Source organism: Antechinus flavipes, chromosome 5 (assembly GCF_016432865.1).
Source record: "Antechinus flavipes isolate AdamAnt ecotype Samford, QLD, Australia chromosome 5, AdamAnt_v2, whole genome shotgun sequence".
Taxonomy (NCBI): domain Eukaryota; kingdom Metazoa; phylum Chordata; class Mammalia; order Dasyuromorphia; family Dasyuridae; genus Antechinus; species Antechinus flavipes.
Window position 1 is genome coordinate 31,918,374 of NC_067402.1, and position 72,089 is coordinate 31,990,462.

Genomic DNA, 72,089 nt, shown 5'->3' on the forward strand with positions numbered 1-72,089 from the left:
TTGTATTTTCTATATGTCTTATGTGTACATAATCATTTATTAGTGTTTCCCCCATTAAATATCCATTTCTTGAGGGCAGGGACTGTTTTTGCTTTTTCTTTGTATCTTTTAGCACTGGTACATAAGAAACGTGTAATAGATGTTTGTGGATTGGTATGATAGGGAAGACTTTCTGGGCAAGTTAAAGTGAGGCAGAAGCAGAAGTGATAACCCTGTCACAGGAATATACTAACAGACCATTTAAAGAGAATGAGGGAAAGGATGAGGTCTTTGGAAAGCATTAGATGACCTACAGGGAGGTATGACATGATGATAGTGATGGAGGACTTCAGGTATCTAGACCTTGATTAGAACTTTGTGTTTAGAGTGGGACAGAGAAGCATTTTCTACCTTACCTTTTCATTAAAAACCAGGCCTTCAGAACCCAAATCTAGATCTTTTCCAAGGGTGAGAGACCTGTTCTTTCAGCTCTGGAATCCCTAATGCAAAGGAAATGTATTCTAGCTTTATAAAAAGGTTGAGGCAAATTTAGCATCTTATCCCATGCTTTCTCCCCTCCCTTCCTGAAAAGGTGAAGAGCAAACAATAAGGAAAACCAATTATTGGGGTGGTGATGATGGGAACATCTTTGAATTTGTAATCGAACGGGAGAAAAACTCTGGGTACGTCTGACATGCCCCTTAGATTAGGAGAAAGCAGATTTCAGCGAGTTCGAATGAATTTGGCTCAGAAGACATAGGAAGCTTTCAAAAATGAAATTCTGGAAAATTAAGAAAAAAGAGTGTTGCCTGAGAAGCTATGCTCCTGAGTGACCCCTTTACTCTTTCTCACCAGTAGAATGGAAGCATTGATTGCGTAACAGATAATGAGCTACAGTGGATAAAAGCACTTCTCCAGGAGTCAGAGCTAGGCTTAGACACTTACTAGCTGGATGATCCCGTTTGCACTTTGTGCCTTAGTTTCCTCGTCTGTAAAATAAGAGGCGTGGGCTTCCCCGCCTTTAATGTCCCTTCCAGTTCTAAACCTTTGATTCTAGGAACTTTCCAAAAACGACCCCCTACGTTAGATCGGCCAAGGGCTGGCCCTTTCCGAGGAGAGAAACAGCAGCTCAGAGACACCCTCCCCTGGCAGCCGGCGGGGAGCGGGTTCCCCCTCCTACTCCTGCAAGGGAACCTCACAAAGGCGCCGGAGCAAGGGGAGAAAGGAGAACGGGCTCGAGGGGGCGGGGCACACCTTGCCCCTCCCCCGTTCCCTAGGTAACCAGTTCAAATAGTGACTCCTTTTTTCTCTGGACCGTTCCATGTGCCCCGGGATTGGAGGGGATCGAGTCCAAATCCCTTCCCAGGAGGCTGCGGTCATGGAGCCCCCATCAGATCGGCGTCCTCCCGCGGACAGGGGAAGCCCCGCGGCGGTGGAAGTCCCCGAAGGCGTGAATGCTCCAGAAAAAGGCTGGCCCGGGGGGTCGGTCACTCTCCCCAGGCTGATGCCGCTGAAGCGGCCCCTTCCCATCTACCAGCAGATGCCGACTGTGATTTGCACCACGGAGAGGGCTACTCTGCGGCCTCTGGACAAAGACGAGGAGCCGTCCTCGGAGCCGGACTTGGTGCCGCTGACTCGCTGCCCCAAGCAGATGAGCCTCGAGCCGGACTTGGTGCCGCTGACTCGCAGCCCTAAGCAGACGAGCCTCCTGCGTTACTTGTATCCGTCGGAGGGTTCACCAACTGAGCCGGACAAAAAGACAGATTTGGAATCCCCCCGCCAGCCCCCCGCGCTCAGGAGGGCGGAAAAGCCCCCGAGGATGCGCAGAAAGCAGACGAGAAGCCCCCACCTTGTCCGAAGCCCGGCTTCTCCTCCAAGTTCTCTAGTCCGGATCTTTTGGGACCTAAAGAGCAGCAGGAGGTCCCACTGGACTCGGAGAGTGGGCTGTCCACTAGGGTGATATATAGCGCGGACCTCGAGAGCAAGGACACAGCAGGGCTGGGGAGAGAGCCCCGAGAAGAGGACGTGGAACCTCCAGATAATGTCAGACCTGTCTATCTTGGGAAATATTTTGACCGGAATCCTGGCTGGCCAACTGTGAGTTCTGAGTTCTCTCGCACACCCAACCCATTCTCCTTTTTTCCTCTTCCTTCCCCTCACCATTCTCTGGAACCCCGGTGGCCTTAGTGTTACTATTGAGTTAGAACACTGCTTTCGACTGTGATTTATGGAGAGCACGTATTATTTTGTAGAAACTTTCTATGTTATTTTTTGCCTCCCAGTATCCCATTGGACCCATATTGGGTCCCCATATTGTACCTCTGTTTCCTTGGAAACTTTCTATTCACTTTCTATTTGATTTTTGCTCATGTCCCCTCATAAGCCTTCCACGGAGGAATGATTGGGTATGTTACCGTCCTTTCTCTCTTTTTAAACCTTTTGAATGCACCAGTCCAATACTTAGGTTCTGTCTGTCATCCCTCCTTGCCTCTTCTTCCCATTTCTTTGGATGACACACTCTGTGCCCCACATTGCACCTTTTGCATGTCGCCCTGAGTACTTGTATTCCCCGATCTTTGAATATTAAATATTCAGGAAAGGCTTTTCCCACTCCAACTTTGACATTAGTTATTTACTCTCCCATTCATCATTTCCAAGCAGTTTTCCCATTTCCCAGTTATCCTTCCCACTTGTCTTGCTAATTCATGTTCTTCCTTTCTTTCAGTCCCACTGGTGTGTAACAGGACACATTTAAGTCTAACCAAGGGGGAAAATGGTGTTTACATTGTCAAGAGTACTGTCTCTAGAATCCTGCAGGAGCCTTGGGTCCAATTCTAATGCCCACTTCCTGTGTGACCTTCTCTAAGATGCAGAAGTTATCCATGGCTTCCCAGATAGAGCCTAAGTCCATTCTGGATCTCAGAAAGTAATTGAAGAAATTATTTTTCCATTTATTACTTATTTTAAAATTATTATTAGCAACATTACATTCTCCTTAAGGAAGATACGAGATAATTTGAGATTATAAAAGATATACTAGTATATATGCATATGGACACATACAAAATTGTTTCATTTTATTTTTTATTTCACTTGGGATTGTAACTTGAAAATACAAGCTCAGGTAAAGTTCCAAAGCAATGTTCTTTCCTGACAGTGTTGTGCCTTCTAGTTTTCATCTTTTTTTTTTTTTTTTTTTCCTCCTTTTTAGGCAGGGAAGCTTAATCCAGTTGGATATAGAGCTGAAAACTGTTTGACTGAAAAATGGCCTCCAGTGAGTGTTGTCAATAAATACATGTTTATTTCTTTGCCATAGATATGACCTTCACTATTCTCTCAATATTCTCTCAAGTTTATATAAGCTCCAGGAATATTTATTTATAGGCTTTCATCTTCTAGAGTTTGGTGAGAAGTGAAGATGATACTGGTTCCCAAACATACTTGAACTCAAGGTGTGATGGGAAAGAACACTAAATAGACGCCCCTGTTCTAGTTCTGATTCAAACCACTTAACTCTTAGCACCTAAATATATTTATTTGCAAAGTAAATTGTTGAATTCCTACCCAAATCAGAATTCCTGAAAGTCGATGACCTATAGTGGCAATCCTGGTGTAATGGAAAGAAGGGGAAAATGGAAGGGAAAAATCATTTATTAACCACCTAGGAACAAGGCTAAGTGTTTCATAAATGTTAGTCAAAAAAACCTCAAAGGGATCGACTTTGGCTCTAGAGGCCTCTTATTCTGTTACCTTAGGCTAGTCACAAAATTTATCTGATCTTCACATAGAAAATAGAAATAATCATGTTTTCAGTTTGATTTCAGAGGACTATATAAATCAGAAAGTTGTCTGTTAATGTCATTTCTTGATAGTAACTATTACTGAGTAAATTCATCCTAACTAGAAGGAATCTAATACTTTGTACTTTGTTCAAAGATGAGATGTTAGTGACTCTTGACTATTGATTTTCTAAATACTGCTATTGTAACTTATTTCTATGGGAGGTAAAACGGAGACAAATTGTTATTGATTTTTAGTAGGGTTTTTCAGATGAACTCTGATTGGTTTTGTTTATAGAAGATATCAAGGTACACCAGCAATCACACTGATTCTTTCATTAAAGGTCCTGGGTTTAGATACTGCTTCCAATGGTTACTGCATGAGTAACTAGAAAAAATTCCACTCCTTGGGCCTTAGTTTAATTCTCTGGAAAATGAGGGGATTGAGCTACCTTTGCTCTGAGGTTCCTTCCTAAGGACAATTTGTATTCCATGATCCCAAAATTTCATAGTTGGAATTTAAATTTTTTCTTTTGATAATGTGACATAGTGGATAAAGATCTGGTCTTGGCTTCAGGAAGATCTGGATTCAAATCTTACCTCTGACACATACTTATGGTAAGCTCGACTTGAAACCTTGACCTGCATATTTATATATTACTGAAGTTTCATTCTAGACATTCCCCAATCCCAAAATGATGGATTTTTTTATATAGCCTCTGAGCTGCTATGGTTGATACTTAGCAGAAAAAGGTAACACTAAAAATAATTAATTATGTAACTTTTTCTCATAAACATAGATATATATATACATACATACCTACATAATATAGAATGTTTAGGGTTGCATCATATTTGTTTTAGTAGACTCAAAAGGAGTGCAATTGTATATTAATGTTATGGTAAGAAAGCTTTGTTAATGCTTTATTCCCTTGTCACAAATTAAAACCTCTAACCAAAACCAACTGACAATGGAGGAACTCTTTGCGGGAAAGATAAGTAGTTCTCTATCTACTGATTTTATTGAACAGGAGAGATGTAGACCAGTGTAGTCAAGAGATCTGGGGCTGCATCTTGAGAAAGGTTCACCTATAGGAAGTGGCAGTGAAAAAAAGACCAAGGAGGAAGGAGTTAAAGAGGTGTGATCAGAGAGTTAGGGGAAGAACCTAGCTAATGTATGTCCAGGCAGCCAAGGAAAGTGAGAGTTTTCTGTTTGGTTCAGACGACATTAATTCAAACAACATACTATGAAGACTATATGAAAACTACAGTGAAGACATTTAACAAGACTGGGAAATAGGGAATGGGAAATAATAGGTTGGGTACTGAACCTTGCCAAGATTCAATTTCATTACCTGTAAAATGGAACTAAACATATTTGTGTTAGGTTAGAGGTGTAGAACAGTTCTGAGTAGCAATTTGTTAAAGGGATTTCCTCACCAAGTTTCCCTATACCAGTAAAATCAATGGGCCAATTAAAAAAATTGTACTCCCCATCTCACAACGTCACTGCAAGAGAAGCGTCTTGTAAATCTTTAAAGTGATCAATAGGACTGATTTTTGAAGCCAATGTTCTTGCCCTCATAGAGCTTACAGTTTCAAGTAGAAGGTATGATTAGTGGTTTTACACTGCAGTTCAAGGGAGATAATGAAGGGAAAGATGTATTTGCCCAGTAGGACTCCCTTTGACACCTTACATACTTAAATAGTGGCGTTGAAGACTAGATTCTAAGGGTCTAAGAAGAAAGCTGATTGATGAAAAGGTGAGACAACTCACAAACTCTATAATTCTTTCAATGAATTTTGTGGCAAAACAATAATGGGAGAAGGTCAAAGGGAAAAAGGATCCAATCGGGTCTTTTTAGTCTAGGGGACACTTGAGCATATTTGTGGATGAAGAGGAATGATTCACTGAAGAAAGAGATAGAAGAGATAGTCGAGACTTTCAGTTATGTTTTACAGACAGACACTACAGTCATAGAATTCTATTACTGGGAACTATGGGGCTTTTCTATTTTAAAGGTTTTTTTCCATCATAATAATTCTCCTCCCTCTCTCTTTCTCTTCTTATTCTCTCTCCTTTCCCTTCCTTTTTTCTTCTTTCTCTTCCTTCCTTCCTTCTCCTCCTCCTCCTCTGTTTTTCTTTTCTTTTTCTCTCTTCTTCCTTCTTCTTTTCTTCTTCTCTCTTCTTCTTCTTCTCCCTTTTTCTTTTCTTCTTTCTTCCTTTCTTCTTCTTCTTTTTCTTCTGTCTTTCTGCCTGTTTCTGTCTGTCTCTCCCTCTCCCTCCCCCACTCCTCTCCTTTTCCCTCCCCCCAACTTCTCTCTCTCTCTCTGTCTCTCTCTCTGTCTCTCTGTCTCTCTGTCTCTCTCTCTCAGCCTGTGACTCCACCCAATGAGAGAAAGTTTTACAAATCGAGATTTCCAGATCCTGGTACTGAACGTATATTTTATGGCAGAGCAAATGATCCTGATGCTTCAAATCTGATACATGGTAAAAAATACGATATGTCACTCAAGGTATTTTGCTTTCCTTTTAATTTTAAACTTTTGATGTGGAAAATAGAGAAATCATGAATTGATGAAATGCAGGCACTGGAATTAAACCTTTCCCCTGGTCCTACTTCTATAATTGTGTTTTCTATTCATCCACTTGAAAGGATGTTAATCTTGAGCAGTAAAAAAGAAAGTCCTAAAGCAAAATATATATATATATATATATATATATATATATATATATATACACACACATAAGCACACACATTTTCTTAATGAATTTCTATACTGTTCAATTCTGAACACTTGTCAAAATATTGTTATTTCCTCTATCTTCTGGTGCAGAGACAGACTAGGAATATTTGGAGTAGAAGAAAGCTCATATTTATAGAATGTTTAAATTTGAAGTGACTTCAAAAAATAACTGAAAACTAAAAAACTTCTCTCCTCTAGAAAAAGAGGAGTAAGAACATTTGCATTCTAGTTCTAATTCTGCTATTTAAAAAATACTTTTACATTTATGCAATAAAACAAACATTTCCATAACATAGTATAATAAAACTTAATGCTTTCTAAGTTATTTTCTTCCATCTTTAACACTCCATGGGCCAATGATTATATAAACTGCTCTGAGAGTTTTGAAGAGGGAAGGAGGGAGAATGGCAAGGTGGGGTTGATGTCTGCTACAGATCTCTTCAGAGAAGGAATTATAGATAGATGTAAGAATTCATCCACAGACTGGAAACCTTGCTCACAAATAAATGGGCTGCATACATTAGTTTCCTCTTAGTAAATACAAAAGATTCTTTCAGATTTTGCTGAAGGAGAAAGAGGAGACATAACTTTGGAAACATCTGTTTTTTTTTTTTTTTTTCCAAGGATATAAATGCGTTGGTGAGACATGGTAAAAATAAGCTTGCTTTTTGTTATAGAATTACTTACTATATATGCTATACTATACAATATTATGTATTTAATAAATTTAATAAATATATATTATGTTATAATATATAATTATATATTATATGCTATTATATTATTATTTATTATATAATTACAAATTGGGATTAGGGATCATGACAGAGTATTTGGAAAGAGTTTGTACAGTTCTGGGAATGTGGAGGCTGGTTTTGCTGCCACTCCCATAGTTCCTTGAGTTGATGAGATGGCAATTGGGAGAGCTGTCCTTGAGAACTTACCTTGAGTTCCTGGGATAACTGACAGCCACAAGTTCAGGCACATAATCATACTTCTAATCATATCTCAACCTGGTATGTCTCACTACCAATGAGAGATGAGCAGACTGTTCCTCTTGCCTTTTAATAACCTCTACTATCAAATATATTTTCCTCACAGAATGATATTTTAAAATAGTATGATATTTTAGACCCTCACCTTTACTTTTTTGTATTAAAATCATGTTATGTATGGTTCCTTTAAGATGAGTCATTTGATCAGTCCACTTCCTATAACTACATTTCAACAAAGATTTAAGGAAACAAAAGAATCCATCTATCTCAGTAATCGGAGAGCGCCATTAGGGAGGTCCCACGATCAAACGCAAAATTTACCTGAATATGTTGATACAGTTAATACAACATTTGGATCACAAAACTTCAGAGGTAACAAACATGATAGTGATAGCACAAACCCTCCTCAGAAGTATAAGGAAATGTCAAGTATTTGTAGTGTGTGGGAAATATAGAAACAATGTATGTGATTATTAAGAATGAAAAGATTGGGCTGATGGGACAGAGTAGCCTCCCAGCCTAGGGCATGGTTGTGGAAGACCTGGCCCTGCCTTCTACTCCCAAGAAGGAACAATCATCCAATTGGGATAAAGAGGAAGATTTGAGGATCCATAAATCTAGAGCTGGAAAGAAATTCAGAGCTTATTTAGGCCAATATACTCAGGTTACAAAAGAAGAAACTTGAGTCCCAGGGTGGTTAAATGACCATGTTCTTTGATCCCCAAACTAGTTCTCTTTTCACTGTTCCATGTTGATGCTTATGTTTCCATCATTTCCCTTTCCCTGAATGAAATCATCCTTGGCTAAGAAATGGAGGAGATGTAATATAACCCCCTGGCCAAGATGATCATATCAGCAGAAAGTACTACCGGCACACCTCCTTCCTCCATTTAAATATATCGAAATCAAAGTTTATAAAACTGATTCATTGACAGGGGGATTATTTAACCTAGTATACCTAAGTATTTGTTTAAAATTCAAACACTATGCAACGAGGTCAAAGCACAGAAAACCTAAATTATTAGGAACTCCTAAAAATTGGAGAATAATTGGAAATGAAAATGAAAATATAATTCCAAATTTTTGGAAACATAAAATTTGACAGGAAAACTCTTCCAGTTCATACATGTTATTTATACTGGAATAGGTATTGGGCTTTTCAAGAGGAGTGCAAATGATGGGGAAATGGGAGTTTACTGAAAATCTCAGGGCTGGGGGGCTAAAATGCTTCACTGGATCTGGAAGCCCTCAGACTCCAGCCAAATCTTTTTGATCTAAATGAGTTTCTTGGACTCCAAGATCATCTTAGTCATGAAGGGTACTAGCCAAAGAGTTCACAATCAGTCCAGATCTGCCTACTTTAAACAAAATTAGCTACGGAGAGCCAAAGTATCTTTGAACCTTACTTGAGGTTCCAAACTTAGCAGGGAAGCCTTGGGGATCTTGGACCACATTCTTTGATTTAATATATTCTGAACCAGGAATTAAAAAATAATTTATTAAGCACTGTCTGTGTATCTTGTATGTATAAATAGAAGAGTAAGATAGTTCTTTGCCCTCAAGAAGCTTACAGTCTAATGAGAGAGAAAAAAACAGAGAAGTTTTGCTTAATAAATCAGAGGGAAAGTTCCCATAGTTTTTAGTGTGTAGTGGCAGAGCAGGTAGCAGTACATCTTAAATCTTGTTTCCTCCAATAAAATCATATCAGTTTCTGGTGTTGAACCTTTCAGCAGTGTCAAGCACTTTGGGGTGGTCTTCTGGGTCTTCAGTAGCTGTGGCTGAATCCCCCACAGAAGCAGATTCCAGGGTATGTCTTCACAGGGAGTTGTTTCCCCAGGTGATTACTGTGGAGGCTGAACTGGAAACAGGACCTGTGGCCTGAATGGTGCTGCCCCTCCCAGGGGCTATTTATTTCCACTGGGGTCTGAAGTAGAGGGTCCAAGTGGGAGGGAGGTGTAGGGGAAGCTTGGTCCACCTAGCAATGATACCTCTTCTCTATCCCTCTGATTTTCTCACTGCTTCAGCTGGGCTGGGGATTGCCACTTTTGTATATATGACAGTTTTCTTGAGTATTTGTGAGCTTCAAACAGACTCTGGAGACATTCAAAGATGCCTCAACTAGTCTGGAAATTCCTTAATCTGCCAGAGTATGGATGAGGTTGTGGCCCCCTTTGGAATTCAAAGGTATCAATTCATTTTCATCTTGGGCTTCTTGGTCAGTCAGTGGTTATATTATTTGTACAAATTGAAACTCCTTTTAGATATGTCTTTTGAGTCTTCTCTTTTTTTCTTGTCATCTGTTTCCCAGTCTCCTGTTCCCTCTCTCCTTTTCCTCCCTCCCCTTTCCTCATTCTCCTCCCTTGGTCTCCCTCTTCCTCTTCCTTCTCCTCCTTCTCCTTCTTCTCTTCCTCCTTCCTTCTCTCTGTGTCTCTGTCTTTGTCTGTATCTTCCTCCCTCTCTCTCCTTCCCTCCCTACACACTTCTCTTTCTCTCTCTCTCTCTCTCACTCTCTGTTTTTCTCTGTCTATCTCTGTCTTTCTGTCTGTCTCTGTTTCTGTCTCTTCCTTCTCTCTCCTTTTTATTTGTCTCTCTGTGTCTCTGTCTCTTTGTGTCTTTGCTTCTGTCCATCTCTCTCTCCCCCTCATTCCCTCTTCCCTTTCTTCCTTCCCTCTCTTCTTCTTCCCTCCCCCTCTTCCCTTCTCTCTCATGAATTAATAGTATTTTTAAATGGGTTAATTTTATTTCTTCACATTGATTTGTCCTTCTTTCAGACTCAACTGCTGGAGAGGTAGTGAATCCACCCAAATCTTCTAAACAAGTATCTGAAGAAGCAGATCAAGGACATGATCTGTACGTTATATCCCACAATGATTATTATGCAGGTAAGAACATAGTGATTGGGAACATATACATATGTATTGTTTATAAACCGTATTCATTGATTCATTCATTAACCACTTATTAAATTCCCATTATGAGACATCTATGGATTCCTAAATCTATTCTCACAGACCTTACAATCTAGCACAGGGTAAATATGTGTGGAGAACCTGTTATCTCTCAGTGTGGGGAAGTCCTCATAGGATTTCAGTCCCTCTTCTACCAGATATTTGAGTGGATTTTAAGCTCAATAGGACAGTAGTGTAAGAACAATCAAAAAGAAGTTAATGTGAACTGGGGCTGCATTTAACAAGAGGAATAGTTTGCAAGAACAGAGGTTACAGATCTGTTTTCTGCTTTGCTCAGACAACATAAAAAGTTTTGCAGTTCTGGACCCCACATTTTGGGAAGATCATTTAAAAACTCATGGCGGGATTTCCAGAGGTTGGCAACTCAAATTGTGAAAAGGACCTGAGACCATGCCATTTGAGGATTGGATTCTGAAAGCAGACACTGTTTAGTACCCAAGCAATCCCTTCTCTGAGGAGGGAACTCAGGAGAATGTATGTACATGTGTATGTATAATACACATATCAGAGCATATATATATTTTTGTATTAACATATACATAAACACACATAAGCATGTGTATCTCTCAACCTACAAAAACATCAAAGGGATTTTTTTAAGCAACATAACTGTAGTTTAATTTAAGCTAAGGTTTAGTTTCAAGGATCATGCATTTAGACATGAAGAAATCTTAGAAATCATCTCCAAATTCCTCATTTTGTAGTTTGAGAAACTGAGGCCCAGAAAAATGAAGTGGCTTCTCAGGATTTTAGAGGTACAAAACTGTATTTGAATCTAATTTCTCTGGCTTCCAATTCAGGGTCCCTGCCACTGCATCAAGTGCAGACGATGATCTTATTTTATAATTAGTACATACTAGATGTATTCTTTGTCCAATCTAAGAAAAATGAACTATGAATAGAGTTTTATGATAGCATTTTCCTTGGTGATTTGTTGTTAAATATAGCCTGGAAATAATAAAATAGTGGGAGGCTGATTTCAATGTTTTGTTTGTTTTTTGAAACCTGTTGCCAAGCTGCCATATGACCTTGGAAAGTCCACGGTCATATACTATGTCCTTTAAAGCTCATAAATTGTTAGCTTGCCTTGGGGTGGTGTAGTGAGGCTAATGATGCGTGTTAAGGCCTTTTTGGCCACTTAGTTGAGCTTTGGCTATGAGTTGAGCTATGAGCACAGTTCATTTCATTCAACTAGAGGCATGTGATACCTCGTACTGGATGTAGGGTATCTCCCCACTCTCTTTTCTTCTTTTCCTTTTCCTACTTTATCCCTCATTATTCTTGCCTCCATACCTACTACTCGTAATTGGAGCTTCTGTCCCTCCTCCGGCACAAACAAATTGCTTCACCTTCTTGGATTACCACCAATGCCCGTTCTGCCCTACTAACTATGGTGTCTTCTGCTTACCGCTGCCATGCAAATGCTATATGTCTCCTCTGCTTCCTTTTTTGTTCAGTTATTTCAGTTGTGTCCCATTTGGGATTTCCTTGACAGAGGTACTAAAATGGTTTCCGTTTCCTTCCCCAGCTCATTTTACACATGAGGAAACTGAGGCAAACAGGATTAAATGATTTATCCAGAGTCACACAGTTAGTAAGTGTCTGAGGCTGGATTTGAAATACAGAAAGTCTTTCTGAGTCCAGACCTAACTACCCATTGCTCCACCTAGCCAATGTTTGCATCAAACGGAACTTCTGCTTCCTTAGCTACTTCCTAAACTTCACCTTTGCTCTCTGGCTAGGTGTTGAATATCATTTACCTTTTTTGGCCTTTTCCTTGCTGTCCACAACACTTTTGGATTCTTTCTTCCCCCCTGTTTTCTGGCTTTGATCCCATTTATGGTAGAAGCAATATCCCTAACCATAAAACTCCCAGGGGACTGGCTTGTCAAACCCAGCCCAGAACATCTCGAGGGAGGAAATGCCATAACATGTACTAAAAAAGGTGGTAGGGCATGGAATTTTTATTTTTATAAATGTTTTCCTTTGAGGTTTCTGTAGTTAAGGTATTACTTGCCTGTTAAAGATTGAGGGCCTATACTTAAGTTTAAGGGCCAAGGCAGGATTCTGATGATGTTATTGCCCAGCGAGGCTGGGCCAAAACTTTCGCCCCAGCAGCCTGCAAGCTGACTGAATTGCTGCTGCTGTTTAGTCATTTTCTGAATCTTCATTTGGGTTTCCTTGGCAAAGATACTGGAGTGATTTGCCATTTCCTCCTGCAGTTCATTTTACAGATGAGAAACTAAGGCTCACAAGATTAATTAACATTGCTCAGGGGCAAGTGTTTGAGGGGAGATTTGAATTCATGAAGATGAGTCTTCCTGATTCCAAACCTAGTGCTCTATCCACTGCACCACATAGCTACCCATTACAATCTAGAAATCTAAGGATTTCCTTAATAATCGTGGGTCTTTCCAGTTTGACATCTTCACTGCTTGCCTTTCGCCCAAGGGAAGAGAGGCAATAGTTTCTACCAAACCTAATAAGTTACATTATACTATCTAGCTAAATATTTGTCTAAACAGAAAGAACTGAAGTTGGGTTGCAGAGTGGATAGAGCACTAGGCCCAGGGTCAGGAAGATCTGAATTCAAAACCTGACTTAGATATTCCCTAGCTGGATCATCCCGGACAAATCACTTTATCTCTATCTTAGTTTCTTCATCTATAAATCTGGAGAGCAACAACTTATCACAGGATTGCTGTGGGAAATCAGGTTCATACATATGAAGGACTTTATAAATTGAAAGCACTTTCAAACATTTTAATGATTATTATTAAATTTAAATTTAAATAAAGATCTGTTTGTGTGTCTTGATTCCCATCCTTTTCCATTGCCCAGAGCCAATATTGTATCATATCTATGTCATTACCTTTCCTATTACAATTCCACGGAACATTCTTTTCAAGTAGTCATCTCAGATGTCAATACTAACATCATATACTATAGAATCATAACATTTTGGAGCTTCAAGAGATATCATAGGTCATCTAGTTTAACTCTTTTACTTTACAGATGAGGAAACTGAGACTCAGAGAAGCTAATGATAAAGCTGCTACTGATGGCAAAAATAATAATGATGATAATTCTAATTAGTATTTATATAACTACCAAAGTATTTTACTTATGTTAACTAATTTAATTCTCACAGTAATGCTGTGAGTTAGCTCCTTCACTACTTGTAACTAAGTAATATCTACTGACATCCATCTTTCTTGGGCTTATAACTTGCCCATGGTCACCAAGGCAGTCTTTGTTGTCGGTGTTCAGGGCTTTTCCCATATCTTTAGAAGCTTGATCCTGATAAAATCATTCCCCTGGTCTAAATGAGAAGCCTCCTTTCTTTTACAGGGGAAAAGAAGAATAGGAAATATAACCCAGAAAGCTTTAGTAGGTGTGATGTTTTTGGAGGAGTAACACCACATTTTAATGATGGCCGAGTTGCAGCAAAATCTTTACGGTGGCTCCATGACCTAGAAATGTAAGTTAAATTATGTTGTTCCTTAAAGTAATTAATAAACACATGATTTTGGATTTTAGAAGGGTGAAAATCTCTAATTAGTGATTTCAAATGGATTCAAGTTTCTTAAAGCCAATATGTTTTCTAATACTCTGCTAAGAAGGCCATAGAAAAGATAGAATGGAAAATTGATACCCTGGCATTTACCTTTTAGCTTTTTTTATGCTTAATTGGGCAAGTGATTGGCTAAATTTTGGTTACTTTGACACTGTGGCAAGCTTGCTGCCATGCTTCCATACTCTGAAGATTTCAGCTACCTGATTCATTGGTTTGGGTATTCATCTTACAAGCACATTATAACAAGAATTCTCTAGCACTTGGCTTGGATAGACCCAGGCCCACCCTCTCCCCCTGCAGTTTTCATATGGACACTCTTTTGGTCAACAAGGCAGAGTGAGACAACTTGTACAACCCTGTACAAACATTTACCAGGTGCATATAGATATGCCTTTTTATATCTTTAGGTATCCAGGAAACCATGAGGTTACAAAAACTTCATCCAGGAAGGAATAATTTAGGTCTTCATTCTCCAGGCCAATTAAATCCTGGAGAAGACAGCTTTGTTACATTTGAGGGGAAAAGTAGCTTAACTTGCATACAGAATGGGATTAGGATATTGCTTCTACCATAACAGGGATAACTTTTGCAGTGAAAAATTCACTGTCTTATGCTGAATTTGTATTAATTGATCTAGATTGATCCTTGGCTGGCAGACTGTCCTGGAGCCCAGAGGTAACTTAAGCTACATAAATAAGTTATGTGAGAGTGCTGAAGAAAGTACACAGTTTAGAGATAAGGTAGCTAAGGTCAGAAGGGCTTTAGGGACCAGTGGCAGTGCAGATGATAAGGCCTGGTAGTCCTGTATCTCATTGGAAGGAATGGAATTGTTGACTCCCATCTTACTCAAGACCTGTGAATCATCAGGTAACCTAGGAGGAGGGGAAAGGAAGGGAGACAGGTTTGTCATTGGTGAGTTTTTCTGTTTCTTAAGCCAGAAGATTTCTGAGACTAAGAGGGTGGGGCAGCTTTGGATGGTTTCTGGGAGGTCCCAGGACTAGGTAATTTGGGAAAGAAAGGAGAGAAGGAAGGTTATTTCTATACTACTCTGAGGCATTGCATGAGATTTTATTACAGAAATGATATAATGTTGTTCCTTGCAAACTGAAGTATGAGTTTATAAGTCTGTAACAGATTTTGAGAGCTTCTTGGAGCACAGAGAGAAGTTAAATCTTGATCAGAATTACACAATGGGGTTATCAGAATTAGAATCTGAAAACAAATCTTCCTGATTCTAAAACTGGACTTCCATCTATTATGGCCCACCATGTTCCGTTGGTAAAAATATGATATCTCTATTTGTCTTGTTAATTCCCTTCCTTATATCAAGGTCCAGCTACAAACATACCTTTGGCCACATTTGGAATGACATGAGAACATGAAGCTCAGTCTTTAGCATTAATGCCAAAGTGGGGAAAAAAAGGAAAACTAAAAGTTTATTAACATTGAATCAATAGCATCATTTTTTCTTTTCCTTCCTTCCTTCCTTCCTTCCTTCCTTCCTTCCTTCCTTCCTTCCTTCCTTCCTTCCTTCTTCCTTCCTTCCTTCCTTCCTTTCTTTCTTTCTTTCTTTCTTTCTTTCTTTCTTTCTTTCTTTCTTTCTTTCTTTCTTTCTTTCCTGAATGACAAAAATCAATAATGGTTTAGAATATTTTCTTCCATATTATAGATAGCTTTGGTTTTTTCTTCTAAAAACTGCCTGTTCATATCCTTTGACTATTTATCAATTAGCAAATGGCACTTATTTTTATAAATTTGACTCCATTCCCCATATATTTGAAAAATGAGACCTTTGCTGTGTGACCCTGGGCAAGTCACTTAACCCCAATTACCTCAGCCAAAAAAAAAAATAAATAAAAATGAGACCTTTATTAGAGAAATTCGATACAGACTTTTTGAAAATTACTTCACTGTATATGTTACCTTTTAACAAAATGTAAGTTTCCCTATCTCTTTTAATTAGATTTATTTTTTGCTTTTACTTTGTCTGAGATCATGATTACTTTACTGTCCCTACCATTTTTTTTTTTTTTTTTTTTTTTTTTACTTTAACTGAAGCATAATATATTCTGATCCAGGCCTGTTTCAAGTGTGTTTCTTGAAAACAACATATTGTTGGATTCTGGTTTCTAATCCATCCTGCTATCTGCTTCCATTTTATGGGTGAGCTCATCCCATTTATATTTACAGTTTTGATTGCTATCTGTATATTTCCCTCCAACTTTATTTTCTCTATTCTGTCTCTGTTTCTCTCTGTGTCTGTCTATCTGTCTCTCTGTTTCTCTCTGTCTCTGTCTCTGTCTCTATCTCTTTTATTTTCTCTCTTCATAACTCTGATTTACTTTTATTGCCTTTCTTAATCTGCTTTCCCATTTGTCATCATTCTCATATCTCTTATCTTCTTCTCTTTGATTTCTCTGTTTCTAATAAGTATCTAGGTACCCTCTTTAAATCAATATCATCATATTTTCCCTTTCATGAGAAAAGCTCTTACTTGCATGCCTCTTCTTTGTGAGAAAAATTCCCACATTCAATCTTTCTCTTTACCCTTTTCTCTGTGAATTCCTCTTTTTCACTATTTTAATTTTTTTTTTGGTAGATTATCCCAGTATAATCAGCTTATATTCATGTCCTCTGTCCATATAAACTTCTTCTAATTGCCCTAATAATGATAAAGTTCTTAGGAATTGCAAGTATCATCCTTACATCTAGGAATGTAAACACTTTAAAAGTATTAAGTTGCTTGTTATTTCTCTTCCATGTTTACCTTTTTAATGTTTCTCTTGAGTCTTTGTGTTTGAATGTCAAATTTTCTAATAAGTTCTTGAATTATTGAAAAAAGTTCTGTGTTTCATTGTGTTCATGTTTATCCCTGGTGAAAAAAATACTATATTATAAAATATATTCTAGTACATACTCAGTTTTGCTGTGTGGTTTATTCTTTGTTGAAATCCTGGCTCCTTTGCCTTCTGGGATATCCAAGCCCTTTTATCCTTGAAGCTGTTAAATATTGTATGATACTGACTGCGGCTCCATGATGTTTGAATTGTTTTTAACTTCTTAGAATATTTTTTTCTTGATTTGGGAGCTCTGGAATTTGGCTATAATATTTATGGGAGTTTTCATTTTGGGATATTTTTAAGGAGGTGATTAATGTATTCTTTAAGTTCTATTTTATCCTCTGGATTTAAGATATTGAGTAAATTTTCCTTGATAATTTTTTGAAATATGATGCCTAGACTCTTTTTCTGCTCATACCATTTAGGCAGTCCAATAATTCTTCTACTTCCCATAGCAGCTATATTTTTATTTTTTATATAATAGTATTTTATCTCCTTCTAAGACACATGAGAAGAAACTTTTTTATATTCGTTTTTACAAGATTTTGAGTTCCAAATTTTCTCCTTCCTTTCTTTCTTCCTTGCTTTTTCCCTCTCCAAAGAAGCTAGACAGTTTGATCTAGTTTATATACATGCTTTCATGTAAAACATATTTCCATATTAACCACAGTTGTGAAAGAAGAAACAGATCAAAAGGGGAAAAGATGAAAAAGAAACAGGTAAGTGAAAAAATGTGCTTCGATGTGCATTCTGAGTCCATTGATTTTTTATTTGGTTATAGATAAATTTTCCTTACTTGTATTGGATCCTTATGTTGTTGAGAAGAGCTGAGTCAATCATAGCTGATCATCATACAATGTTGCTGATGCTATGTATAATGTTTTCTTTTTCTGCTCATTTCACTTTGCATCAATTCATAGAAGTCTTTCCAGGTTTTTCTGAAATCTGCCAGGATTTTCTGAAATCATTTTTTATTACATTAACACTATTTCATTACATTCATATATCACAACATATCCAGCTATTCTCTAATCAATGGACATCCACTCAGTTTCCAATATTGTACCACCCTGAAAAAGACTGCTTTTTTGTGCATTTAAGTCCTTTTTTATGATCTTTATGGAATACAGACTTAGTAGTACTATTGCTGGGTCAAAGGATATGCACAGTTTAATTGTCTTTTTTAGTCCAATAATTCTTAAATTATCTCTCCTTGATTTATTTTCCAGGTCACTTGTTTTTCCAATGAAAAAATTCACATTTTCTTTTATTTAAAAATTCCTTTGATTTTGTTTTATTGTTTCTTGATATTTTATGGATGTGTCATTGGTCAATTCAATTTTTTTAAGAAATTAATTTTTTTAACCAAATTACCAGTATCGAAAATAAAAAGGGTAAACTTATCACCAATGAAAAGGAAAATAGGGGGAAAAGGATTCCTACCAAATTCCTTTTATGACACAAATATGGTGTTGATACCAAAACAAGGAGAGGCCAAAACAGAGAAAGAAAATTATAGATCAATTTCCCTAATGAGTATTGTTGCAAAAATCTTGATTAAAACATTAGCAAAGAGGTTACAGCATTTTGTCGTCAGTATAATAGACTATGACCAAGTAGGATTTATACCAGGAATGCAGGGCTGGTTCAATGTGAGGAGAACTATTAGCATAATTGACTATATCAATAACCAAACTAACAGAAATCATATGATCATATCTGCAGTGAGGTGATTGAAGGCAATCGTAATAGCACCATCTGCATCCAGAGAAACGATTAATATGGATCGTAACATAGTATTTTCTACCTTTGTTGTTCTTGTTGTTTGCTTGCTTGTTTTTTTTTTCTTTCTCAGTTTTTCCCCTTTTGATCTGATTTTTCTTGTGCAGCATGATAAATGGAAATACATTTAGCGAAATTGCAAATGTTTAACATATATTGGATTACTTGCTCTCTTGGGGAAGCAGGGAGAAAATTTGGAACACAAGGTTTAGCAAGTGTGAATGTTAAAAATTATCTTTGCATATATTTTGAAAAATAAAAAAGCTATTATGATAAAAAAGAAATTATTTTCTTTAGTGAGCTTTTATATTTCTTTGTCCATCTAACCAATTCTATTTTTTTAAGAAATTCTTTTCTCTAGTAAATTTTTGTTCCTCCTTTTCCATTTGGCCTAGTCTGCTTTTTAAGAAGTTCTTCAGTGAATTTTTGCACCTGTTATCTTTTGTCCAATTTTGCTTAGCGTGTTATTTTCCTCAGTATTTTTATGCCTCTTTTTGCCAAGTTGTTAATTCTCTTTTCATATATATATATTTTTTTTTTGCAGTACTCTTATTTGTTTCCCTAATTTTTCTCTACCACTCTTATATCTTTATTTAACTCTTCCAGGACAGTATTTTTATGCCTCTTTTACCAAGCTGTTAATTCTCTTCTCATAATTTTCTTGCACTACTCTCATTTCTTTCTCTAATTTTTCTCTACCATTCTTATAGCTTTCTTTAACTTTTCAGGAATTCTTGTTGGGCTTGGATCCAATTAACATTTTTTGAGACTGCTTGTCTCTGTTTTCATGTTGTCTTCTCTTGAATTTGTGTCTTGGTCTTCCTTGACACTGTATAAGTCAAGTTATTTTTTTTCCTGGTTGTTTACTCATTTTTCCAGATAATTTCTTGGCTTTAAACTTTATGTTCAGTTGGGCCCTGCTCAGTTTAGAGTGGGAAGTCACTGTTCTAAGATTCAGGCTTTTTTGGTGATAGTTTCAGGGGATTACAAGTTTTCTAAGGTGGTGTGATATGGGAAGAATTGTGGCCACTGTTCTCATCTGTGATTTGGTCTTTACCCAGGAACACTTGCTTCCTTGTAATCACAAGCTCTAGTGCTTCTTTCAGCCCTGGAACTGTGACCAGGTCCCCCATTCCCTTGTGATCAACCATCATCACTCCTCTCTCTCCTGGAACTGTGACCCAGAGCTCTGTATGGGAAATGGAATTGCCACTTAGTGCCGGCAACACCAGTGGCAGGAAAGAGTTCCCTGTAATCTCTGGTTGGTTGTCTGACTGTCTCTGGACTGAGAGCTCCCAAAGCTCCCGCCATCATCACCTTCAAACCTGCCCCTGCTGCATGTGCTCAACACTGGCCACTAGTCTGGTGAATCAGACTTTTCCTGTAAACTTCCCAAGTTGTTTCAGGGTGGGAAAATACCTCATTTCAACCTGTTGTTATCTCTGCTGTTCCAAAATTTGATTTGAGGCATTATTTTAAAGTACTTTGGAGGGGAATGTTAGGAGAGTTCATCTGAATTACTGCCTGTACTCTTCTTCCACCACTCTTAGAGGTTACTTTGGAAACATAAATGGCAAGATCTGTTTTTATTTTGCTATTGTTTGCAACAAGGAGTGGAGTGTCCGGGGATCTAGCCTTGGCCCCTGTGATCATCAATATTTTTTCAATGATTCAGATGAAGCTATAGAAGTCATGCTTGTTAAATTTGCAAATGAAACAGAGCTAGGAGGGATAAATGGTGTAGAGTCTGTGTCCCAAAGAGCTGATAAACTAGAACAATGAGGTAAAGTGAATAAAATGAGATTTAATAAGAATAAATATCAAGTGCTATGCTTCTGCTCAGAAAATCTGCTTTCTTAAATATATAGAGTGAGGGAATTATGGCTAGACAATAGTTTCTTGTAAACAAGATTGAAGGGTTTTAGGATTTAGCAAACTCAATACAAGTCTCAGTGTGACAGGGTCACCAAATCAGTTTTCTTTGTATTGAGAAGCCATAGCTCATGTATGATATTAAGTTCTAAAATAATAATTTTTATAATCATTGATTCAGTGATATGGAAAAATTCCATAGGAAAATCCTCTGGCTCGCATTTAAGATTGTGAATAAAATCTTTCCCAGCTCTCATTTGTAATTGGAACATCTTAAAAGAACCCTCCTTTTTCTCTCCTTTTCTTTTCCAATCTCTGGATACAGTGATAAGAACTGAATCAAAATGTTGCTATTTCTCCCATCTCCCCCACACATTGCAGTCACTAATATAGAAGATATTTCAAAATGAATTTTGATAGTGGTATATAAGCTAAGTGAGAAAAATGTTTAATTGAAAAAATTTTACTTAAACAGTAAGTGATGCTAGAAAATTCTGATTAGTCACACAAGTGAAAAATACAGGAAATTTTGAAAAATAGTTCTTAATGAAAAAAATGACAGACACTCCCATTGTGTACCATCCTAGATAGAACACATTTGGGCTAACTAGGATTCAATTCTGATTGCTAAATTTTAGAAAGAGTAACATATACAGGTTGCAATATATTCAAAAGATATAGATCAGATTGGCAAAAGAACTGGAGAACCCACAAATATTCATTGAAGAAACTAGGTATGGTTACCATACTAAAAAAGAACTCTTAAAAGGTGGGAATGTGTTGTCTGTCTTCAAATGTTTGCAAAGATCTGATGTGGAAGTGGGGTCACATTTGCTCTGCTGAACTTCAGAGAGTAGAATTGAAGTGCAAAGTTATAGAAGCAGGATGGTAAAGAAAAGTTGTACAGCAATTAGAACTTAAAGTGGAATGCTTTCCTTGGAAGAGACTGGGATCTCTTTTCCTTGGAGATCTTTTATTCAGAGAAGGGAGGACCATTTCCTAGAGATGTAGTAGGAGAATTCTTGATTAGAAATAGATTAGAAAAGGCCATCCCTTGAGGGCCCTTCTAAATCTAAGATTGTGTGATGTTGTTGTATGTGAGAACTCATACAAGGTTATTCTTAACCTTATAGAACCCAATAGTTAGGAAGTAGAACAAGAAATAGAGAAGTTAAATTAATTTATATTTTGGTCTATTCTTTTGTTTCTCCACAGAGTGTCACTCTTCCCTAGAAACTTGTTCAGCTTAGCAATATCTGTATATGACAAGAAATATACACATTTTATTTTTGAGCAAATTGTGGCTTCAAATATCTGTTGCATTTTAAAAAAATATCTAAATACTAATTATTCTATAGCCTGCCACAAAATCTCAGAAAATGTCCGATAGACCATTTTTTTAATTTAAATTTTTTATTACATTTTAAGTTTAGAACTATCTCGCTACTTTTCTTTTTGCCTCACACTAGAAAAGGCCACCATTTCTTGTGCACACACTCACACACATGCATGTATATATGCCATATACTAACCATATACTATACATACTTTTATTTATCAGTTCTTTAATTGGCATTGGATAGCATCTTCCTTCATAGATCCTTTGCAATTTCGTTGAATATTTAAAATACTAAGAATAGCTTAGCTGTTCACAGTTATTCTTCAAACATTATTTCTCTTCTTGTATACAACGTTCTTTTGGTTCTGCTCATTTCATTCCTTATTATTTCATGTAAATCTTTCCATGTTTTTCTAACATAAACCTGCTCATTATTTATTACAACACAGCAGTATTAATTACATCCCAATCATATACCACAACTTGTTTAGTCATCCCCAACTGAGGGGGTGTCCCCTTAATTTCTAGTTCTTTGCCACAACAAAGAGAGTTGCTACAAATATTTTAGAACATAGAATTTCTTTCCCTTTTTCCCTGATCATATTGGGAAACAGACCTAATAGTGGTATTGCTGGATCAGAAGGTATATACAATTTTATAACTTTTGGGGCATAATTCCAGATTGCTTCGTGAAATGGTTGGATTAGTTCACAGTTCCACCAATTGTGTTAGTGTCCTAATTTTTCCACATCCCTTCCAACATTTGCCATTTCTCCTATCATTTTAGCTAATCTGATAGATATGAAGTGATATCTTAAAATTGTTTTAATTTCCTTATTCAATAATGATTTAGAACATTTAAAATAATAATAGCCTTTTATTTTTCAAAATAAATTCAGTTTTCCACATTCCCTCTCGCAAAACCTTGTTTTTCAAATTTTTCTCCCTCCCTCCCCATTTCCCACAGAACAAGCAAACAAATAACACCGCCAAAAAAGGTAAAAATACTGTGTTGTGATCGACATTCGGTCTCCACAATCCTCTCTCTGGATGTGGATGGCTCTTTCTATCACATCTATTGGAATTGCCTTGAATCACCTCATTGTTGAAACAGTCAAGTCCATCACATCTATCTTATTTTCTAATTTTACAGGAAAAAAGGCAGTAAAATAGTTTCCAAAAGAGTTGATGATTTCAATGAAAAGTTTCAGTACAAACTTGGAAAAGTCCGGGATCCGTAAGTTATATAGACAAAGTTTCCAATTAATTGATTTTTTTCTCACTGTGTCCACATTGATATTTAAAAAAAAATATATCTTTCTTTTACAATGAAGAATTCTTTAAATTTTGATCACAAACAACATTTTAATGCTTTTATGACCTCAAAAGACTAAAGCCTGCTGGCTTACTTTTGTGTGGAATTGAGAACCTCAGTAGCTAAAGCTGATTGTGTCCTCATTAAGTTCTCACCTATAGTGAGTCTTGGAGGTTACAAGTTACTCAAGGAAAGCTGGATCAGTCCAGGTCAGAATCAAAGTAGATCAAACATTCCATGCCTACTATGGGTTGGACCTATGAATGGCCACTGATTATGTTTCCTGCCAGAATAAGATAGGGAAGCCTAGTCTTAAAATAAAACAAGACAATACTATCTCCATGACCTCAAATTTATATTTACATATGTGTGTATACACACACACACACACACACACAAGTACTCATATTATCTTCTATCTTAAATGGGATCTGTTTGGAATTTTTTTTTTTTTTTTGCTTTTAAAATCTGAGGTGTGGTAGTACTTAGCCACAATTATAATAAGGGGCATTTGAGAATAAGTTTCAGTTTAAATAGATTTATGTAGTCTATTTTTTTCATTAATATTCAAGTAAAAGAGATATGCTATTAAAAGAAAAAGCAACTTTGATGTTTGACATAATATCATTTATCAAATGAGATGATATATGTAAAAGTTCTTTATAAATTTTAAAGCACTATATACATAATTGTGAAGCAATTTTATTGTATTCTTCTCATCTACTTTGAGTTCAGATAGATATGGTCTTAGGACAGCATTAAGTATAAATGTTAAATTCAATTTCTTTATTGTAAACAACAAAAAGAAAATAATTCTATGTTCAACATAAAAGATATGCATTTTAAGAAATCTAATGATAAAGTAATGTTATTCTTTTTGGAATAAATTTAGGGATCTGCACCAGGAGATTATTTTATTTATTTTTTAAAATAACTTTTTATTGACAGAACCCATGCCAGGGTAATTTTTTACAACATTATCCCTTGCACTTGCTTCTGTTCCGATTTTTCCCTCTCTGCCTCTACCCTCTCCCCCAGATGGCAAGCAGTCCTGTACATGTTAAATAAGTTACAGTATATCCTAGATACAATATATGTATGCAGAACTGAACAGTTCTCTTGTTGCACAGAGAGAATTGGATTCAGAAGGTAAAAATAACCTGGGAAGAAAAACAAAAATGCAAACAGTTTACATTCATTTCCCAGTGATCTTTCTTTGGGTGTAGCTGCTTCTGTCCATCATTGATCAATTGGAACTGAATTGGATCTTCTCTTTGTCGAAGAAATCCAGTTCCATCAGAATACATCCTCATACAGTATTATTATTGAGGTATAAAATGATCTCCTGGTTCTGCTCATTTCACTTAGCATCAGTTCATGTAAGTCTCGCCAGTCCTCTCTGTATTCATCCTGCTGGTCATTTCTTAAGGAACAATAATATTCCATAACGTTCATATACCACAATTTACCCAGCCATTCTCCAATTGATGGGCATCCATTCAATTTCCAGTTTCTAGCTACTACAAACAGGGCTGCCACAAACATTTTGGCACATACAGGTCCCTTTCCCTTCTTTAGTATTTCTTTGGGATATAAGCCCAGTAAAAACTCTGCTGGATCAAAAGGTATGCAGTTTGATAACTTTTGGAGCATAGTCAGGAGATTTAAAAAAAAATCAAATTCTTTGGAATTAAATGGAAAAATATGAGAAGATGAAATAAAGCTTCTCAAAATCTTATTTTTTATCACCATTATCTTCCTCTTTCTTGTTCTCATTAATAACTTGGTGTGAAGATTTCCTTCTCCCAGTGGTTATAGAAAAATTCCTCAATGCCTTACCATTTGGGATTCTTGCCTACATTTTCCCATAAACCTCCAGCTATTTCAGATTTCAGGTTTGCCATGTGATGAGTATTTTAATGACAGAATTTTTATCATTCATAGCATTGCAGAAACAATGAACCTTCCACCAAACCACTCGTTTGGAGCATTGCTGCGGCCAGATAATTATGGTAAATATACAGCTTTTTTCCAAAGTGTAAAAAGTCATGTTGTTGAATTAAACATTGTTTTCCTCTACACATCCCCCATTAAACAAAAATCACAAGGGTAATGTTAATGAATTGTTAATTGTTAATGAAACAAAACAAAGTGAAGAAACTGATTTTGTGTCATTTTATTTGAAGAATGAAAAAATTTATTCCTCAGTACTCTCTGTCTTTAAATTAAAAAAATAGATGCATTGGGTTTTATTGAACAAATACAACCTCCTTATATAAAAATACTCCTAATCAACTAAAAGAAAAAGGATAATAACACTTTTTTTTTTTTTTTTTTGTATCCCCTGCTCCTAGCCTGGAGCCTGGTGAAGAGTAGATACTCAGTGCTTGTTGATTTGGATTTAAGTAGTGTAATGAACAACTAAATAGTTGAAGTTAATCCTTGAATTATGAGAGGTCCCATAGGATTATGGGCAGAGAGTTGGCCTTGGAGCCAGGATTAAATTCTGCCTCTCATTTAAACTGGCTCTTTGACTACACAAATCATTTAACACAATGCTCTGGTATTATTGATTGCTGTGAAGGTGTTAACATACATTATAGAAGGGAGAAGTCACATCTGAACTTCCTTAGACAAATCAAATTACAGGATCTAGTCTTCATTCTTAATAATCTAACACCATTATCTATTAGAGATCTATTATCTCATTGTTGTATATATTCCCATGAGGGATACAGGTTATCAGCAAGCATTTATGAAGCACCTAATAGGTGTGCCAGATCCTGTGTTGAGCTCCAGGGATATGAAGAAAGGTAAAAAACCATCCCCTGTTCTCAAGGGGCTCACAGGGTAATGCAACATGCATCATGCAAACCAAAAATACATGGGAAATTGGAGCTAGAAGTCATTAAAGGAATCTGCAAAAGTGGGACATGAAGGAAGCCAGGGAAACCAGGAAGTGGAGATGAAAGTATTCCCGGCATGGGCAACACCAGGGAAAATCTACAGTGAGCATCTTGTAATAGGATGCCTATGTCATGGGATCAAAGAGTATACGGAGATGGGATTAGGGAGTAAGGTAGAAAAGTAGGAAGGGACTAGGTTATGAAGATGTTTGAAGGACAGAGGATTTTATATTTGATCAGGCTGAGGTGATAAGGGACTATTGGGGTTTATTAAATGGGGTGAGGGTAACATGATCAAATTTGTGCTTTTATAAAAAATATTTTGACAGCTGAGCAAAGGATGAACTGGGAAGAGTCAATGTAGGGTTAGACCAGAACTTTTCTAAGCCTGCTCACCCTATGCTATTCTGGTACAGTTTTCCAACAAATCTACTATAAGGGATCCATTCAACATGCTGGGAAATTTCTTCACAGAAGACTAATATACCAGGAGGTCTTTCCACTCTTATCATTTGACCAACTTATTTTATCTGTTTTTTTTTTTTTTTTGAACACATATTTTTCAAATCCTTAGCTTGAGTTTGAAATGCCCTATATACTGAATGCCTTAAGAAAAAAAAAGTTTTAAAAGGAAAAAAAAAGTTGAGTTAAGGCTTGAAATTATATAACTTCAACAAACTTTTACTGAGTTTGGATTATATGTAAGCTTTTGTGACATACCGTCTCTCCAACTCATTGATAATCAATGCTTAAATTGACAATTCTGTTTTCACCCCAATGATTTGTATCTTTTAACTAAGGGATTCTGGCCTTTTTAGGTGCTCTTAATATATCAATATGATGCTGAATTACAAAATGGAAAAATTAGCTCTGACCAAAGACCTGTCAACGGATGATTAAAACCTATTAAATCTCCTGATTGTTGAAACATTAAAGACTTCCTTTGTTATTGATTAGCCATGTCTGACTCTTTTCAATCCCATTTGGGGTTTTCTTGGCAAAGCAGTTTGACATTTACATCTTCAGCTAATTTTATAGATGCGAAACTGAGGCAGACAGAGTTATTTACCCAAGGTTACACAGATAGTGTCTCATGAAGATGGAATCTTCTTGATTCCAAGCCCAATGTCTATCCACTGAGGCACCTAATTGCCCTAAAGACTTCCTTAATCATTCAAAATAGTGAGATTGGAACCTATTTAATAGTTTGTTAGAACAAGCCTTCATTTAAGAGAAAGTTAATGAGTTTGGTCACTAAAAATGAAGAATTTTTGGAGGAATTAATTTTACTTCACACATTAAATAGCCAATTTATTAGGGCAAAACTTCTTGGTGCAATGGAAACAATGCTCCAAATTGAAGCCATGGTCCCTGGATTCAGGTGCAGACTTTGCCAACACTGGCCAAATCACAGCCTCTTTGGGTCTTAGGCTCCTTATTTAGAAAATGAGAAGTTTACACCAAAGAATTCTACAGTTCCAAAAAGTCTCTAATCCATCCAACTGTTTAATTGAAAATGGATTTTATTGGTCATAGAGAACTCCCACTGAAAAAAAATGTCCTCTACCATTGCATATAGGCATTTGTCTTATAGTCTAAGTGTCTCAGAGAATTGCTTAGTAGCACCTGGAGGTAGTGAGTTATTCAGACTCTCACAGCCAATATGTATCAGAGATAAGACTTGAACTAAGATCCTCTTCTTTCATGATTGAAGGCCATCTTTCCATCCAGTATACCATCGCTCGCTCTTTTAATTGAAGATAGAATACCAAACTATGAATTTTTGTAATAAGATAGAAAATTGATTTTGAGAAAGTAATTTCTTCTTGAGTAGTGAAATAGTGCAAAACTACTGGCTTTCAGACACATGTTTATAATTGACTATTTTTAATGGTAACCGTTGTTTAAAGTGTTTAGGATTAAATTTTTTTTAACCTATTCAAAGAAGTTGATTTCTTGTTGTTATTACTACTATTGTCATCAATATTATTCAGATAAGGATTGCTATATTTCTGGAACAAAACCAATTTGCTGTGCTTGTGTCCCAATAGGAGCTTCTGATGTCATTTACAACCGGCACCCTGACCACTTCCAGCGTGGCAAGGATAGGCAGCGGGCTGTCCTGGCAGCCATTCGTCAGCACCTGAAGAAAGTGAATTATCACAACTTTGACTCTTTGTTGGCTGCGTTCCGGCATTATGACATGGTCAGTAGTGTGATGGCTTGTTATATGTCCCCGTAAATCAGTCTTGTGGAGATGTTGTAAAGAATCCTAGAACCTAATTGTGTTCAAAGTAGAAAAGGTAGACAGGTCTAAGTGGGGAGCTCAGGAATTATTTATGAATTTAAGTGATGTCAAGGAACATGACTCAGGTTAAAAAATTTCAGTCCGAACTCTGTAGATTCTTAGTTAATGTTCTATCAGTAATTCAACCTGAAAGTAGGAGGAAAAAGAGAGAGAAAAAGAGAAAAATTATTTTTGCATTTTTTATCTAGAGAAATAGGGAATATAATAATTCTTGATAGGTTGAGAATTTCAATTTCCCCTAAAAATAAGAATGACATTCTATTTGCCATCAAATGATGAACATAATGCTTAAGTTTCCTTTTTATCATTTAAAATTACTTAATACCTATTTTATTGCAGACCCCATGTTGTTCCTTTCAAGGTTTCAAGCTCTATAACTCCACTGGAATGAAAGACAGTGATAGTTTAATTTTAAAAATTATTTTATTCTCTTTTTGATTATCACATTTTTCTCTTCCATTTAATCCATTAGAAAAACAACAGCAACAAAACAAAGCAAAAAAAGATACAAAAACCAAATCTTTGTGCAAATGCAGATAGTCAAATATTTTGCTTTGTTCATATCCAAAAGTATTTGTTTTATTTTGCATCTTGAATCTATTGCCTCTTTGTGAGAAGGTGGGTAGCATACTTTGTCATCATCAAACTATAGAGCACTATATAAACGGTAGCTATAATTGTTGATATTTTTGGTCATTGAACTGGACTTCTTATCAACAAAGCTGTTGTTCTAATTTTTTGCAAAAAATTTTTCCCCCTCACTTCACTCTGTATCAGTTCACAGAAGTCCTCAGGTTTCTCTGAAACCATCTTTTTTGCTTATTTCTTCAGGTGCAATTAATAGCGCATTGCATTCATTTACTATAATTTGTTCAACTTTTTCCCAATTAATGGACAATCTCTTAGCTTCTAGTTCTTTGCCACTACAAAAAGAACAAAAGTATTTTTGTGTACATGGGACTTTTCTATATCTTTTTGGCCTCTTGGGTTGCTGGGCTGGTAGAAGTATTGCTGGATCAGAGTGTATAGATACTTTAGCAATTTTGGGGGTATAATTCCAAATTGCTTTCACAAATGGCTTCATCAACTATACATTAATGTGCCTGTTTTTCTAGTAATAGTTTAATACACATTATTTAAATGGAACTGATTTTTATAAGAACATCTATATACACAAAATCCTACATTTTCACAAATTAGTAGTTAGAGAATACCTAACTATCCAATTTGCTTGTATAGAATCGTTTGACATAAAACCTTTTATATGTGATTTTGAGCACATAAAATTATAGACTAGATGTTGGCTATTTTGAAAATTAGCAAGAACTAAAATTAGATATGTCAACTAAAATAAAGATTCCCCACCCCCTCAATCAAATCCAGCTCAATTTCAGAGATTACTTCAGGAAAAAAAGTATACATAGGAATGGATTGACTGTAAATTCTGTGACGGAAATGAGCATATCCATTTATTGCTATCTATATCCATCCATCAAACAATAAATATTTATTGGATGTCTACTTTGTCCCAAGCACAGTGTCAAAGACTGAGGAAATATAAAGAGGAAAAATGCAGTCTCTGCTATCAAGGAGCTTATAGTTTAATTGGGGAGATAGTGTTCAAGCAAATATGTAAATGAATGAGAGAAAACACAGGAATTAAGTGGGGTTAGAGAAGACTTCCTGTAGAAGGTAGCATTTTGGTTAGGGACTGAAAGGAAGCCAGAGAGATAAGTAGTCTGAGGGGAGGAGTGGGGAGGATTAGGGAACAGAAAAAATGCCTGGAGCTGAGAGATGGAATGTCTTATTTGTGGAACAGCTAGGAGGCTGGTGACAATGGGTTGAAGGGATGTTGGGCAATAAGATGTAAGAATACTGGAAAAAAAACAGGTCTAGGATTTTAAGGGCTTTGATTGCCAAATAGAGCATTTTTGTTACTGCTTTTGGAGGTGATAGGGAGCCAGTGGAGTTTAGTGAGTAGCTTTCCATTCATATATGAATGATTGAATGAACAAAGCATTTATTAAATACTTACTATATGCAAAGGATTCTGCTAAATGCTAAGCATACAAATAAAGTGGCAAGACAATGTCTGCCCTTCAGGAACTGCCATCCAAATGGTAGAGGCAATATAGATGGAAGGTTTTAGTTACAAGTCAGATGGAAAGTTTCCATCATTCTTGGGGGACAGAAGCTTCTTTTTGATGTAATTTCCACCAATAAAATCATAATATTTTCTGGTGTTGAATCATTTGATGATGGGATGGAAGCAGTGCTCTTCCAAAGGCTTTTGAGTTCAGGCTCCTGGTCTGTTTCCGTCAGGGGCTGATGGGAGATAGTGGTCAAGGCAATGGAGGGGGTGGTTTGACCTACCTAGTGCATGGAGCCTCCTGCCTCAACTTAGGGTTGCTTTGCAGCTTAAGTTGAGTTTACGTGGCCTGTAAATGTTTGGGATAGCTGGTCCTTTGTCCATAGGAACTACGAGGGATAGGCTGGAAGCAGGAGTGATGGTCTGGCTACTGACCAGCAGCCGTTGCTGGTAGTGATAAGGTGATGGTACTCTCCATCTTCAAACCCTGTACCTTTTTTCCTGACTTCCTCCATCTTCCCTCCTGTTTACTTTGCCTCCTGGCTTCCTTCAAGAATAAATCAAAGTTTACCTTCCAGGAATTATTTTCTGGCATCCTTGCCTTCTTCAATGCCTTCCCTCTGATATTACCTTCCATTTCCACTTTCCATATATCTTGTAGATATATAGTTGTTTGCATATGGTCTCTCCCATTAAATTGGGAGCTGCTTGAGGGCATTGTCTATTTCCCCATTTCTTTGTACCCTCACTGCTTTCTTAGCTCAGTGCCTAGCTCTAAATTAGGAAGATTTCCTAATTGCGAGCTTGATGATGGTTTTTGGGAGAAGTAAGTGCCCCTAGACCTCTGCAGAATAGTTTTGGGCTCCTTTATGGAATTAGAAACCCAGATCCCCAATATTAAAACCTCTGCTTTTATATGTGATTTCTTTTTTTTTTTTTTCATGTCACTTAAGACATTTCACTGAACACAAACACTGACAGCATAGAAAATAAATAAGATGTCTCTTCTTTCTCTTGTGCATCTGGTACTATTCCCTTGACTTTTTGTCCCTTTCTAGTAGTGGACACAATCCATAATCTCTGGGCTACTATAACAGGTTGAAACATCTGCTCCTTGTCCATCCTTTTCTATTTGACTTTCTGGACTTTGCTCTATTTTTATTAGTCATCTCTAACATTCACTATACAAATCCAATCAAATCACTATTTAGCTCTAGAAACAATCACTGCAGTAATTCATGATTGTGTTGACCATGGGAGGGATTGTAGAGGTCATTCAGTGTAATGATTTCATTTCACAAATGGAGAAACTGAGCATGAGAGATAAGATGATTGATTTCTCCAGTCACAGAGAATGGCAGAGCTGATTTCTGTATCTTAGCTTTTGTCTCTCTGTGTCTCCTCCATACCTTGAAAGCTCTCTTTTCTTACCTCTTAGACCAAAAGTTCTTAACCTACAATCAGTGAATTTGTTTTTCTCAAAAGTACATATTTTGATCATTTTTTGCACAATCATTTTCAGTCATGCCTGACTCTTTGTGACTCCTTTTGGGTTTTTCTTGGCAAAGATACTAGGATGATTTGCTAATTTTTTCTAACTTATTTTACAGATAAGGAAACTGAGGCAAACAGGGTTAAGTGACTTACCCAGAGCCACATAGTTAAGACATATCTAAGGCCTAAATTTGAGCTCAAGAAGATGAGTTTTCCTGACTTCAGGCCCAGTGCTCTAGATCCATTGTGCCACCTACCTGCCCCAATTTTCATAGCATTTATTTTTTAAAAAATAAGTTTTTATTTTTAAAAATATATGCAAAAATAGTTTTCAACATTCACCCTTGCAAAACATCGTGTTCCAAAATTTTCCCCCTCTTTCCCCTTTCCCCCTTCCCTTAGACAGCAAGCAATCCAATATTTATGTTAAATATGTTCAGTTCTTCTATAAATATTTCCACAATTATCATGCTGCACAAGAAAAATCAGATCAAAAGGGAAAAAAAAGAGAGAAAAAAAACAAGCAAGCAAATAACAAAAAAGATGAAAATGCTATGTTATGATCCACACTCAGTTCCCACAGTCCTTCCTCTGGATGCAGATGGCTCTCTTCATCCCAAGTCTATTGGAACTGGCCAGAATCACCTTGTTGTTGAAAAGAGCTATATCCATTACAGTTGAACATCACAGAATCTTGTTTTTGCCATGTACAGTACATAACTACATTTCAATATGATTGATTTCCTTTGTAATCTTTTATTTGAGGCATTTAAATAAATGCCTTTGAAAAGAGTCTCCAGGCTTCCCCAGATTGACAAGGTGATCTAGGACACATGCAAAAGATTCAGAATTTCTGCTTTTGAGTCTTTATCTTCTGCCAAGGTTCACCTCAGATGTCACTTCCTAGAGAAGTCTTTTTTTTTTTTTTAATCTTCTAGATGATTGTGTTCTTTTTGTCCTCCAGTTATCTTGTCTGTATATATCTCATTCCTTACCAGTTGAATGAAATTCCTAGAAATCAGGCTATTTCACTTTTGTCCTTGTATCACCAGCATCTACCTAGCACCTGCACCTGAAAACAATATATATTTCTTTTTTTTTTTTAAGTGAAATTTCTTATTTTCAAAACATAGGCAAGGATAATTTTTCAACAGTGGCTCTTGCAAAATCTTGTGTTCTAACTTAACCCTTTCTCCTCCACCCTTCCCCTAGATGGCAAGTAATCCAATATGTGTTAAACATGGTGAAAATCATATGTTTCTTAAATTGAATTGTGAGAAACATTCCTAAAGGAAAACAAGTACTATGTTTTTTACACAAATCCATTGCCTTGCCTTCATTCAATGTCTTGACATTATATTTTAAGTGTTTTCATGTCATTCCTTTAAGGGTATATAGCACAGAGGTAGCTGGGTAATACAGTGGATAGAGCAGTGGCTCTGGAGTCAGGAGGTCCTGAGTTGAAATGCTTCCTAACTGTGTGACTCCTGGGAGTCACTTAACCCCCATTTGCCTCACAAAAAGGCATGAAGATTATGTAACACATCCCCCTTCTATAGTGTCTTTCCCCTTCCTCCAGAAAAGTGATCCCAACTTTAAGGCACTTTGTGGATCAAGACCCATTTAAACTCATAACCAATTTTGTTATTTGTCTTTACCACCCAATCAAATTATTAGTTCAAAGCAAAAGGATCTTGATCAAGCAAGGTTACATTTGACGTCTTTGAATCTCCAAAAATCTAGTTTATGGTATAGTGGACCCTTAATATATGGTGATTTTGTGGAATAGACTATTTCCCTGGGGAACTCCCATTGCCCGGCTCCAAGAAGGTTCTTGACCAGATTGGGAACATGCCTTCTGGTGTATACCATGCTCCTGGTAGGAAAGCGCAGAAAACATGTCTGGCTCCAAGGCCACAGACATGGAGAGCCCACGGACAAGTCTGAAGGAGCACACGTCCTTTTGTTTTCTACCCTGTTTCTAACAGAATGGAGATGGGATGATAGACAAACAAGAGCTCCAGAGAGCCTGTTCTCAGATGAACCTAGAACTAAACGACGTGCTCTTGACCGAACTGTTTGATTACTGTGATTTGGATGGGGATGGCATGATTAATTACCAAGAGTTTGCTAATTTTCTGAACTGGAAAGACTTGATGCCCATCAAGGAATATGAAGAGAAGATCCTCCTCACAGGTATGTGATTTTTGAAATGAATGAATGGACAGAAAAGCATTAATAAACTTGTCCTGGCGGGACCTCCTCCCCATTTCTAAGGGGGCTGAGACTGGCCCATCTTTTGGGCATCAGAGCTTTGAAGTGCAAGAGGCTGGGACATATTGGGCTCTGCCCATTAAGTACTGCATTAGTGTGGTGAGCCCTACTGGGTGGGATGGAAACCCATAGTGTGGGCACCGAAGGCCATCGAGTTACCTAGAGAAGTCCTGTTCTGGCTGGAAAAAGAGCAGGTCTAGGCTTCTAATTCTGATCAGTGGTGGGATTGGACCTGTGAATAGCTCCTGATTCTAACTTGGACAAGATGGGAGGCTATCCCTTCTATGGAAGGTCCATCCTAGTCTTCCCAGCTGTTAATACCTTCCCTTGTATTCTGCATATGTTTTGTATGTACCAAGTTGTCATTAAAATGGAAGTTCCCTAGCCAGGAATGATGGCTCACATCTCTAGTCCTGCCAGGGAGGCTGAGGCTGATGGATCACTTGCGTTTGGGAGTTCCAAGCTGCAGTGGGCTATGCTAACTGGGTATCCACACTAAGTATGGCACATGTATGGTGAGCCAGGGGCTGGAGGACTACCAGGTTGCATAGGAAGGGCAGGAGCCAGCTAAAGCTGCTGTGGTGGTGAGTATTGGGACCAGACTGTCAGTGGCTATTGTACTTTTTTTTGGCTGAAGTAATTGGGGTTAAGTGACTTGCCCAGAGTCACACAGCTAGGAAGTGTTAGGCTATTGTACTTTTAGCCTTGGCAAGGTAAGGAGAATCAGCCTCAACCCTGACCTCCCCTGAGAAAAATAAATATGGAGGCCAGTTGAGGGCAAGGGGCAGATTTTTTTGCTAGAGCTTAGCATGGTACCTGGCACATGGCAAGTCTTAATAATTGACTGATTGACTAGGCAATGGCAACTGCAAATGCTTGGTGCTAATCACAGCTAGCATTTTCTGCTACTTTCTTCTTTTTTAAAATTTTAATTAACATTTATTTTTTAACCTTCTACCACTTCCCTCCCCAACTGGAAAAAAAAAAAAAAGAAAGCTCTTATAACAAATATGCTCTGCTACTTTCTTTCTTTTTTTTTTTTTTTTTTAGGAATTTCTCCATTTTATTGTATCTTCTACATAAAAGCTAAAAAACAAAACAAAACAACAAAAAACAAAAACCCTGCTATATTTAATTTGTCATGAGTACAATTACATTCTTTTTCTTCTTCATAAAAATCAGGGACTTTTAAGTATATTCCAATTTTAGACAGTATGCTTTCTATAACATGTTTCGCTCTACTAGCTGAATTAGATGATCTATTAAGACCATTCTTACTCTTAAAATCCAACATTTTAAAAAATGAATAATTATTTTTGATAGCATAATGGAGTAGTTCAGTAAATTTTTAGAGATCCTAGGCACTCTGGAGTTAAAATTATTTGAATGAGAAACTATTAATGGCACTTCACTTTGGGTACATTTGATTGGCTAGATTTAAAACACATTCTTTACTAGGAGATACTTTTAAAATTCAAAATATATTTATATGCATTTTACATACACAACAATCTGCATCTGCTACTTTCTTAAAGGGAAAAAACTGTCAGAAGATCCTGAGCGTCAACTCGCTCCTGGTACAGAATTAGCGGATAAATGCATTCCTCTGATCAAACCTGAAGATATTGTGCAAGAACAACCTGGGAAAGACATGAAAACTCCCCGGACTCTCACAAGACCAACAGATAAAGTATCTGCTGATTATAAAACAACATCTTCTCAAATTAATGCAGTGGTAGGAGGCATCTCTCCAAAGAGTGAGTATGTTAGACTTGTCTTTTTTTAAGAACCAAGAAACTCATGGAAATAGCAAGAAAACATTCTTTGTATTTTAGCTCAATTTGAAACAATGGGAAATCAGGAGCTAAATAATGGACATTTTATCAAATTTGACTTCCACCGCAGTTGGTTACTAAGGATATTTACCTATCCTAGAAGTCTTTAGGAGTAGGGTAGACATCAGTTTCTCTGGCAAGGGGAAGAGTAAATGACTTCTTCAATTCTCTCCCAGTTGCATGGAGTTTTGACCTCCTCTCTTTTTCATATTTTTCTCCTTCCTCAATCTCCTCCTTTTCTTCATTCCTCCTCCCTTTGTTCCATCTTCCTTCTTTTCATTTTATTCTTTACATCAGAGTAATTTTCAGATATCTTACTCATGATGAGTCATTCAAAAGTTAGTGACAGTGTTGGCAACTGGAACTCTATGCAACATTACACATTCACAGTTACCTACCAGCTCTTTCCTGAAAGCATGGAAATGCCTTTTTTTCCTCTTTTGCTCTACAAGTTTCATGTTCATTTGACTATATCAGTATCCAAATTCCATATCTTCATCTAATGCACAAAGATTACATGAGAGTCTTTGTTAAATCCTTCCCCAAATCCAGGCTTGACCTTGATTTCCTTGTTAAAAATACCATCAAGAAGGGAAATGGAGTCAGTCTGGCTTGCCTTTCTTGTACCTGTGTTGTCTCTTAGTGGTCACAACTTTCCTTTCTAAGTGCTCATCAACTATTTCTTTAAAAAGTGCTCCAGAATTTTGCTGAGAGTCAAAAGTGAAGCTCAGAAACCTGTAGTTGGAGGAACCCACCTTTTCCCCCCTTTTGGGGGGATGGGCTATTGGCTCATTCGAGCCCTAAAGTGGCTGGGCTGAAAAGTCATTGATCATGTCACAGATGTCACTTAAGAAAGTTCTTTCAGGACCTTGGGATGGACCTTGCTGTCTAGTTCTGTGTGAGGTGTTAACTCTTCTCTTATTTTTAGGGTCCACTCCATTAATCATTTTTATTCTATCCTTCCTAATCCAAAGATGTTTTTCCTTGGCAAAGAAAATACAAGTAAAACAGGAGTTGAATAGTTTATATAGTCAGATCTCTAAGGCAGCTTAATGAGCATCTCATCTGCCCCTTTTATTTTCCTAGAGGAGGAACCAAAGCCCAAGATCATACAAGTAAGAAAGCAGGATTAAAATCCAGATCCTTTGATTGTAGATTCTGGCCAGTCTTCTGCTAGACCATGTTCCCTGTCTCTCTTGTCTTTCTAGCCTCCATTCTTAGGTTTAGCTCTTTGTGTTCTCTTCCTTGTATCCCCAGACATAGTTAAAAAGTGCCTTCCTTATCAATAGATTTATTACCAGACTCAACTAATTTTGACCTTCAGTATTTCTGACATCACTATCCTAAAGATTGTATTACTTTATGGTATTCGTCCTTAGTTTTTACTATCTTTGCTTTAGTTTTCTAAAATATGCCTTTAAATAATCTCCATTGCTTTTTTTTTTATAGGACTTAATTTTATTGGTATAGGGAACTCTCAGTCAGAAATATGCTCTACCAGCACAGATTTCTACTTTTTATTCAACTTATAGACTTAAATAGTTGTTTGGGGTACTGGGAGGTTACCTGTCCAGGATCACATAGCTGGTATATTGACATAGCCAATGAGATATTTTCCCACTTACCTTGATCTCTTTATACAGCTCCTCCTTCGTCATCTGAATCTTTTATAGTTATGAAGTCAGAATTATTTTCTTGAGGGTTCACCATTCCTCCAGAGCTAAGATCTATGGAATTTAAGACTATGATATCCTGTCATCCTTTATTTGCAGTATCCAAAATCTACTCTTCAAAAATATAAAGTGTATCTTATTTTTCCAAGAGGTTTCCTTCTTTTTTGTTCCAAACTCTTAGGGTCACTTTATTTCAAGATTTCCACTTATTTCCACTTCCAAGATTGATCAGTTGTCAATAATATTGCAGAGAGAATTCTTGGTCAGGTCAGAATGGATTGGATGGGAGGACTTGAAAACCTTCCCTTTCTTTCTCTGGCTTTTCCTGCTATGTGATTCTTGGCGTTTTGCTTTATTAACTAGGTCTTCCTTATTGGTCATCAAATATAGAAAAAGCTGTTCCTCTTTTGCTTCCTCCTTTTTTTTTTTTTTTTTTGAAGAATGAAATTAAGACAAATCAAATTATTAGCTATTCTGTTTTCAGTAGAGAATACTCTAGCAATAGATAGCTGAAAACCATTATCATTACAGTGTTGTGTTCTTTGTCAAGACTGTTAAGTATTTCTTAAACTCATTCCTTTCTTCTTTTTGATCAAGCTCTATAGTAGACTTCTATATGACTTTTTTCATTATGATATGAATGAGCCTCAGTCAAGTATTCTCTATTATTAATGCTTCCTCTCTTGATGTGAACTTTTCCCCTACTGATTTGAGAGCTTTGTTTCCTTTTCTTATTAATTTTCATTTTGTAGGTATTCCCGTGTCTGGTATTCCAACGATTCGTTCTGATCTCCCAGCCCCTCGTTTTCGTCGTATCAGCGATAGAACCGATTACGGTGATTTAGGCACTTCCTACACATTATTACACCCATCCATCTACAGTGAAAAGGGAGTGTTTGAAACAGACTTCTTTAAGGCTAGATCAAAAGATGAGGTACAGTATATTATTTCATATTATCAAGTAATTTAACTTTATTTGTATCTTCTTTTTAGACTTTAAAAAACAAAACAAAACAAAACTTGAAGCTTTCTGCTGTAAAATAAACAGAATACCTGAAGCAGAGAACCTTTTGGGTTACCCTGAATTTGGTTGTGAAGGTTTTGTACAGTTCTGGAAAAAGAAAAGTAAAATGGATCTGTATGTATTTACAAGTCCTTCATATATGCTTAAATCTTTACATAGCTAAAATGCATCAAAAAGAGGAAAACTAAAAGTAAAAGTTAAAAAACAAACAGAAGAAGGGAAAAAATACTCTTGGAGAGCTGATTCAGCTCTGCTCTTTCTGATACATTGATACAGGATTTCATTTCACAAGCACCTCACCTGTGGTTTCAGCAAGGCTGATAGGTAAGCACAAAGTCACAGTCATTATGGCATATGGATCTCCTTGTCTGGCAGAAAGAAATTAATTAGTCAAATTGGCCTTATGATCAGAGGATATAATATATTTCTCCCCATATATTCTCTATGGAGCTCAACTTTTTTTTTTTTTAACACTTCATAAGAAAGTGTTTTATGGATATTAAAATAATCCATGTCACTTTCCAGAGACTCTGCTCCTCCCTTGTGGAAGCTCTCTGGAGCTTTGTGCAAATTCTGGTTCTATCACCTTGAACAATTTCCTAAACCATGAAAAGGCTTTGGTCCTTTATTTGTAAAAAGCAGTCACTCTTAAGTTGACCACAAAGTTCCCTTCCAAGTCTCTATCAATGGCCCTAATAATAGAAAGAGAGGCTCTTTGTCTGGTTATAGGAATTTTAGGCATCCAAACAGATGGTGTGTATGTGTGTGTGTGTGTGTGTGTGTATGTGTATATGTATATATACACACACACATACATATCTATCTATCTATCTATCTATATCTATATATCCATATATATATATATACTCCTCTTTGGAATCATATTGGATCCCTTATGGTAAATATTATTTACTATTTTTAGGAAAAATTGGAAATGCCTCAGAAGGGAAGTTCTCTCTCTCTTTTTCCCACTAGGCCAATGGTAGCTTCCATTAATGTTCTTGGAGATCTATTCTTGAATGCCCTTGGGATTGAAGGAGTAGTAGATAAATATCTTCTCTCTTTTCCTATCCTGAGAAAATGTTGAGTCTTCTCATCAACTATCTGAAACCTAATTCAGTTTCTTCCTCCTCTCCACCAAAACTTCATGTGAATTTAAGACTTCTAGATCTTTTCTTTGCAAATTTGACATTATTTTAGCATTATTTAACATTCTCTGCTTCCAAATCCAACTCATTTCTCAGTATGTCACACCAACCCCTTAAAGAAAAGAAAAACCAAATATTCATCCATTTTAGTCCCATGGAATGTGCCAATCAATCAACTATTGATAATAGGCTGGCAGCTGAAAGACAGAAACTTACAATGGGTTGTCATCGATGAAAGGAAAGGTTCTAAAATAAGCTTTGCACAGGGAATACACATTCTGAAAGATTCCATTATTTTGACCAGTGTGACCTGGCAATGGATGGCTGTGAGAGATGGACTGAAAAAGGAAAGCAGAATCAGCACTTTTGAATTGTGGTACTGGAGAAGACTTAAGAGATTCCCTTGGACAGCAAGGAGATCAAATCAATCAATACTTAAATTAATTCATACTATTCACTAGACAGAAGGGGTTAGTGTGCTCTGGTCCATGAGGACTCATGAAAAGTCAGATACTATTGAACTTCTGAATAACAACAATGACCTTACTTATCTCTTATTGAGTGTAAATGAACAGAAAATGAGGTGGGGGTATTGTTATTCTGCACAGGCAGACTGATTCTCTGATTTATGATGGTCTTTTTTTTTTTTTAAAGAGGATTTTTAAGAACCATTCTTTTATTATTCCAATTTTTTTTCAAGTTGATTTGATACTGCATATGATTGCTTTCCTTTGCTAACTTTTGGTCCTCCCTTCTCTGTTCCCAGTAGCTCTGCTCTTGTTTTGTTTCTCTTTTCCCTAATGCTTTCACAGTTTTAAACTTCTTTTGACTTTATATTTTCTTTCTCTTGCTTCTCAGCTTTCTTTGTAATCTTGCATTGTCCTTTTATTTATCTTTTTCTTTTCTAGCTTTTCTTTCCCTTCTTCTCATTATCCCCAAGTGAGTAGTAATCCAAACTGTCTTAAAAAAAAGCTATCATGTCTTTGAGCCTGGATCTCTACTGTCCTTTCTACAATGAGAAAACCTATTACTTTATAGTTTTTAAAAAATGACACTTTGCTTTAAAATGATATTTTTATAGATTGCTCGGATATTACGGAATATTGGTGTCAATCTTACTGATGAGAACTTTGAACTTGTGTGGAATTTGGCTTCTAAGAAACATCACAAAGGAGAAGTTTGTGTAGAGTCTGTGAGAAATGTCCTGGATGAAATGCAGCATGCTGGAAGAATCAGAAGGAATCAAGTATAATATGTCTTGTGATTTTTGTGAAGTTGATTCCTTTCCAAAAAGGAATGTTACTTTACATGTTACTTTAAACATTTAATTTTATATACATTCAGATTTAATCTAGAATTAGATATTCTATTCTATTCTGTAATCACTGTGGGAGATCTTATATATTATATATTGCAAATAAATTAGGTTTTTTATCCTCAAAAATTTTCTCACAACTAATATTTCTAAATATATATTTGACATATTTAAAAAAATAATTTGTTTTCAATTAGCAAGCATTTATTTTTCCACACCTCTCACCTCTGAAACTAACTACTCGTGTAATATTGGGCAAGTAACTCTACTTCTCAGAGCCTCAGTTTCTTGAATATAGAATCCTTGGCTTCCTTCAAGACTTTGCTTAAACCATAAAATCTCCCTTTTGGTAGTTTTTTATGTAAAGCTTACAATTATTGTATTTAACATTTCCTAATGAGAGCCATTATTCTCAGGAAATCTAATCCCATATGTTTTGGTCCTCTGAGATGTGTTGCTCCCGCAAGATATTCAGGGACTAAGAGTTGCTATGCTCTATGTCTCCTTCAGTTATTCTCACTCCATGCTGGTATTAACATCTGGCAGCCTGGAGAATGAGGGTATTCTTGAGAGTGATAGGAAAGTTTAGTAAGGGGGATGGTTTGGGGACAAAGATAGTGAGTTCCCTTTTGGACATGTTAAGATGCTAATAGGGAATGCAGTTTGAGATATCTAAGAGTCTATTGGAGATGTGTAATTTAATTTTAGCAGAGGGATTGGGGTTGGAAATTATACACATAGACACATACAGAGATATAAGTGTATACATACATAATACATGAATATGTAAACACACACATATATGTACAGATAATTCATATATATTGAGCTATTAGACTCATCTGCATAGTACTTCTATCTGTTTATCTATCTCTGTCTGTCTATCTCAGAATCAGCTACATAAAATTAATGATTGTATCCTTGGGAGGAGATAAGATCATTAAGTAAAATAGCACAGAGAGAGAAGAAAAGAGGACCAAAGACAGAGCTCTACTGGTCAATACCTGATCTCAGTTTCGTTACTGGTACAGTTTAGCCATTGGACCAAATTATCTCTGTAGTCCCTTCCTTTCTAAATGGATGACCTTACAAACTAGTGTCCGTATTAGCTGGATTGTGTCCAGAGAGCAATGAGAATGAGGAGGATCTCAAGATCATTCTATATGAGGATTAATTGGAGAACCTCAGGATGTTTCACCTGTAAATGAGAGGATTTAGAGCATGGGATGACAGCTGTCCAATATCACAAAACCTGGAGAAAGAAATGGGTCTCATAAAAGGCAAATTTAAACTTAAGGTCAAAGTAAAAAATCAGCTTTCTAAAAATATGAGCAACTTGCAAATGGATTTGGCCATTTCAAGGGACAGTGAGTTCTCTCATTGAAGTCTTCAAGCAAAGGCTATGTGACCATTTAAAGGGAATATAACAGAGATTATTACTGAAATGAGCTCTATGGTGCTTTCTAATTCTGAGACTCTGTGATGATGATGATATGTATATATATATATATGACTATATTTTTGGGCAAAATTATGCATATGCCAAAGTTTGACCACATGTTTAAAGATAATTATCACCTTGCATGACTTTATATCACTGACTCAGTAATCTTTGGAATGAACATAGACAAGAATCAACAAAATAATATATAAAAATATAAATAAATGTATATATATCTATATGTTTATATCTGTCCATATATATGCATATTTATTTTATTTTATTTTTTAAAAAAGCTTTTTATTTACAAGTTATATGCACGGGTAATTTTACAGCATTGACAATTGCCAAACCTTTTGTTCCAATTTTTCCCCTCCTTCCCCCCATCCTCTCCCCCTGATGGCAGGATGATCAATACATGTTAAATATATTAAAGTTATATACATATTTAAAAATTATTATTCCTTAGGCTATCTATACAAAGCAAAGTGTAAAATATGGGCCAAACCATAACTCTGACTGATTATTTGGGTGTCTAAAATACAGTCCACTAGAAAACCACATTTAAGTTACAGCTTCTATTCTTCATGTTATTTTAATATAGACCATAGCCATTAGTGTGTTCATTTATGTGTTTTATAGGTTAAATAACAGATTAGATAATTTCCATACTGTCCTTTTAGTAGCTACTTTTTCCAGATGAGTTTGTATTTCAGTATAAAATGACTGGTCTGATAATAAAATCAAGAAGTTTGGAAACCATTATTATACTCCTATTTCTTCCTAGTAATTTATTTTTCTTGTTCCCATTTTCTAATGCAAGGAAGGCATACGGAAAAGAAACCTACAAAAATTACAAGAAAATATTCCTAGAATTTTCTGTCAGGAAAGAGAGAAGGGTCCACTTGTGTATTGAATCAGGTCCACTGGCTCTGGCTCCTGGTCAGTTTCACAACATGGGTCATAAGCTCTTGAGTACTTGATGGCATATATTGAATTCAATGACTGAATGCAGCTTACTCCAATGAGGAAAGTCAAAGAGCTAAAAAACAGTGGGCACAGTAAAAGATGGATGATAATGTGCTTTCCTGTTGAGATTATAGATTAATCATTTTGCATGAAGCAATTTTTTATTGTTTTTTTTTCCTGCCATATTGTTTGCACTATGTTATTCACTAAAAGATGGCTGTAAGGATAATCATCTCAAGTATAAACAACATAGTGACAACAAATAAAGTACAAAAAATTTTATTATATTAATAAATGTCATTTCTTTGGACTTGTAAAATTGTTTACATATTGGTAATTATATTGCAATCTATTTTTACATATATTTCAAAGAAAAATAAATCCTCATATATTTGATGATAGAAATGAGACATATGTATTTATAGCCAAGATTAATTAAAACTTTGCATCAAAAGGTTGCATAAGAGATACCGAGAAAGTTTATAAAAGGAAAAGAAGATGCATCATGTAGCAAGAATAAGAGATAAGTGATGTTCAGTTCCACTGGTGACACTGATAATTACTAAAAAATAAAAGAAACATAGAAAGGCCGATAGGACATTGTGTAGATCCTTGATGAAGAATTTATGGTAGGAGATACGTGCAAGAATTACAGAGTGTGAGAAGGCATGGTGAGGTAGGAAGAGGGAATCTCCACTTTGATGAAGTCATAGATCTGATGATGTTTCAAATCTGTACTTTAAACTATTCCAAAAATTTTTTTTGTATTTAAATAAAGTACCTACTGTTCAAACTAAAGAAATAAAGAATAGTTCAACAAAATTAAATGTGATGTAGTCCCTGTCTTCAAACTATTTACCATTTAGTATGAGGAACATAAGACTTATAGAAAAACAAACATGGTGCATGTTTGAAGATGATTGTTGGATCTCTCCTGTGGACCTACAGTGGTGTTGATCTTCAAAGTAAAGGTGATCAATTTTATTTGTAGACTTCATCATAGAAGTGGCATCTGGTTAGACCTTGGAGGAAGAGAAGAATTTCAACAGACAGAGAAGGGAAATCCATTCCAGACCCAACAGGGTGAATGCAAATATGTGCAATTGGAAGGTAGAAGAAAAGATGAGTCACTTAATTTGGCTGGAGTCCATTCTAAGGTGGAGTGACTTGGGCTTTGCTTGATGGAGGATGGAGAAAAGGCTTCTTCCCTGGGGCAGTCTTCTGGCTCATCTTCTGGCTCTTCCTGTAATCTTTCATCAGCCTGTGCTGTGTCTTGTAACTTATTTTTTCATACTGTCCTAGGTTTTTATTTTTCAGGGGCCCATTGTCATGTCTCCCTCCTCTACAATCTACCTTTCCCCATTTTTTCACTCCTTCACCTTCTTCTGAGGAACTATTTGTCATGCCTTGGGCATATAGTCCAGATTTTGGGGGGGTACAGAAAGTCCTTTTTCCTAGCATGTTGTTGCTAAGGCAGATTGTCCTCTGCCTCAATTGTATGTTGTATCCCACCCCACCCACTGAATTTGTTCCTGGTACAAGAATTTTTCTGAGTGGAATATAGTGCTTGTGAATGAGGGTAATAAAAAATAAATGTTGAAAGGCAGGTGGGAGCCGAATCATTAAAGGTCTTGCCTCAAGGGTGTGAAATTTATACTTTATATAATAAATAAAAGGGCAAACTCAAGATTTTTTGGAAAAGAAGTAATAGAATAAGATCTGGCAAAATTACATTGTCAGCAATATGAAGAATGGATTGAGGGGTGAGCCTGAAGATAAGGAGAACATTTAGGATACTATCCAAAGGGGATATAATAAAGGTCTGCACTACTGTGATGATAGTGGAAATATAATAGAGGAAATAGACATGACACATTACAGAGATAAATTTGATAAAACTTGCTGACTCACTGGATGTGTGTTGGGTGTGTGAGGGATACAGAACAGTCACTGATGATTCTAAAGTTTTGCCGCTTGGTACCAGGGATTCCAAGAGGCTGAGATGAAAAAGGAATGCATTCCAGACATGGGAGACATCCTATACAAAGGCACAGAAATGGGAAATGGAATCCTGCCCACAGGAAACACAAAGTAGGTCAGTTTGGCCCAATTGAAGATGGCAGCAAGTGTGTGATGGTGGTGCTCTCAACAAAAGTTCTTCCTCTTTTTGGGGGGACTGCAGTGATTAATTCTAATTTTGATATGTTTAGTTTAAGGTTAGGGTGGGTTATTTACATTGAGTTGTCAATTCCAAGGGGAATTGAAAATAAGACCCACGGAAGAGAGGTCATATATATAAGAGTGATAATTGATAACATGATAGCAAATCATATTGTCAAAGAAAGAAAGAATCAGTAGAGAGAAGAAAATAGGGCCAAGGATACAGTCATAGATTTAAGGGCTAGAGAAGAAAAAAAGGAACCATGAAGATTTATGAACTGAATTCAGCAAACTCAACTCTTTAAGTCATAACAAGGAAATAGAATCAATTAAATCCATACATATTAATTAATGGCATATGCTGTAATAGTCTGACTAGAATCAAATATGTAAGATCTCTAAATCTTTTTTGAAAATTATGTAGGCAGTTTAAGGATAGGGTCTTTTTATAGTTTGTATTCATGTTTTGGTTCACGATTACTATAAAATATGAGCTAGAAACTACTAAACAGAGAAGTTATATCTAGAATTTGTATTCATGTTTTGTTTCATGATTACTATAAAATATGAGTTAGAAACTACTAAAAAGAGAAGTCATATCTATTTTATCAGGAGTTTGTATTCACGTTTTGTTTCATGATTACTATAAAATGAGTTAGAAACTACTAAACAGAGAAGTCATATCTATTTTATCAGGAGTTTGTATTCACGTTTTGTTTCATGATTACTATAAAATGAGTTAGAAACTACTAAACAGAGAAGTCATATCTATTTTATCAGGAGAAAATGATCAGGATCTTTCTAAGAAGAATGAATTTAATATTAACCAAAAATATATGTTTAATAAATTTAGCTGAAATAGAAGAGGAGATTGATCCCCTACCTTGATCCTCTTCCTGTTGTTCTTATTGTTTTCTCTACTAGATTGTAAGCTTCTGTAGGGTAAGAACCTGTTAAGCTTTTTTGCACAATGAGCCTTCAATAAACAACTATTGGCAGGTTTAGGAATTCAGTGACTCCACCAATAGTGGAGGAGGCCATCAGGGATTTTTTCCAACTCTTTTCTTCATTTGACTCCTCACCCCCACCCCCAAAATCTGGAACTTCACTCACTACCTGATATCACTTCACATATTATTATTGACAATTTACCTTACAAATATGTGGTTCACAACACTCAAAAAAAGTTCATAAAATTAAAAATTTATTGACAGATCAAAGAAAATACTCACTGGCTTAAGAGATTTCCATGACTCCCCATTACTGCTGTGACAGAATTTGTTTTGAGCTGTTCAAGATGTGACTCTCTTCTGTCTTTCCAGACTGATTTCACATTATTCCCCACCATGTCTTAAGTCTACATTACAATGAAAAAGATGTATTTGCTACTTCTGCCCACAAATTTCAGTCCTCATTTCTAGGCTTTTGGAGAGGCTATTTTCCAGGAATATTTTCCTCTCTTACCTCTTGGATTTCCTTGGCTCAAGAGTTAGCTGGGGCATCATCACATACAGAAAGTTGTTTTTCAGTTCTCCCAGTTAATACTCACTCAGTGTTCTGTCCTCCAAGTTAATTTGTGTATACTTTATTTGCATTTTGTACTGGTTGAATTGGGAACACGGTCCTTTCCCCTTACCAGAGAAGAAAATCTTTCCTGATTTCCTCCAACCATTAGTGACTTTCTTCCCTGACTATCTTGTATTTGTATTTATTTATTTATTTTGGGTATAGGAAGGACTAGCTCTTCTGGTGTGAGGACCTGCTGAGTTCTTGTCAGGGTTGTTGCTCATTTACCTTTTGTGTTCACCTATCACTCAATTCTCATCTATGGCCTCCATAAGCTCTAGCATGAATAGTGGGCACATCCTGCTTAAAGCGTCTCGGCAGATGGACTAAAGTAGCCTGAGAGCATCCTATGGACCTCATACCTGTTGGTGAGTTAGGGACAATGTCTACTTCAAGCTATGAAGACTTCCTCCAGCAGAATGGGCAGATCAGAACAACTGGTTCCAATGGTCTACTGAAGCAGGTGCTGTGGTGTGCTTAGAACTTGGTTAGATACCCATCACCCTGTATCTTGGGCCATTGCCTAAGATTCTTGATTCTTGTCTTGCTATGAAGCTTTAATGGGAGAGCGAGGCTGATGATTTTGTGCAATTCTGCACACTTAAAGTCAATTCACACATGAGTCAAGACATTGCCCTGTGGTACCACTAGTATTTCTTGAAAATGAAGGATGAACAACATCACTTTATTATGTCAAAATATTTTAATTGTTTTTGTTGTTTCCTTCATTAGAATGTAAACTCTGAATTGTTTCATCCTTCCTATTTGTATCCCCAACAATTAGCAGTGTCTAGCACAGAGTAGGAATATAATAAATGCTAGCTGATAGAAGACCAGCTCCTTAATCACAGAGGCAGTTTTTTGTTTTTTGCCTTAGCACCAGAAACTGTGCCTGACACATAGTAGGCACTTAATAAATATTGAATGAATGAATGCATCAAACCACTTTTATAACTACTCAATTATGGTAGAAACAATAAAACACTTCTGGGTTCTATTCCTTGCCTTGACACTCTCTTTCTATAAGATCTTAGACAAATGAGGTCACTTTTTTATGTATAAATCAAAAAGGACTTCTACCCTCTTCCTGTTTTAAGATTTGATCAGATAGTATACCTATTTATTTACTTCTAATCAAACATCTTTCAAACTCTGCTTTAGTTTTTATTTGTTGCTGTTTGTTTATTTGTTTTAAAATTTGATCAAATAGTGTACCTATTTCTAATCAAACACCTTTCAAACTGTTTTAGTTTTTTATTTGTTGCTTTTTTTTGTTTTAAAATTTGATCAGCTAGTGTACCTATTTATTGATTTCTAATCAAACATCTTTCAAACTGTTTTAGTTTTTTTATTTGTTGCTGTTTATTTGTTTTAAAATTTGATCAGCTAGTGTACCTATTTATTGATTTCTAATCAAACACCTTTCAAACTGTTTTAGTTTTTTTATTTGTTGCTGTTTTTTTGTTTTAAAATTTGATCAGCTAGTGTACCTATTTATTGATTTCTAATCAAACATCTTTCAAACTGTTTTAGTTTTTTTATTTGTTGCTGTTTATTTGTTTTAAAATTTGATCAGCTAGTGTACCTATTTATTGATTTCTAATCAAACACCTTTCAAACTGTTTTAGTTTTTTTATTTGTTGCTGTTTTTTTGTTTTAAAATTTGATCAGCTAGTGTACCTATTTATTGATTTCTAATCAAACATCTTTCAAACTGTGTTTTAGTTTTTTTATTTGTTGCTGTTTGTTTATTTGTTTTAAAATTTGATCAGCTAGTGTACCTATTTATTGATTTCTAATCAAACATCTTTCAAACTGTGTTTTAGGTTATTTTTTTCCTGCTGTTTGTTTTTGATGGAGAAGATAGGGGTAAGTTGAAAGAGTCCTAGATGAAAAAACAGGATATCTGGATGCTGGTCCCTGCACTGATGCCAACTTACCATGTAATCTTGGACAAATCACTACGCCTCCCTACCTACTAGTTTGTCTGTAAAATAAAGGGGCTGGATTAGGTTAAAATATAAACCTATTATAAAGCTTTCTTTTTAGATGAAAACCCTAAGATCTGAGGAGGCTAACGCCCAGGTCACACAAGTAAGGGAAACTTATCAAACGTGGGAATTGGACCCAAGGCTTTTCCTATTTCATGTCTTTTTTCAGTCTGAAAATTCTATGATTCTATCAGGTGGATATATGTGCATATATAGACATATACATTTATTCATGCAAGGAGGAGATATCGCTCATTCTGATTTTGTGCTCATTTTGTGTTTTCTTTAAATAGGGCTTTAGGGTCCTAGAGAGCAGTTAAGAAGTATTTCTTAAAATCAGCAGCTACAAATAAAACAGGTTCCCCCAAACCTCGTTTTAACAGTAGGGGGCATCCTAGCCTTTCCATAGTCACAGAGCCTCGCTTCCCAAATACTCTCAGATCCTGAGACCAAATACATAGAATAATGTCTAGCCCAGCCAATGATGTCAAACAGGGATCAAAACCACTTTGCAGAGGGAGGTGGCTGCTTCTAGGGGCATTTTCCTGAATGGAGAATCTAGGAAGACGAAGAATTTTCTTCTATTTGGCAGGAGAGCTTTGTAAAAGTAAGGAATTAAATGTTAAATAGAATAAAAATAAAATTGAGAGTTAGTCGGGGTCATATGTCCCCCATCTATAGGGAATTAACCAACAATAAACATCATGCCTACTATTTGTCAGACACTATACTAGGTACTCAAAGGGAAAATAATGAGATAGCAGTGTCTATAAACAGCCCATTTTAGTCACAGGTCCTTTTCCCAACAAGATTATTAATCATGAATTCTACAACCTTGTTGAATCATGAATCAGAATTTCCTGTTTCATGTCCAGACTTTAGGTTTCCTTGATGTAGGGCACTTCTGGGAAGGAACTCCCTCTGCCAATAGCGATCCACACCTCTGCAATTCAGCTTCTTTATGAGTTGCCTGAGAAGTGAAGGGACTTTCCTTTGATTTCAAAGCCAGGATAGGGCAGAATCAGAATTTGAATTCGGGTCTCCCGGCTTATGAGGACCACTTTTAAATCATGATACCATCCACTCAGTTGAAATCATATAGAATTAGGATAAGGGCTTTTAAAATTCCAGCAAGCTTCTGCTTCTCAGCTCTGGCTTTTTATCTTTGACTTACCTAACAAACTCACAGAGTGAACTTGTCAGAAACATTATGTAGGCCAATAAAGGATAATTTTATTCTGTGCAGTAACCATGGCTGAAAACTTACCATGTCTTGAAGTGAAAAGCTGGGACTGGCTGGAGGTTAATGGACTGATCATAAGCCTGCAATAAGACTAGAACTGAAGGGTAGGATTTTTTTTTATTATGAAACTGTTACAATAATAACCTTGTAAAAATAATGGGATCTATTTAAAGCTCATTCATTCCTCAGCTAAGTGGCAATTTTCCATCACTCAAAATACTGAGACTTCCTCCTGGAACACTAGGGATAAACCCATCTTGTGTATTTGATTGAAAAAAAAAAAGCACACATAATTAAGAAAAAGGCCTTCATTGACTGGAAATGAGCAGGTCATTTTGCTTTAATAATACCAGTACTGCCAAAAATGATGCTTTATATTTTTTATTAGATCACATTTTATAGTCTTTTGAGCTTTGCAAAGTTATTTATATATTATTTTATTTGATTTTTTTACAATAATCCTTTGAAATAGGTGCTATTGTTATGCCCATTATAAAATTAAAGTTAAGGAAAGTTAAGAGTATTTTTTGGAGTCACAGAGCTAGATCCTGAAGTAGGATTTGAACTCTGGTTCTGGTTCAGAAGCCTGCTAGATTCAGAACTGCTCCTTAAATACTGAGAATTGCCCTCCTTATTTCGTTCCTCTGATATCTCTGATGGTCCATCTACAATGGTAAAGATACCCACCTTTTCTAGTATCAAGTGGCATCTTGCCTATTTCCTCTTGGAATTGAACTCTTGTTCAGCAGTCACTTGGGACTGTCATTTCCATTAAAAAACAAACAAACATTCATAACTCTTCAAGTCCGACTCCATGGGCTTTCTTGGTTTTGTTGCTGAGGAGAGTTAGCTCATATAAAAGTGACAGAATCGGTATTAGAGCTATCACTCCATAGATGCAGATTTCTATTGATTGTTGCTGAATCATTTTCAGTCATGTCCAATTCTTTGACCCCACTTGAGCTTTTCTTGGAATGACTTGCTTTCCTTCTCTAGCTCATTTTACAAATGAGGAAACTCAAGGCAAACAGATTTAAGCGACTTGGTCGAGTCACATAGCTAGTAACTGTCTCAGGTTAGTTTTGAACTCAAAAAAAATGAGTGTTCCTGATTCCAATTCCTTTTGTCCACTATGCCACCTGTCAGCTCTCTTACTGCAAAGGCTTTTTGGATTTAGACTGCCCAGCTGAAGGGAGAGGGAGAAATAGAGACAAAGACACAGAGAAAGACAGAGACAGAGACAGAGACAGAGACAGAGTGAGAAAAAGAGAAAGATAGAAATAAGGAGAGAGTTGGACATGACTGAAATGACAACAACAAAATGTCTTATATCTGGAGACCTCCTTCCAAATCAAGTCCAATCTTCCACTCAGTTGCCATCTGAAGAGAGAGAGAGAGAGAGAGAGTGAGAGAGAGAGAGAGAGAGAGAGAGAGAGTGAGAGAGAGAGAGAGAGAGGAAAGACACACACACACACACATACATATAGAAATATAGATAAACATAGAGATAGACACCAAGAAAAAGAGACTGACAGAAACAGATGAGACAGACAAAAAAGAGTCAGATACAGAGATAGAGAAAAACAGAATGAAAAAAGAGGAAGAGTTAAAAAGAGAAGCTGACACATAGAGAAAAATAGATACAGAGACAGACAGACGGATAGATATAGAGTCAGAGAGCCAACAAACAAAGACAAAAATAGGAAGCCAAAGGCCCTGGATTCTTTTTCTCCTCTTTCATTTGTTGTTTGAATCCTTGCTGTGCAAGGGATGCATCCAGAAGGCATTGGACAACGCTATGGTATTGTGTCCTAACTGCTGGTTGACAGAAGGTTGCTTATGCATTGATTCCCTTTCCTTGAGAGCAAGATTCCTTTAGAGTTCAAGTCCTCTGACTGACTTGTTAAATGGCAGGCATCCACTTAGTGGCAGAACGCAGATTTCTTTCCTTCCGGCTTCTTCAGTCTTTCATTACTTTGTATTTTTGTATTCTATCAGCAGATGGTCCCTTAGTATGTTTTATGTGACTTTGCACATAGGAGCATACTTATCTGAAAGTTGTACGTGTCCTTGTTGCAACTCTGACTATGTTAACTTTGAGCAGCTGTGTGGACTTTCTTAACCTAATAAAAATGGTTTTTGGAGGAGTAAAAGATAAGGAAAATATTTAGGAGCAAAATAGAATTTCTTTGGGTCTTACTGCCATTTTACAAGAATCTGCTCAATTAATTTAGAGATATTACTTGAGTTAAAGTGATATCGATTTACTGTAGCCTTGCAATTAGCTTAAAAAATTTAATTGTGCAAGTGTTTTCAGTAACCCACTGAATATTCACTCTTTACTTCACATTTCTTCATTTTTTTTGGCAATATGAATTCTCTGAAAAAAGGCAAATGAATAAAAAATGACATTAATTTTTAATAGAATATAAGCTTTTTGAAGGTAGGAACTGTCTAATTTTTATCTTTAGTACCTTGCATAGCGCCTGTTACATAAACTTTTTCTTATTACCAATTATCAGAGAAATTTAATTGATGTTGAGTTAACCAGATTTTGATGTCAAGAGTGCCAAAAGAGACAAGAAATTATCTCATGTAGCAAACCTTTGCCCTCCTGCAATAGGAAAAATTGGAAGCTCATGGTAACATTTATTTGCAAAACATTTTAAAGGATGATAATATAATATTGTGATCTATATTTTATCAAAAATATATAAAAAAGAAATGGGAGAGAAAACCAGCTTTTGGAAATCTGGATGTGAGTCCCAACGAGGTTAAATCAGCCCAATAAAACTTATACATTAAATTGGAAGGACAACAAATTGGCATTAAGTGGAACAGATTTGCCAGGATTTTCTATAGAGATGTAAGTGATGGTAGAACTACAATATTTGGATTATAATAAAAGTACCTAATGTAACATGTGAGGAAGTAGAATAATAATTAAGAAGACTGTCAGAAAGAATTGTTGCACACCACTGAGTGCATACAGAAGGAATCTGTCTTAGAAGTGACACAATTTCAAGTTGCAAAGGGATCAATTTTCAAAATATTTCAAAGATTAAAAAATGGAAACTATCATAGATAATATAAAAAGGTGACTGAGAAGATTTCAGCAACTCCTTATTCAATGCCTACTTACTTGACTCTATAAAATCACTATAAGAATAGTTTTTGCATGTATGAAAGATTTCCGATAAAAAACCTAAAAATGGAGCATGCAGGTTTTTGCAGATGATTTTATAACAGAACACAGTTACATGATTATGAAAGAAAAAATAAACATGCATTTATTAAGCATCTACTATGGGCATCCAGTACTTTATGAATATTATCTCATTGATTCTCACAAGGCTGGGAGGTAAATATTATTTGAAAACCAGCTATATTTCAATAAATGGTTCTTGGATTGCAAGCTGCAGATAAGCATCAAACCTGCATGAAAACCAGAGAAACATTGTGCTAATGAGGTAGTCCTAAGATGGAACATATAAAACTTAAGTGACCTCCCCACTAGAAGCCTGTTAAGAATGGGACACTCAAATCCTTCTCCTTGAGGACTTAGCTCTTAAGGAGACATTTTGCTCTAAGGCTTCAAATTCAATCTGCAGTTACACAAGTGATTCTATATGTTTTTCCCTCCTCCTCCATTTCCTATGCTCTCTGCATCCCTCTCCCACTTTATTCTCTGCACTGTATGTTATTTGCCTTTGGATTTTTTGTGCCTGATTAACATGTGGTTGATGTATTATTTCTCACTTGCTGTCAATGTGATCTTTACAATTAAGTATCCAAAGAACCAAATTTGTTTTCCTTGACCCAAATCAAACCCTTTTGTGGTCTCTCTTCCTGATACCCAGGCTAGGATTTAATTTGACAGCATCAACCATGGAGGAGTATGACACTAAAAATCCATTGTTAGAAAACAAGGAATGTCGAAGGAACCCTGTACCCCTCCAGATAGGGATCTCTTATTTATAGCTGGTCTTAATAGAATAGTTGTTGAGAACTGTATAGAGTACAGGACTCTGAGTCAGGAAGACCTGAGTTTAAATCCTATCTCAGCTTATTATCAGGTACAAGATCTTCTGCAAATACTACTCTCCATCAGTCTTTGTTTTCTTATTTCTAAAACAAAGAATATGGTAGCCCTGGAGATAAATAATAGCCCATCAAGGCTATTATGAAGTTCATTGAAATGATATATGTAAAGTGTTTCATAAGCTATAAAGGGTTATATAGATATTAGCTATGATATGATGATAATATGATATAGATCTTGCTAAGTAATGGCAATACCAATATAAATGCCCTCAAAAAAGTCATATCCACAGGGAATATCCACAAAAGTCATAGCCACAGGAAGCTTAGACTCTAAAAGACAGATAATACATATGGGGGAGTGGTGACTAAAAATAGGTGTTTTGATCTATGGGTTTCTGTAACCCTGATTAAATACTCTTTCCTCTGTTTGTTTCAGTTTCCGTAATTGTAAAATGGAATAAAAATACTCTCTAATTCCAATTGCTGTTGTGAGGATCAAAAAAGTTAATATTTGTAAAGCAACTAACAAAATTCCCTCCTTTCCCTCCCTCCTTTCCTCTTTCCCTCCTTTCTTCCGTCCCTCCCTCCCTTCTTTTCTCCTTCCCTTTTTCCCTCCCTTCCTCCCTTCTCTCCCTCCCTTTTTTCTTCCCTCTCTTTTCCCTCTCTCCCTTTTCCCTCCTTCCCTCCCTCCTTCCTTCCTTCTTTTTTTCCTTCCTTTCTTCCTTCCTTCCTTCCTTCCTTCCTTCCTTCTTCCTTCCTTCCTTCCTTCCTTCCTTCTTCCTTCCTTCCTTCCTTCCTTCCTTCCTTCCTTCCTTCCTTCCTTCCTTCCTTCCTTCCTTCCTTCCTTTTTTCCCTTCCTTCCTATTGTAGCCACAATAGGAGTTGTGGCAGCAGAGCTACATGGCAGGACAATGACTAGGATGAAACAAAGTGGAGGAGGATATCAGGTTGGTGAACTCATTAGGCAGACCTGGGAATGGGCCCAGGGCTGAAATATAGACATCCGAATTTCCTAGTTCAGCATCATTTTCACCATACCATGTACTGCCCTGTTGGAAATCTTTAGTTTTTTGGAACCAGATGATGTATAAGCCTTTACTTCAAAATCAGAGGAGGATCTAGAACATGCAGTTGGTACTTGTCATTGGCCACCAACCAAAAAACAGGACCCTCTGACAACGTTCTTCAATTATCTTTTCTTCCTATTATGGAGTAGCCCTTAAGGAATCTTTTTTTCACAAACAAAAACATGTTTGACAGACACCTGTGAATTTTCAACCGTGTTTGAGGTTTTTCTTTGTTAAATATTAATGTTTCTTTTCTTTATCAATAGTATTTTATTTTTCCAATTACATGTAAAGATAGTTTTTAACATTCATTTTAGTAAGATTTTGAGTTTTAATTTTTTATTCTCTCCAAGCAATCTGATATGGGTTATAATGTACAGTAATTTTAAGCTTATTTTCATATTTTCATGTTGTGAAAGAAAAGAACAAAAGAGAAAAATCACTAGAAGAACCTCCTTCCCCCCAAAAAGGCGAATATAGTATGTTTCAATCCTCATTCAGCTTAAATAGCTCTCTCTTTGGATGCAGATGGCATTTTCTATCCCAAGTCTATAGGAATTGTCTTGGATCACTGTATTGCTGAGAAGAACCAAATTTAGTATAGTCAATCATCACATAATTTTGTTGTTACTGTGTGGAATGTCCTCCTAGTTCTGCTCACTTCACTAAGCATCATTTCATGTAAGTCTTTCCGGGCTTTTCTGAAATCAGCCTGCTCATCATTTCTTAAAGAACAATAATATTCCATTACATTCATATAATCACACCTTATTTAGCTATTCTCCAATTAATGGGCATCCATTCAATTTGAACCACAAATCAAGATGCTACAGATATTTTTATATATGTAAAAATCTCTTTGGGATATAAACCTAGTAGTGATAATGCTGGATCAAAAGATTTGCACAGTATTATAGCCCTTTGAATATAGGTCCAAATTGCTCTACAGAATGGCTGGTTCAGTTTACAACTCCACCGACAATGCATTCGTGTTCTAATTTTCTTCATATTCTTGCCACCTTTTATCATTATCTTCTTCTGTCATCTTAGCCAATTTGATAGGTATGAAATGGTAACTCAAAGTTGTTTTACTTTTATATAATCAATAATGAGTTAGAATATTTTTCTTATGACTCTAGATGACTAATTCCTTCATCTGAAAATTGACAAAGGATATTGTCCATTTATTAATTGATGAATGACTTATACTCTCATAAATTTGATTTGGTTCTCTAGGTATTTTAGAAATGAAGGCTTTATCAAAACCAAATGTTTGCATTTTGCACAAAAATCCACTCATGATGATCTTAAAACCTCTTTTAATGCTATCTTGTCAAGAAGGTCAAAATGATTAGGGAAGATCCTGGTTAATTTATGGCTCCCCCCACCAATGTCCACTCACTCCTTTCTTCCAATTCTCAATTCTGATCCTTTGGTAATGAGGTCTCCAATGCCTTTGGACTTAATTGCCTTCAGGCAAGGAGTTATTGCCAACTGGCAAGATTGCTGAAAATAATGGTGGTGTACTGGACATAACTGACAGCTTGCCAGATCAGATCAGCTTCCAGAGCAAAAAAGATTTTTGAAGACGCTGTGACTTCCTCCAACATCATAAAGTAGCACCAGGGAGAGCAATTCTGCAGCTCCTCTATTTTAAAGGTCATGAGGGGCAGGACTGGGAGTTCTGAGAGATATTCAGTGGAGTGGCCATAGTGAATGAATGCATTTTGGCTGCTGATTAACATGATTAGCAGTCAGTGCAGGGAAAGATAGGTAACTCAGGAAAACGAACAACTAAAGGCTGGTACAAGTACCAGGTATCTGAAGGTACACAGGACTGGGAAAAATGAACAAAATCTGGGTTCTCTTTCTGACTTATTGCTAACAGACTCTGTGATGCTGTATGATTAGAATCAATTCAATAAATGTTTATTGAACATCCATAATGCATCTGTACCTATGGTTTGTGGGGTACTGGATGGGATATGAAGACTTTAAAGAAAACGATACAATCCTTCCCCTTAAGGAGCTTATATTTTATGGTGAATGAGGATGGGAGGAATATGATGTATATGCAGATACATAAAATACAAATTTAGGTGTAATGGGATCTTTAATAAAAATCAACAGTTACTAATTAAAGATAATTGAAGATTAGGAGTTAATTTCAGAGCTCAGAATAATTTTATTTGCTGATTTCTGGTTTTTGAATGGATCCTTCCTTCCTTCATTCCTTTGTTCCTTCCTTCCTTCCCCCTCCCCTCATTATTCTATCTCCATGGCATAGCAGAGTGCTTGATGTATTTGTTACTGATTGCTGTTTAATTCTGTTCCATTCTTTGTGACCTCATTTAGGCTTTCTTTAGTGAAAATGCTGGAGTGGTTTGCAATTTCCTTTTCCACCTCATTTTAGAGGAGGAAACTGAGGTAAACAGGCTTAGGTGATTTTCCCAGGATCATACAGTTACTAAGTTTCTGAGGTCACATTTGAATTCAGGAAGATGTCTTCCTGACTCCAGGCCAGCATTCTCCCTGTCATGTTACCTAGTTGCTCTGGACCTGACATATAGCAGGCATTTAATAAATGTTTGAATTGATTTATGTTTGTTTAATAAAATTTTATTTTTTTACTCAGCATGTATTTATTTTCCTTCCTATCTCTACCCTATGGGAAAAAAAAGAGAAACAAAATCCTTGGAGGAAAAATGCAGTTAAAAAATGTCCAATGTTTCCCAAATCTGTGTGTCATCTTTATAAATATATGTATTTATATTGCCTGGGATATTGAGAAGGTGAAAACTTGTCCAGTCTTACACAACAAGTATATATGTGCAGTGTTAGATCCATGTCTTTCTTCCTCCAAAGCAAGTGTGCTAAGCACTAACCTGTAATATCTTTTCTTAATTAAGTGACTGTTTCACAATCTTATTTAGTTGTCTTTCTCTGACTGGTTGATAAAATAACTTTTCCAAAATTTTTAACTTGGCAGTATGCTGTGATAAGAAGTAAATTTCTCTTTCTTCTGGGATTCTAGAGTTCTTAACAGATACCTTGAGAAAGTCCTTGTATTAATGGTACCAAACTATGGAAAGAACAGGGACTCTAGAGGAAGAAGCACTGAGATCTAATTTGACCTTTCATGCTTCTTTATTTTGTAATCTTGCAGCAGTCTCTTCATCTCTGTGAGACTCAGTTTCCTTTTTTGTAAATATGTGGGAGGAGGCAGACAGAATGGCTTCTGAGGTCTCTTGGGACCTATAGTGTCTGTGGAGGTACAGGAAGGCTTCACTTTACATTGTCAAGTGGATTACCATAAGGAGGATCATTTTCCCCCCATAGCAACACATATTGGCTTTTCTTGTTTAAGTGGCTTCCCAATTTTTTTTGGTGGGGGAGAATTAGGGGATGGGTGGATGGGCAGGGTGGAGTGGAATGAAAGGGTGAAGTGTATGTCTGACAAAAGACTTGGAAATCAGATTCAATACTTTTTGAGTGTATATAATGTATAAGGAATTGAGCAAGTGTCTTGTAATGGATACAAAAATGAAAAAGATGCAATATGGGACCTCAGCACCCAACCTTCAATCTGCACATACAATACATTATTATTTTCTTTATCATAAATTATAATAATTTTTAGCATATTATAATTATAACAGATCACAGATTGAACCAATAGGGTCATAAAAGCACTAACAAAGCTACTTTAGAGCATCATAATTTAAGGAAGCATAGTGTTGGTGAATGAATAGAGGCTTGGTTTTAGAGTAAGGATGACCTAGGGTCAAGTCTCAATTTCTACACATAATGACTGGGTGATCCTGATCAAATCATTAAAACTTCTCCCCAAGTCATAGATAGTTGCTGATCTGCACTGGTGTAGAGAGCTCTTCACACTGTGAAGAACCCTGATTCTAGGATAAAGAGAAATAAAAATATGAAATCAAACCCTAAGAGTTAGAAAACGTGCAGAGGTGATCTACACAATGAGTAGGTGAGATACTTCAATGTACTATAACATTTATCTTTGAATTCTTTAAGGATCTGTGATCTCAGTCATGAGGGATCTCTTTAATAAAGCACCTGGCAAACTTCTGTATCTGAGTTTGTGATTTAAAGACTTGTAAAGTCCTAAGAATTCACATCATCCATGGTCATGAGCCTCTCTGGATTTCTCTGGGACAGTCTTCAGATGATAGACATCCTCCAGCTCTCCTGTCCTTGGGAACATGCACTGGGTTCTTTAGCTTTGATGCTTTTGTTCATGCTGTTCTTTATAACTGGAATGCCTCACTCTTCCCTGATTTCCTGAATTCCCACTCAGCTGCCCAACTCCAATGTCCTTCTTTCATGCATTTGATTTCATAAACATTTGGAATTCGCGGTGGGACTAAGGAGGCACAATGAGCAAATATTAAATTCCTACTAGGTTCCAGTGTGCTAAATGTTATTTTTTCTTTGTTCTTGAAGAGGACCATGATATCAGGAAGATGATGCCGTGACATGCAAGTGAATTGGATTTGAAGGAGGGAGGGCCGGGCAAGGTCATCAGTCTCATATTTTCCTTTAGAACCATGTGGGTCTAGATATAGATCAAGATGATTGGAAATGCTCCTGGATGAAGTGGGAGACTTCAGCCTTTCAAGTTAAACCTCTAACAGGTTTCATTTGATTGAGGCAACAATCCATTCAATGATTGGCTTAGCTAAGCCCTGGGAAGACAAACAAAACAAAACAAAACAAAACAAAACGAAACAAAAAAATAGTCCCTGCCCTCAAAGGACTTGTAGTCTAATGAGGAGACAAAATGCAAATAACCATATACAAACAGGATACACGGGATAAATTAGAGACAATAGTATTACCTTGTTTTTTTTGGAGAGGGAAAGATTTCTTGTAGAAGATTGGATTTTTAGCTGGTACTTGGAGGAATTCAGGTGTTGCACTTAGAAAATGAGGAGACAGAGATTTCTAGGAATGGGGAAAGCCAGCAAAAATTCCTAGAACCAGAAGATGGAATGTGTTCTATGAGGAAAACAAGGAAATTGATATCACTAGATTACAGGTTATGGGAGAGGGAATAAAGTATACAAATACTGGAATGGTAGAATAGAGCCAGGGTACAAAGAGAATTGAATGTCAATATAAGATTTATATTTAATCCTGAAGGTAATAGGGAACCACTGGAGTTTTGCTTTTTTTTTGGGGGGGGTGGTATAATCAGAACTGACTTTTAGAAAGATCACTGACTACTGAGTGAAAAACAAGAATGTAACATGTCCAACAACTGCACTGAAAAAAAATTAGCATTTACATGAAGAAAGAAGTGATTAGAAAACAAAGAAGTTGCTTTTATATAAAACATAGAAATAATCAATGAAGAATAGGAATTCACACTTCAATCAGTATGGATAATTGCCTGAATTAACTAACACAGTCCTTCCAACATCAATTATTTTCCTGTTTTATTCTTTTCGATAATTTGATGGGTGTGAGGTAAGATTTAACTTTTAAATGTATTTTTATCTAATTATTAGTGGCGTTTTCCCCATGAATGTTAATATTTAGCATTTTTTCTTTTGATGACTTATTTTTAAAGAGAAGATGAAAAACTTCAACAAACATGAAAAACACAAGGAATGTAGATTTTTTTTTTCCTTTCTAAAACAAAGGATAATAAAGCAAGCTTGTTTAGAAGAAGGGTTAAGAGAAATCAAGAGAAAACAATCAAAAAGGAGCTTGTGAATAAGGCTTTCTTGATTGCTAGGCAATGCTTGGCAATGAATTTTTTTTTTTTAAAGGGAGTCTTTGGTCAGCCATAGTCTCATTATTTAAGCCCATGAAATGATGTACATAGCTTCTAGAAAGCTTTCAAAAACAGATGACTTTATAAAATCATGGCTAGGGATGTAGATGATGAATATTTTAAAGATTCAGTTATGTGTAGATGGAAAGAGTTTCTATTTTATCATTTGAATGTATATACACTTCTTGATAGCATGCTTTGAGCTGACACTATCAGATTCTTCCCACAAAGGAAAGTTGTAACAAATGCTCTAAATTCTTTGATGGCTAAAATCTGGAGCAAAACTGATGCTGCTTGACTAAAACAGTTCCTTGCTGTTTCATTATTGACTTCGAGGGAAAAATCTCTGCTACCTAAGCTAATGTTTCCCTGCCCTCTGGAAAAGGAAGGAACACAGAGTGATATTACACCAGGATCATTAGATTTAGGTTAAAAAGGCAGAGAAACTTGGATTTGAATTCTATCTATGTCACTAATTTGCCATGTGACTATAAGCGAACTTTTTTGAGTCTCAGTCTCATTATTTTTTTAAAAAAATGATGGCTTCCCCCCATATTTAAATGCTATGGTCCCACTTTCCTGGTTGTTGCTAACACAGACTTTTAGAAGTAATGATTTACAAATTGATAACAAAGTTGATGGAATATTTTTGCTTGGTACAGTTGTTTAGTTATGAGAACAACGTGACAGATCATAAAGTTGTTCTTTGTTCTGGAGTTGGTTGAAAAAGCAGAGAGAATTTTAGTCATTCCAGGAGAGATTTGGGGAATGGCCTAATGAATGCAGAGGAGAGTGGGAGTGCTTGATAAATATTGAACCAAAATCACAATCACATAAAGTTTTTAAAAATAAAAGATATTATATTATGACATCATATTGACTTTTCCAACGAAATGGATTTTGATTTTTTTGTTCCCTTGTATTCTCCTTCCTTCCCTGAAAGTAGGGGAAGAGAATATCATCCATCACCCGACTGGTCCATTTCTAAGGCAAATTACCTCCATTGATAGCTGATCTCTATTCAAATTCAGGCTAAAATAGCCTTCAAAGCAATTTCATTTGGGAGATCCTGGTCTGATAAGCTCAAACTGCCCCAGCCCCCCACCAAGATCAGCTCATATAATAAGTTTCTGTTTACTCATTTCTTTGCAGAATGTCCAAACCAGGACTATGCCTTGTCCCTTGGTATAGCTGCCCGCTGAGAAGACATTCTCTTCTCAATGCCAGCCTCCATTTCCCTAATAGGACTTTGCCACTAAAGAAGTCAGTCTCTTAGCAAAGCTGACTTCTCATCCAACAATAAACTTCCATTTTTGCCACTTAAAACTCTTTGGGTTCCTGAATTCTTTCACGAAGAATCTGTCCCTCTGACCAAAAGGGATTTCTACAACTCTTTGACTGCCACTAGAACCCCATCAGTATGAAATAAGTGATTCTGATATAGGCAGATAGATAGTACATTGGATAGGGTGCTGGGAATGGGAAGACTTGCATTTAATTCTAGGCTCAGACATGTACTAGTTATGGGACCTTGGCCAAATCACAATTTGTTTGCCTTGATTTCTTCAGCTGTTAAAAGGGGATCTTAATAGTACCTACTTTCTAGTGTTATTGTGAGAATCAAAGGAGAAAATATTTGTAAAGTACTTAGCACATTGCCTGGATTGTAGTAGACATTATAGAAATGTTGTTGGTATTTAGATAACTCCAAGGAAGTCAGTGAACTTGAATTTTTATTTCAATCTACTTGATTTCCTGTGAAATTTAATTTTATGCACATAAAACATTGTTCTAAAGAGAGATTCTACCAAAGAGATCCATGACTTAGAAAAGTTTTTTTCTGCTATAGTTAACTATTAAGGAAACTGTTAAGGATTCACCATTTCTGTGGCCAATTTTTTTGTTGGATGCTCATCCATTTGGACTTTGTCTAATGAGTTTTGCCTGTATATCTTGCCATATGGAAAATAAATGAGTATAGACATATTCTAGATGACAGTAAAGTTGAAAACCATTTAGAGGAAGATAAACATTTCTTATGAATATGAGTAGATAAGGTCTAGGTGAGGTATTGCTCCTTGGGAGCTGAAGTGAATAGTCTTGGTACAGGTTTGATTTTTTTTTCTACTTGAAACTATTATTCTAAACCATCTAAGGGACAGAACAACCTTATTACTTCTCCAATTTATGTTTGAGAATTATCTTTCTCAGTGAATAAAATAAACCACTTGGGTTCCTTCCAAAGACATCTTTATTTTATTCAAATTTTTTTAAAAAAATTCGATTTGTAAAACTTTGAGTTCCAAATTTTCTTCCTTTCTTCCTTGAGAAGGGAAGCAATTTGATATAGATTATACAGGTGCAGTTTGCAAAATATTTTTATATCTTCTTAAGATACCCCCAAAAGAAAATGATGGTAATAATATAGGTGTTTAACAATATTTGAAATCTTATTATTATTTCAGTGTAGTTTCTTGGAAAAAAAAAGTTCTCCCTATTAAATAGAATACAATTCAGAGTTCAAACTAATTGTTGAGCTAAGTGCTAGAAATACAAGGACAGAAACAAAAAGACCTTGCCCTCAAGAAGCTAACATTCTGCTGAAAGGAAAAAAATGTATGCAAATATGTCAAAAAAGGAAATAAATACTTATTAAATATTTGTTGTGGAATACAAAGAAATGTAAAAACAGTACTTGACCTCAAGGAGATCACATTCTAGTAGGAGAGATAAAAAGAAAATAACGGTATATATAATAAGGCATAAAACCTATAAAAATAAAATACAAGTAAACAAAGTTTTTTAGAAGGGGAGGAAATCACTAAGCAATGGAAAGATCCAGTAGTCTCCTGTGTAAGAAGTGTCAATTGAGCTGAGCCTTGAGGGGAGCTAGTAACACTAGCTAAGTAGAGGCAAGAAAGGAGAGCATCCCAGGCACAGGAGACAGCTTGTGCAAAGGTAGCAGACGAAGATGGCATGTCACGTAAGAAAAACAGCATATTATTGCATTTCAAACCCAACTATAACAGGTGTATTCTTTTTAGTCAAACCATCGCCCCTTCAGGAGGCGATACCTTGGAGAGGGTCATCGTATTAAGAGCCAAATTGTTTGTCGTTAAGATCTTGTCAGAGATTAGGATCTGAGAATTATCAATTCTGAAAACAGAGAGCAGGTCTCTGTGGAAATGGGACCACAGGACAATGCCTTGGGCAAAACAGGCATTGAATTAATGTTTGTTTAATGACATATGTCTTACTAAAATTTTTTTATTGCTTTGCTTATGTTTTAAATGAGAGCTAAGAGTATGGGATGGAGAGATAGTGATAACGAGGAAAGGGCAGGGTCAGGGATGCAAGCTAGGTTTTTTGACAGTGGCACATTTTTCAAAGCCATCTACAATGCAGCCTTAATTATCCTGGCTGCTTTCTACTGAACCCTCTCCAAGTTCCTCACATTAAAAAGACTTCTCATGGGGACTGCCAAAGATGTAAATGATTAAAATGCTATAAACCCCTGCCTCTCTCCCGGTCTCATCATATGGATGAACTCTGGGGCTCTCGTGGTCCCAGATGTCAAGTGGACTCCCTGGTTGCTATTGGAAACCATTCAGTTCTCCAAAAACAATCCTGAGGAAGTCTTTCAGAGCTGTTTGGTAACTAAGGAATGTTTTGAATGGTATTTAAACAACTCCCCTTGGGTATTAAAATGACTGTTTTCTAGGAGAATTATTCACTCCTAGTCATTTATGTTTGTTTTTAAAAAATGTGATTAATTTCCATGTTTCTTATGTTCTGCATTATTCAATTAGATGCAACAAACACTTATTAAATGCTACCTCTGCTTATTTGCAATATAGTTAATGTATCTGAAATCTGCCTTTGCAAGGTAGTTCCTCACCTTTAAAATAGTATCCTTTTACAGCTCTCTGAGCCCAATGCTTGCCATATAATACTTAATAAGTGATTTAATTTATTAAGTGTTTAATAAGTGATTGCTGATTGATTGATTTAAATCCTTAGTTTCTTTTAAGACCTACTTCATATTTTATTAAGGACTTTTTCTCATCCCTTAATTTGAAATGGTTCTGGGTTTTACTTATTTTGTATACATTATATGGTTATCTGGGTTCTTCTATACTCCCTCCTCTTCCTCCAAAATATAAATTTCTTGAGGACAAAGACTTGTATTATTTTTCTTTGAATCCCCATAGAAGGAATTTACATATTGAATTGATCTGAACTGTTTGTGAATACCAATTCATGGATGTTTCCATACTCCTCTTTTTCTCAGTTCCCTTCCCCTTTCCAAAACACTTGTGCTATGAATTAATGTCACTATTGTGCATAAAATAGTAAAAACCATTCCAGGAATTAGAGAGAAAAATCTTCATAAATTTATAATTTGGTCATTGACTCTTTGCTTTCTTAGCAAGAGTCCAAAATCTATTTGAGGAGCAGAAAAATAATGTTACCTGGTAGTTTTCTAATTTATGGTGAGAAAAATTTTCCTTCTAATTATTACCAATTTTACCAGGTGGATTAACATTTTTAAACAGTCTTTGACTACAGTATATAAGATCATATTAATAATAACAAATTCAATTTTATGAAGTATGAAACATTAGGAAACATCTATCCATTAAAAGAATTTGTCCATGGTATCTGTTGATTTTTATGTGACTCATTTACAATGTTATTGACATTTATTAAAAGAATTAGTGTATGTGGGTGATTTTGGTCACTTTTAAGAGAAAAAATAAACATTTATATAACATATTTTATAAACATATGCAAATCATCAGAAAGTTTAGTACAGGGTCTAGGACAAACTAAAGACTTAAGAAATACTTGTAGGTTTAAATAATTTGTAGCAAAACCACATTAATGAGTATGACTTGTAACTTTGGGCTTGGGACTAATTTTGTTAGTTTTGTATATTAGGTACATCTTTAATATAACATAAGTATCTTTAGGGTAGAAAACACTTTCAGGGAGAGTTTTTTTTTTTTTTTTTGTTCTTTTTCAACATACCTTGAAAATGAAAAGAATGATAAAAATGAGAAAGATTGCAAGCTTGAAATCTCCCTGAAAATGATTCTGTTCTAGAAACAATGCTGTTGGATAGAATAAGAAGCTGGAAATAAAGCCTGCCCGGTACTGCCTTGTGTTTCTTATCCCAACAGCAAATTTATCTTTTCTATAAGGGCTTTTCAAAACAGTCTACTAGGGAATTAATCAAATTCACCTGAGATTCCAAAAATTTCTCTCTTTTTGTTCTTTGCTTTTGCTTCTTTTAGTGTTGACGTCTCTGCATACATAATTCAGGGAAAGAATAATGAGGAAATGAATGTCTTTGAACTTGGCACATGGGCGACTTGGTTTCTGTTGGTATTGCACGACAATGGACAAATAACATAAGTAAGGTGCTGGCCATATCTGGTCAAATTTATTAAGACTATGACTTCCCCCGGGTAGAAAAAGAATAATGGTACTTGGCGATGTTAATTTCGAGTTGCTTTTCTTTATGTACTTTGTATGAGGAAATAATGGGGTTGTCTGTGTGAGCAAGTAATAAAGAAATAGTCCAGGGAACCAGAAAAAGAAAGGATGAAATTGAATATAGCTGATCAGATATTGGATGAATTCATGGATTTTTTGCTCATGGTAATTATGGTGTTAAATGGTAGATGTACATTTCTCATGACTATTATGAATAGTAGGTTTTATTGACTTTCTAGATAAGAACAGATACTATACAGATTGTCAGGCACATCTAGGCAGTAATGCTAATGTTTCCCACCTTTTTTTCTTGAAATTTGATCTCTAAACAGGTTCATGGAGCTGAGAGGCTGCATGTTCTGGCAAATATTCAAGCTGGGAAGGTAAAGGAATGGAACAGTGGTAGGTAAGATTGTGATTCACTAGTACATGTGAAAGACGTTTCTGAGAAAGATCTCCTGGGTAAGATTAGAGTAAGTGATTGGACAAGTTGTATGAAAAGGAACCAAAGGCTATTTGAACCCTCTGTTTCTGCTTTGTAGTGTGACAATTCCTTCATTCATGGAATAAATTGGATTGGATCATCTCTCAAGTCTTATTCAGTTCTTAAGAATATTATACTACTCTTTGTATTGACCATTTTACCACTTTACCACTCAAAAACACACATTTTACCACTTTACCATACAAAAACAGTTCTCTTTGTGCTCCCTTGGGTGCTGTTCTAAGCAATATTAATACTATTCTAACTTATGACTTTTCTCCTTTTCCCAAGACTCTTCTAGGTGATCTCAGCCTCTTAGCTTTTGATCAGCTCATTCTAGGATCTCTATTTTCTCAATTTCCTGAATATAGACTAGTTTTTGAAAAATCCTCTTAGCTCTTCTCAACTGCAACCATCCATATAATCTGCCTACCTTTTGGCCTGGCAGCATGGGTCACTGAATTCCTTTTGCTTATCCTTTATCCAGATACACAATGCATATTTGTGCATGTATTAGCAGTGTGGAATCATGTAAGCATCCTGAAAGCTTAATCTAACATTATACCTCAATAATCTTTGGCTGGGCCAATCCAAGAGACTTCAAAGAACATGTCAGTATAATAGAAATTGCCACACCTCAATTAATCTAACCATTGGACATTCTCTACCTATTACATATATGTCCTTATTATTAATCTTACCATATACATGAAACTTCTATGACTCTTTTCATATAGATATATCTTTCCCCTCTTAATTTTGCTGATTTTATAATGCAAATTAAAATTAAGTGGTCTCAAGGATTCTTTATCAGTTTGATTACTTATGGTTCACCCCATTCATAAGCTTTCTTTCCCCTGACTCCCACAACTTTATCTGTGATGGTTTGCAGCCACTAACCCCATCAAATAGACCTTTTTAAAGAAGATTGTATAAATCAAATTCTAAATCAGATGATCTCAATCTTTTTTTTAATATCATGGATAGTTTTGGCCATTTGTTGCTTTCTATGTCTACTTTCTTAGAGTTAATGATTTATTATCTGCATTCCTAATAGAAAGAATACTACACTTTTTTTCCCTAGAGGATTGTGAAAACAAAAATTGTAATTTTTTTCCATCCAAGTTCATGGACTCATGAAATCTGAGGGTTGTGGTTAAGAACTTCTAGCCTAGACTAATTTACATTAGGCATGAAGATCAAGATATCCAGACTTTATGTTGTAAGACTTCTTATGAACTGTCACGCCACCTTTTTTGTTTCTGATTTAAAACCATAATATTGTTGCCTAAAGTTGCAGGGGGTAAAAACAAAAATTTCACACAAACTTTAGAAAAACTAATGGGGGGCTGTGAATTGATTTTTGAAACAGCAGGATAGGGAAGGAGTTGGAAAGCCATTTCTTTTCCAGCAGGAGAGCAAAGCTAAAGGAAGCCAGGAAGGAAGAAAGAATGGTTGTAATGAAAAGTGAGAGAGGGAGCCAGCAAACCAGGCCTTGAGGCTTCTTTGGAGGGAGTAATAGAGAAAATGTTAGTAGGAGAAGTAGGCAAAGACCAAGATGTTTCTCCAAGGATTTAAATTGGATAGATATTTCTCTTCCCCCATACATCTTTGCCATGCCTTGTGGCATCAGAGGATGAAATTATCAAAATTATTTCCAGGGGCTTTAGATAGATTTGTGGATAACCCATTCCCAATGGGTTCTAAAATGTGTGTGGAGAAATCATGAGTCATTTCAATTTGGCATTATGGGGTATGAGTCCTATTCATCTTGTTGTCAAGGAGGATGAATGAAAGATTGTGGCCTTCCGCATCCCATTTCTTGATGGTATGTTCAGAATGGGACCACACACATGCTCCATTGGCATACATGTCATGTCAAACACATTGGATGGAAGCCCTCTAGAGGATTCATGGGAGGAAATGATAAATATGGCTCAGCTGAGCAAACATGGGTGGTTTATAATCTGTATTAAGGAAATAACTCCCTCTCCCCATAAAGGACATCACAAATCCATCAAAGTATCTGAAAAATAAATAATAACGGGATGGTTAGAGTTGGCTTATGATTCAAGTGAGGTAGGACAACTACCATGCTATTTATTATCTTAGCCATAACACACCTCCTATATTGCAAAGGTGACTGGTTGAAAGATTTTTATTTTTCTCAGGGAGATCACCTTAGTGGACTTGACAGCTTGATATTTTAGCCAATTTTTTTTTACCTGTAAAGCATAGATGATCTTTCACAGAAAAGTTGAGAAATGAACAAGCATTGTAAATATGAGTAGCTTTCCTGCCTGATCTCTTGAAAATAGTTTTTATTTAAACTTGGCTCTTGTGTTACTTGTTGCAAACACAGTATAGATGAATGGATGATTGTTACAACTTTCCTAGGACATTTGACATTACTTTATCAGTTTATTTTAGTAAGGCTCAGTTATTGACATTTTCCTCAGAAGACTATGGATTAAGGTTTTCTAGTAAGAAAAAAAAAGATTTGTGTGACTACACTATTGCCTATAAACTGATGGTTTCTAATGTAAACTCTGACAGCTTTGGGAGAGAATTCCCTGAGTAAGGGATACCTCTAGTCCTGAAAGATCCTTCTTATTCTCAATGAGAGGCAGGCAATATGGTGTAGGAGATTGAGAATTAGCCCTGAAGATATAGAGACCTGGTCTTATGGTTGTGTGATTCTGGTAAATAATTTAACCTCTCAGTGCTCTCTAGGCAACTTTTTTTTTTTTTAAGTAATAGCTTTTTATTTTCAAAATACATACAAAGATAATTTTTAACATTCACCCTTGCAAAACCTTATGTCCCAAACTTTTCTTCCTCCCTTCCCTACCCCCTTCTCTAGACAGCAAGTAATACAATATATGTTAAACATGTGCAGTTCTTCTATACACATTTCTACAATTATCATGCTGCACAAGAAAAATCAGATCAGAAAGGAAAAAAAATGAGAAAAAAAACATCAAAAAGATGAAAACACTATGTTGTGCTCCATACTCAGTTCCCATAGTCCTTTTTCTGAATGAAGATGGCTCTCTTCATCACAAAATCATTGGAACTGGCCTGAATCATTTTGCTGTTGAAAAGAGCCACAACTGTCAGAATTGGTCATTATATAATTTGGCTGTTGCTGTGTACAATGTTCTCTTGGTTCTACTTACCTTGCTTAGAATCAGTTCATGTAAGTCTCTCCAGGCTTTTCTGAAATCCTCCTTTTGATCATTTCTTATAGAACAATAATATTCCTTAACATTCATATATCATAACTTATTCAGCCATTCCCCAACTGATGGGCATCTACCTAGTTTCCGTTTTTAGGCAAGTTTTTAAGACTATAATGGAGGAAATGCTGACTTGTATGGTTATAAACAGTTTTGTCATTAGGAGTTCTTATTAATTAAAGCTCAGGTGTAACCCCTTTTACTATTCTTAGTGAGAAAGAATATTGAAAACTGAAAAATTATTGACCTTTGGGACTCAAATCCCTCATCAATAGAATGAAAAGTGTGCACACAGACACAGACATAGACACAGACACAGACACAGATGCAAACACACAACCAAGTAATTGTCATGCTCAAAGACTTATAATGCTCCCTATTGCCCTAGAATGAACACAAAGGATGTTACAATCTGGCTTTGGCCTACTGTTCCAGGCTCATTTCACATGAATCTCCTTCATACCTTTGATGTTTCAGTCAATCTGGTCTTCTTAGGATCCCCCGAACTTTCCATTCAGTTTCTTACTCCATGCTTTGGCAGAGATTAATTCTTATGCTTGGAATTTCTTTCCTTACCTTTTATACTCTCTCCTCACTTTTTACAATGATTTGTACAATGTTCAGCTCAAATACAATTTCTTAAATGTTTCCTGATATCTCTAGTTAATTCTGTTTACGTGTTGTGTTTCTTCAGTAGAATGTAAGCTTGCTGAGAGCAAGGATTGTTTTTTGCTTGACTTTTTTGTATCCATAATGCCTATGCAGTATCTCGCATGCTGTTGTTGCTGACCCTATGGACTGTTGTCCATGGAGTTTTCTTGGCAAAGGTACTGGAATGTTTTGCCATTTTCTACTCCAGTGTGTCTCCATTTTACAGATGGGGAAATGGGGTCAAATAAGTGATTAGTTAGGATCACACAGCTAGGAGGTGTCTGAGGTCAGAAATGAACTCAGATCTTCCTGTTTACAGGTCTGGTGCTCCATATACTGTACCACCTAATTGCCTTGCATATAGTAGGTGCTTAATAAATGCATGTTGGACTGGATTGTATTGAATCAAATGATTTTAAATGTGAGTTCTATCTTTAAATCCTATGATCTTATGACCCAGATCCCCATTTCTTTGAAAAAGCCAATCTAGTCACAAATTTATCAATTTGTGGTTTGCCCATCTTTGTTCACTCTGACATAGGTCCAAAGGAGTGGGATGGGGGGAACTGAGCTTTGTTTTTTGGGTATTTTAATCTGTTCAAAGACTGTAAAGTCTATTTACGAGGTTCAGAATGGGGTGGAAGTATGCTTAACAAGGACTGATCAAG

At 36.1% G+C, this 72,089-nt stretch overlaps 1 protein-coding gene across 1 annotated transcript; it reads left to right on the forward strand.

Moving 5' to 3' along the window:
• The first annotated feature begins 1,328 nt into the window (after nt 1-1,328).
• EFHB (EF-hand domain family member B) lies at nt 1,329-44,498 on the forward strand. Its single transcript, XM_052001487.1, is given in 14 exon segments — nt 1,329-1,766; nt 1,769-2,076; nt 3,191-3,253; nt 6,135-6,275; nt 7,693-7,873; nt 10,273-10,383; nt 13,822-13,951; nt 23,034-23,117; nt 25,140-25,207; nt 28,153-28,307; nt 33,981-34,188; nt 35,802-36,023; nt 38,527-38,708; nt 41,028-44,498. Coding segments are annotated over 14 exon segments (2,433 nt in total). The 5' UTR covers nt 1,329-1,357; the 3' UTR covers nt 41,199-44,498.
• Nucleotides 44,499-72,089: the final 27,591 nt, after the last annotated feature.